The 60,948-nt window shown below is 43.4% G+C and overlaps 6 protein-coding genes across 7 annotated transcripts; 3 read left to right on the top strand and 3 right to left on the bottom strand.

Moving 5' to 3' along the window:
• Positions 1 to 15,201: 15,201 nt before the first annotated feature.
• pex10 (peroxisomal biogenesis factor 10) lies at positions 15,202 to 17,531 on the top strand. The gene is made up of 6 exons (XM_067240419.1): positions 15,202 to 15,530; positions 15,640 to 15,720; positions 15,953 to 16,353; positions 16,559 to 16,731; positions 16,881 to 17,019; positions 17,111 to 17,531. Exons 1-6 carry the CDS (start codon positions 15,419 to 15,421, stop codon positions 17,174 to 17,176), a joined length of 972 nt encoding a protein of 323 aa, XP_067096520.1. The 5' UTR covers positions 15,202 to 15,418; the 3' UTR covers positions 17,177 to 17,531.
• A 10,644-nt stretch (positions 17,532 to 28,175) lies between these two features.
• LOC136946453 (protein SFI1 homolog) lies at positions 28,176 to 30,416 on the top strand. The gene is made up of 7 exons (XM_067240795.1): positions 28,176 to 28,291; positions 28,505 to 28,649; positions 28,822 to 29,035; positions 29,253 to 29,368; positions 29,488 to 29,608; positions 29,725 to 29,835; positions 30,051 to 30,416. The coding sequence occupies exons 1-7, from the start codon at positions 28,225 to 28,227 to the stop codon at positions 30,132 to 30,134; spliced, it is 858 nt and encodes a 285-aa protein (XP_067096896.1). The 5' UTR covers positions 28,176 to 28,224; the 3' UTR covers positions 30,135 to 30,416.
• A 132-nt stretch (positions 30,417 to 30,548) lies between these two features.
• mthfr (methylenetetrahydrofolate reductase (NAD(P)H)) lies at positions 30,549 to 35,560 on the bottom strand. Its single transcript, XM_067240794.1, has 12 exons — positions 35,461 to 35,560; positions 34,879 to 35,152; positions 34,484 to 34,722; positions 34,221 to 34,331; positions 33,772 to 33,965; positions 33,192 to 33,442; positions 32,886 to 33,020; positions 32,610 to 32,790; positions 32,309 to 32,491; positions 32,075 to 32,176; positions 31,848 to 31,967; positions 30,549 to 31,698 (listed from the first exon to the last, which is right to left on the bottom strand). Exons 2-12 carry the CDS (start codon positions 35,124 to 35,126, stop codon positions 31,474 to 31,476), a joined length of 1,989 nt encoding a protein of 662 aa, XP_067096895.1. The 5' UTR covers positions 35,127 to 35,152; positions 35,461 to 35,560; the 3' UTR covers positions 30,549 to 31,473.
• A 401-nt stretch (positions 35,561 to 35,961) lies between these two features.
• clcn6 (chloride channel 6) lies at positions 35,962 to 44,432 on the top strand. 2 transcript variants are annotated; one of them, XM_067239628.1, is made up of 23 exons: positions 35,962 to 36,036; positions 36,224 to 36,283; positions 36,421 to 36,486; positions 36,582 to 36,647; positions 36,750 to 36,816; positions 36,932 to 37,038; positions 37,145 to 37,271; positions 37,861 to 37,928; positions 38,122 to 38,180; positions 38,344 to 38,476; positions 38,628 to 38,741; positions 38,865 to 39,031; positions 39,252 to 39,381; positions 39,534 to 39,663; positions 39,823 to 39,976; positions 40,494 to 40,650; positions 40,772 to 40,899; positions 41,059 to 41,245; positions 41,540 to 41,700; positions 41,788 to 41,944; positions 42,061 to 42,168; positions 42,334 to 42,459; positions 42,787 to 44,432. In XM_067239628.1, the coding sequence occupies exons 1-23, from the start codon at positions 35,962 to 35,964 to the stop codon at positions 42,865 to 42,867; spliced, it is 2,628 nt and encodes an 875-aa protein (XP_067095729.1). In that variant the 3' UTR covers positions 42,868 to 44,432. The 2 variants fall into 2 exon arrangements, with proteins under 2 accessions (XP_067095729.1, XP_067095730.1); XM_067239629.1 differs by having other exon boundaries at positions 40,793 to 40,899; positions 42,787 to 44,431.
• Positions 44,433 to 46,147: 1,715 nt separating this feature from the next.
• On the bottom strand, positions 46,148 to 47,152 carry nppa (natriuretic peptide A). Its single transcript, XM_067239076.1, has 3 exons — positions 47,039 to 47,152; positions 46,472 to 46,784; positions 46,148 to 46,152 (listed from the first exon to the last, which is right to left on the bottom strand). The coding sequence occupies exons 1-3, from the start codon at positions 47,150 to 47,152 to the stop codon at positions 46,148 to 46,150; spliced, it is 432 nt and encodes a 143-aa protein (XP_067095177.1).
• Positions 47,153 to 48,384: 1,232 nt separating this feature from the next.
• Positions 48,385 to 49,138, bottom strand: nppb (natriuretic peptide B). Its single transcript, XM_067240572.1, has 3 exons — positions 49,008 to 49,138; positions 48,621 to 48,903; positions 48,385 to 48,505 (listed from the first exon to the last, which is right to left on the bottom strand). The coding sequence occupies exons 1-3, from the start codon at positions 49,122 to 49,124 to the stop codon at positions 48,489 to 48,491; spliced, it is 417 nt and encodes a 138-aa protein (XP_067096673.1). The 5' UTR covers positions 49,125 to 49,138; the 3' UTR covers positions 48,385 to 48,488.
• Between the last annotated feature and the right edge of the window lie 11,810 nt (positions 49,139 to 60,948).

The raw sequence follows: 60,948 nt of genomic DNA, 5'->3' as shown, positions 1-60,948 counted from the left end.
TGGTGCCATCACTCACATTATCACACTCACATTAAAACACGCACACACACAAACATTAACATGCTCGAGGACAAAATAAACCCAATTCCATTAAAGATGTTGTCTGCCTATAAATACTTGTTTGGTTCCCTCAAAAGAAATCAATGACATGGTTACTCCAGACAACTCATTTCCACTCTCTTTCTGGCATCTGTTTTGACAAGGCCTTTAGGTATGATGCAGACTATACAACTGCTCAGTAAAATAACTCTCAACTGAGTTTGAATTGTAGCTGCTGTTCAAAGAGTATTTGGTGTGGATTTTAAGATGGATTTAAGTGGTGATGGTTAGGATTTCGGTAAGGATCAGATGGAAAAGAGTTGGAGAATCCCATGCTTCTTCCCGGTCCAGACAAGGTTAGACACTTTCTGACTGCTAACATGAGGAATGACAGTTTCCAACCTCTGAATCCATGCTGAGGATGGGTGAAAGAAATGCTCTATCTACCAATACCCTGACGATCACAATCCTGAGCTTTGCATAAATCGCCCACCAACCCCCCCTCCCCCCTCCCCACCCACCCCCCTCGCCCCCTCTGTCTGCCCTGTGCGGTTTAGGGCATTGTGGTATCTTGAGTCTCCATTTTGACCGCACTCCAAACAGTTCCTCTGAGACCGCTTTTCTCTAAATCCATTCTTTGAGGATTGATCTGTGTTGACTCAGACTGTGTTTGCCTCTGTGTGTGTGTTGGTGTGTGTGCATGTGTGACAGTATATGGCTTGGGTATTTTAAGGTGTGCAAGGGCCACATTCAAATAATTCAATTTCACCCCTTGCTTGATAAATACATTTGATCTCATTCTATAAATACTGAGAAAAACATGGAATTGGAATGAATCCAGAATCAATGATGTGAACTGATGGACAGGGGGGTTATGGTGTGACGAACAGGTATGGAAAGAGTAGAATGCAGTATGAATGAAGAATGAAAAAGAAGGGAGCAAGGTAAAGGAAGACTTATGACAAGTAGAGCTGGATAGATTCATGGATTTTTGGAAGGATGGATAATGAGGAAGCTAGGAGTGATGGATGGATGAAATTGGATCAATGAGGTCAGCAGAAAAAAAGACTAAATACTTGGTAAAAGTATGATGGGTAGGAGACAATGCTTAATTTGTGTGTGTGATCATTTGTGTGTGTGTGTGATCCTTTCCGCGTGCGTGGGTGTGTGCATATGCGTGCATGTGTGCCGGTAGTTACAGAGCCCAGGTTCCCTCAGGGAAGGCAGTATGCAGTATATTAAGATAACTCAGTGTGGCTAGTGAAGCCAAATTATCCACTGAAGAAGCATGGAGCTGGAAGGAGCGTCAGCTGGAGAATGGTGCCTTCAGCTTGTGCTAATGTTGCGCTGACGAAAGGCTTAAATCCATGACTCACTTGGCGCAGGTTGTGCTTCACGGCGCATGGAAACACCTTGCCTCCAGGGGGTCTTCACGCTCAGAGGTTGTCTGTCCACGTTCTCACCAGATGATGGGAACAATCAATCATCTAGAACACAACCGGGCCACTGTGACATGCAGGGAGTGTTCCTCTACAGCTACCTGCGGCCTTCCTCACACGTACAAAGGGAACAACTTTTCATCTCAGGGATATTTCTGAATATAGGCCAGCCATCCTTGTGGGAGTACTTTGTTTCCGAATGAGATGTTTTTGTTGTTTTCACAACTCAATCTTTTGTAACAAAAAATATATTTCTTAAGCAGCTGTGTGTTTTTCTGTTCCCCCCCCCCACCCCCCCTCCCGCCTACAATCAGTGTCTTCATTGTTTTGGAACATTTTTGCATACGAGCGAGGGGGTGCTGTTTCTTGAAGTTATCCAACCCATCATGTTCCCTTCTGTCTGTCTGTGGTTGCTGCTCTCTTAGAAGATATTTTTCTTTGATGTGCTTCAGTGAATGGGGCATATTGACAGGGCTCGCTTGATTTCATTAGGTGTTGCTTTGATTGGCAAGCCAGACTGGGTTAACCTGGCCATATTAAAAAGATCATTACCACATTGATTTATTCATCGAAGTGGCTAGAAGTGCTTTCATTGTAAGACACACACATAAACACGTACACACAAACACACTTGCCCACGGCCAAGCTCCATTCACTCCACATTACCAATCAACTATCAATTCAATTATATTGTTCCACTCATCACTAAACCTATTCTGGGTTCTTCAATAGCTTCAAATGATGTGCTTCTGTGACTCTCTTCAGAAACAAAACTTCATTTTTCTGTTGTCATTGTTTTCAACCAGCTAACTGGAATATGATTCGAATGAATATGCGAATCAAGGTTTTTTTTGGGTCTGTGTGGGTCTCTGCATCTCTGTGTTCATATTCTTGGCTTTCACTAGCTATCTTTGTTCATCTCGGTGTGCATGTGCATGGAATATGAAAGATATTATCTACAGATAATCAAATACCTGGATGACAGTGGATGTGTGTTTTTATGCATACATGTATACATTTACAGTATGTAGGCCAAATGAAATCATGGATTCCGTGCTGTAATCTAGTATGAAGTCATGGCTTCAGCGGTGTTGATGGATATTCTAAATGGCTAGTGCTTGTTTATCATCTAGACTACACTACTGGGTGAATGGTAATATTGGTCTAGTAAGTGACTAGAGCTATTGAGGGCCAGATTGTCTTTCTCCTCTCCTCTTGGATTACACTTCCTCCAGTGTACACACACACACATTTCTTACCTTAAAATAAAGCTCAGAACAAATCAACTGAATGCTGTTTGTGAAATTACCTTTTCAAGCCATAATCAACACTGCCCAGAGAATACGCAGACATGCTACCTCCTCAGAATGAGAACTAACACAGGCACAATACTGTTGAACGGATCTCCGTCAAACAATAGAAAACACATTCAAAATCAACAAATACCTGATATTTGAAGCAGAAGTGGCCCTATCGTATGTAAGCCAGCTACTTTATGGGCCCACAGATAAAACAGGTGGCTCCACAACATACAGCATAAAGCACCTCTGTCTTATCTCCAAGAACAGATGCAGCCTAATGTATGCTATCAATGAGACACATGACAGCATGTGTGTCTATACCTGGGAAATAGCAGGCATTAATCAGACTGGCGGAGGTTCTAGGGTTCCCCAGTGCCCACTACAGAATTGAAGATACGTAGCTGGATTTAAATGGTAAGTGGGAGGACAAGAGGCGATAATGACCTGGACAGGGAGTCTCCATGGCCATTCATAGCTGTCCACAGATACCACGTTGGAGACGCTAAGCCTGCGTCTCTGAGAGGGGGGAAATGCTGTGACAACTACAGTTTATGTTTTGAGTCAACGTCGAGGGCAGCTGTGCGATTTTTTATTCTCCGTTTTTCTCAGAGCTGTTCTGTCTGCTCTTGCATGTGAACACACACACACACACACACACACACACACACACTGTAAGGAGCCTATTCGAGGTGTGCAGTCCCATTTTTCCCACTGCAGGAAAAGAAAGTGTGCGGTGCAGCTGTGAGGACGAGCCTGGCTGTGCTGTGCAGATTCCCCTCAACCGACCCAAAACCCACTGCTCTGCAGACAAATCCTCCCTCTCGCTCGCTCTCCTCCCTCCAGAAACACATTAGCCTCTGTTCTCTCCACCGTTTCCTTCTTCTAAGGTGCTTATGTCTCTAAAGATCATGCCATTTCCTGGCTTAGGAATGTGCCTCTGTACTTCCCCATTATCAATGCCTCTCAAGGCGAGTAGCTCTCTCACCCAGAGATTACCATAGAGGCCCCATTGTTTAAGATGACAGCCCTCCATATGGGTTGGGTAATGAACCAGGACTGGTGAAAGGAGGATTTTGCATTGATGTCACCTACTCAACAAAGGTATCACTCAGTTGGATTTTAGAGAGCAACACCCAGTTAAAAAAAATAAAAAATACAGGGACAATTGGTGACAGATATTCACAATATGTGTATTTTTTACTTCATTTTACCAACAAACACAAGTATGCAAGTATGCATGTATGCCATGTTAAGTCATGGAACGATCCAATCAGCTTTTAGAAGAGGACAGCTCTTAACCCAGAGAGAAGCTCAGACCTGCCCCTATACATCTAGCTATCCTCTCACCCTCCATGTTTAAAGAGCTTTGATGCACTACTAGGCTATATAAGCTAAAAGTAGGTTGGCCTATCTGTCAACTTCACTTTATCTCTTTCATACACACATTCACACTCCCCTCCACACACACCTTAGCATAGCGTACAAACCTGATCATTCAAAACCTTCTCCTGCAGCTCTGCATGTCCTCCTTTGATGTTGAATGCCTGTCTGTACATGCCATCCCTTCCTCTTCCTCTCCTCTCCTCTGTTCAATATTGTATGATATTATCTTAAATCTTCATCTCCATCTGCCACATTCAGACAACTCTATTCTCTATGCACACAGGAAGATTGCTTTGCCTGCTATATTATTCATTACCTTCACATGTGGCAGTTTGCAAATGATGATATTCCTGGTAAGAGCATGCTGGTGGTGTTAACCAGAAGTCATTTCACTGCTAATTGACTTGGACAGATAATGAGCTGGTGAGAATTTGATAGAAGCTTTCCTGGGGTCTAAGCACACACACGCGTATGTACACATGCACACACACAAAGACCCACACATACGCGTATAACCTTTAGCATCCTAATGGAGAATGAAATGACCTCACTCCTACATACAGGTGCTGGATCCAGACTGTGCCAGTCTAAACCAGGAACATATTCATATCTATCAAAACAGTGTCCACTCACATGGTGCATAATCACACACACAATCTCACCAGCACCCATTCGTTCATAATCACTGTCTTGCAGTAGGAAATGTCCTTGAACTTTGAACTTGGAAAAAACAGTGATTGAAATGGTTAAGGAACGTCAGTATCCCCCAAGGAGAGACCAAAGGGACTGAACGAAGAATGAAATCAGTTGAGGAAATGTCACACTCAATAATCGTCGACTATAGTCTTTCATGGCCATAAGGGTAACACAGACAGTGGATTCATTTCCATATTCCCAAGAGTGAATCACATAGGCACCATTTATGACACTGCATATAAATATATCTGTGTTTTTATGATATGGGATCTTGATCATAACCCTGCGTGGTGCAATGTGGTGTACTGCAGCCTCTGATGAGACGTGAGAGATCCATGCTGCCCTCTACTGGTGAGTTAACAAGACAGCTATCATGAATTGTGAGGCCGAGCACAGCGGAGACAGTGACAAGTCATTATTGTCGCATGTCATGAATAAATCATACTTTTCAGACCACTCAAACAGAAAACAAGTGCAAACAAGCGGAGAAACTAATCACAGCTCGACAGTACATTGGTCTATAATGTCCCACAAAACCGACCACAGTCCTTCAACAGATCAAAGAATCACTGAACTGTCTGTTCTTATGTGTCTCACACTGAAAAAACACACACACACTCCCAATGCAACCAGTAGTTCCATACAAAATGTAGAAAATCAAGAGTGACAACCCCCAGTCTAACACAGTGAAGGAGCGAGTCTGTATGGCAGATGGTTTATAATTGTCTCAGCGGGACTCATGTCTGCAGGTGGTGGTAAATTGGAGGGCTCTGCTTTGGGGAAACACAGCGTTTGTTTTCCAGCCCACTTCAAACCGTTCCTGTCTCCATCCCCACACACTCACTCCCACTCCTCTGAGTTCAAGCTGGTTGGGACATGTTCCAAAATTCCAAAGTGGAAAAGGTAAAAAAAAGAGGTTTAGGATTCACAATGAGTTATTGTGGTTGCAGTATAGGTACGATTTCCTCTCTCCTCGTTTATTCAATGACAGCTGTTGGGGGTTCGAGAACTGAACCTGGCAACACTACAGACAGGGATGCCAGCCAGGTATGTATTATTGTGAGTGCCACTGACAGTGTAAAATGTGCAAACTGTCAATTGCTAAGGGGTCCTATACTCTATTATATATTACAAGGTTACCAGATAAGGCTGCCAGACACCATTTATTGGCGTGGAAATACCAGGGGATAAACAAATGAGCATGTGTGAATGTGTGTGTTTGCATCATTATTACAATTTAATGTTGCATTTTAAACAGCGTGCACCTATCATAACCAGGGAAAATAATCATGACCAATCTTTATTGGAGACTGCTGGAAGGATCTTGACAGAACAGCTTCACAGCTTCTCCCTCTGGGCTTGCTGTACAGGCTGGATGCATAAAACAGCATGGAGGTACAGCAATTATACTGGAAAAAGAAAAGGGCTTCACAAGTCTTTATGGCTAAAACGTGCTCAACCGCACTTTAACATTCACGGGGAAAATGCGGTTGCTAATCAACTGAACAAATAATCATTTTACTCTTGAGGGGTATTTTGTTTTCATCTTGAGCTGAACATTTGTATCTCTCCTTTCATGCCTCTGTCTCTCTCTGTCTCCTCTCCCCTTTAACCCCCCTCCCCCTGCTAGGGAGTGTCCAGAGTGCTCCAGGAGAGCAGATGTGAAGACCTCGCTGTTTGAGTTGCCCAGCTCCATTAAACCTGACAACAGGTCTGTGATTAGTGATATGGACATTAGCCAGGTTAGCAGTGTCCTGTCTGACCCAGGTGTCATACACATTGAGAACAGGTTCAGGGAAGGCTTGCTTCTATAGTTTCCGCTTCTGAAGCTGAGAGCTCTAGCTAGCTCCTCCAACCATCTTGCAGAGACGTTTGTGTCCTTTTCAGAATGCATATAAATAAAACTAACGTGCTTTTCTGACTCTCATGGCTTAGTAACATATTGAGTTATGCTGCATTCAGTGAGAGCACCGTGACGACATGCACATCTATGAATCTACGCTTAACCTTTGGGAATGTCTATTCTTTATTACTTGACAAATTCAGGGAATAAAAACACTGCAAATCAAAACAAGGGTCTTCATGGTAGTGGTGGTGAAAGCACAGAAAACCAGGAATAGGACTGGTCCCAGGGCTAACTGTGGCTCATCCTCATCTTCTGCTAATACTGTACTTACATACAGCACTGGCTGAAATCACACGACATGAGGAGATTAACGAGGACATTGACAAAGTCTTTTAGAGCACACACAGTGAGAAATCTCTTCATTGTGTAAACAACTCATTGAACTTGATACATCAATATGTCTGGGAACAATCAAAGGAGAAGGTCATTCGAATGAGTGACTGATAAATATCCTATTAAAAACTGTTAATCTTCAAAGCAACTTCCTGGCAGAGTAGGGGTAGTATGTGATGGGTCTACTGTTTGATCTGCAATATGTGTACCACAAGATGTGATAACATCAATTAACAAATGCCCACACCTACACACAACATCAGAATAGCAAAGCATGTTCAATGGGTTAGCACCTTATCCTGGGGCTGTAGAGATACTGATCATCAACAGCGTTGACAGATGTGAAGGAAGCCCATAACACACACGCACACACATCATTCCATTCACCGGGTTTCTTTGTTAAGACAAAAGCTTCCTCTGTGCGATCACTAATGTCTGTCAGCACAGTTGAGATTGGTTGTCTTAATAACAGTGTATGTTTTTGGGTAAAGCAACAGATAAAACTCACACATATATTTTACACACACAGCAGTGGGCCACAGTGTGTCCTGAATCAACATCAAACAAGTGGTTTACTCACCAACACAGATGACGTTGGCAGAGAGGAAGTGACTGCATGGAAGACTGATCGTGCTCACAAAAGAGTCACCATCTGTTGTCACGGTTACATTGGATCTCAGAGAAGGGTTGGGAGAGTCCGTCGCCATGGTGACCCCAGGTGTAGTGACCAACCCTAAGCACGATCAACTCAATGTTTAGGGTTGAATTTATATAGTAAGGTACTCTTGCGCGTGAAGATTATATTCCAAATTCAGGGCAACTGCAAATACAAGATATAATATCTTGTCTCATAATGCCCCCAGAACGAATGAGTCTTCCAAAAATGAGTGGTTCTGAAAAGCAGTGGATGTATCCAGGTTGCAGGTTTAGTCCCACAGTGGTAGATCAGGGGCCAACAAAAAAAAGAACAATAGTCCTTTTGTTCCAGGTAGGGCGCAACAGCAGATGTAGGAGGGGTGGCAGCCTGGTGGCAGCCTGGTGGCAGCCTGGTGGCAGCCTGCTGGCAGCCTGGTGGCAGCCTGGTGGCAGCCTGGTGGCAGCCTGGTGGCAGCCTGCTGGCAGCCTGGTGGCAGCCTGGTGGCAGCCTGGTGGCAGCCTGGTGGCAGCCTGCTGGCAGCCTGGTGGCAGCCTGGTGGCAGCCTGGTGGCAGCCTAGTGGCAGCCTGGTGGCAGCCTGGTGGCAGCCTGCTGGCAGCCTGGTGGCAGCCTGGTGGCAGCCTGCTGGCAGCCTGGTGGCAGCCTGGTGGCAGCCTGGTGGCAGCCTGGTGGCAGCCTGGTGGCAGCCTGGTGGCAGCCTAGTGGCAGCCTGGTGGCAGCCTGGTGGCAGCCTGCTGGCAGCCTGGTGGCAGCCTGGTGGCAGCCTGCTGGCAGCCTGGTGGCAGCCTGGTGGCAGCCTGGTGGCAGCCTGGTGGCAGCCTGGTGGCAGCCTGGTGGCAGCCTGGTGGCAGCCTGGTGGCAGCCTAGTGGCAGCCTGGTGGCAGCCTGCTGGCAGCCTGGTGGCAGCCTCTGGTTCCCAACCCTGGTGCAGCCTAGGGGCTTGGGGAGGAGACAGGCCACAATGACCTAGACACCTGCGAACCACACAGACAGACAATGTTAACACACCAACACAAAACAAGCACATCTGCATCATTGCTTGCATAACAGTACAACTATACATACCCAAAACACGGACTGATTCCAGAAATACATTACAACAACCCCTTCTCCTTCCGAATGCTGTATTCACTGTTGCTGGTGTTACTGACTATGTATCAACCACATAATTCATACAAAAAGGAAAAGAAGCCCAAGCTTGTGTCTCATAGCACGTGTTTACTGAAACCATGTGCCATGCTACAACCCTAATTTAGTTTTGTAGAGAAGTCATGTTATATTTCTTTCAACTAGCGTTTTATTCTGGATAAGACAAATCATGTGAGTATATCTGGCCACACAGAGTCTAGTCAAGGAAGCTAATTCACTTACTGCTAACTGAAAAGCACGTCATACACAACTTTAATACAGATTTAGGTTGGCCTATGAAAGAGAAACATAGGGGTCACAGAATAGGAAAGAGAGAGCCATAGACAAGAGACAGAGAAAGGGAGAAGCTATATGGTAATAATACTGTTGAATCACAAGTTATTCATAAAGCGCAAAATAATTGAACTAGGAATCTTCTCAGATGCAAAAACAGGCACATGGAATAAAATATTACATTTTCTTCCAAATAAACAAGTACTGGAAAAACACCTTTAATCTTCAAAAGACCCACACAGTTTCGGAGGGGGTTCAAATCGCTATTTATAGCAAGTGAATGTCTGTTACCAAACACCAGCTGAGACACAGAAGAAAAACAGAATGTATTAGGGAGGCAAGTTGTACACAAGAACTGGATGTAAACACAATTCCTTATTACACTTTGCAAATACCACAAACTCCCCTGAACCCAGGGACAACTATGTAACTGATAATTATCACATTAATAAATGAGGGTAAAATAAATAGCAGCAATGAGAAGTGGTGAAGGTGGGGATGTAGGCAAGGAGGGTTATAATCTATTTATTTAGAGGGCGCTTCTACCAATTTATCATTTGTCCTTTTAGCACTTGAGCACTCAGTAATCAGTAATTATACTGATTATTTTGCTACTCTCAGGGGCCACAGTACCTGATTCTATTTTAATTTGGCCCCCTCTCCTTGCTCTCTCTATAACCTTGTTTGCATTTGAATTCAATTTAAGGTGGATTAGACAGGATATTGCTTTGCTGTATCTAAGCCTGAATAATGAAGAAACCATTTACCTTTAAATTACATTACTGTACGTAATTTTTTCAACTGTTTTTCATACATTGGTTCCTGACAAAATACACATCCACAAGATCAGGATTCAAGCTAAGCCATTCTTTAGTGAACACCCAACAGTTGAAGGACAGCTTGAACCCACATAAACCTATTCACCTACCTTCGTGTTTTCACCTTCCACCAGACCTATCAACAACTAATCCAAGCACAGATAGTGTGGATTATCAGATACACTGTTACTACTCCACTAGAAAGTCCCCAGGTAAAACAGTAGAAGGACAGGCAGCGGATGATGCTGTGCTCTGCTCCAGGCATCAAGGAATGAGCATTGTGGGGTTGGTTAGCTGGCTGGCTGATGGGCCACAACATGTTCAGAACTGTTGAAGGTGGGCGGTCAGAGTGAGCAGAGGTTGACTTTAGTGCAGGTCTGGACATGTTGGGGTGTGTGTGTGTGTACAGGTACGTGAGTGTGTGGTAGTTGGTCTTCTGAACACATGTGCAGAGGCACCTCATCTAATCCACCAAGCATCTCTTGCCAAAAGTATGACACATCCATACATGGGAGGACCTTGGGTCTTACTCACCAACCGTCAGGCCGGCCCAGGAAGTTTACTTTCCTATTAGAGGAGGGACAGTAAACACATTTTCACCTCTCACCTAAACTTGCAACAAGCCAGCATTCTTCCTCAGATTTCGATGGAAATGTTAGGAGTGTACAAGAATGCTGTGACCCTGAGCATATTAGCACACATGTACTACTATGATGTTAGTAACACTCCTTGTTCTCAGGATGGACAAATGGTCCACAGGCATGTTAAGACAAGCAGAAATGCCATTCCATGCTTGTTCTTTAACACCTCCACAACAACAATGCTACTTGTTTTAACAATTACATCATGAAGGTATAAAGAGCAATAAATTACGATTGACTAAAGACATGTCTGTCCACAATGGCATCTTGAATGAGCAGCATTAGTAATGGAGGCGTTGCTATGTGACTCAGTGTTCCTTGTGGAAGAACAGTAGGATGTCTGTGTTTTGTCTTGCAGTGACTATAGGTTTGTAGTTTCTTTAAAGAATAACGGGCAGGTAAAGGAGAGGTGTTGAGTGTGTTTAGTCTGTCACACACGCAGACACACACACCAACTGCTTGATGTGTGTGTGTTTTTCAATACACACAAGTCACGGACGGAAGCTAATGTGCCACAGTACAATGGCCTTTTCTTTCACTTTCTTCAGAATCATTATTTCATGGGGAACACACAATGGGTTTCATACTGTACAATGCGTTTTCACTGTACAGACTGCTGACACTGACAGAAATGTCCCCAAAGTTTTCAGTTGTTCAAAAGACTGGTATCTTATTTATATTGGATTAAAATGTGAATGAAGAATCTTGTCTGGTCTCTATCGTTGATATTAGCATCGTAATTCACAAAAACCTTGTTTGAATTTAGGCTCTGTCAAAAAAGATGTTGCTCAACCAATGACCTAGACATGATCCATGAGGTACTTACCAAGACCAACATGTAGGTCTGGAGCCCCATTTCTACAAGAGCCACCAATAAAACTCCTTGACACATTGTCAATAGCCTGTCTGTTCATCAAAAGCCAAGGCAACATGAAAACAAGTGCTGTATCAGAGTTTCCAGGCATAGAGAAGCATCATATATTTTGTTAGGTGACACCCTTGGAAATGTTACTTCACTAAATACATCGGTTTCAAGATGATTTACGGCAAGTGAGGATGCACCTTTAGCCTGCGGTGCTGTGAGGCTAGACCTACTGATGAACAGCAGACAGATCAGAGACTCACTCTGCACATGGCAGTCGCTCGTAAAGGGTCAACAACGACCAAGAAGCTAATCTGTTTGTTCTGTGGGAGATATTTGATATCTACACAAGGCCTGCCCATAGAGCAATTAAAAGAATCATATGGCTATCATGTAGACAGAAGTAATAATTCTGCAAACCTACATTACAAACCTTTCATGTTGCGCCCATTTCATTCAGTTGAATACAACCATGGAGCAATTGGAGCATCTTGTTCAGATGCCCCCTCCTCTTTTCAGAGGGGCTGGATTTATTTTATCTGAATAATCTCAGGTGGGGGTGTTGAGTTTCAGTGCTCAAAACTCACCCTTTAAAAAGCTGAAAGGGGGTGAAAATCGACACCGCTCAGAAGACACACCACAAAAGGATCTGGAACCGGCTCTTCCAATGAAACAGCCCTCTTATTCAAGGCGGTTGGGGTTACAAGAAACCGCACTGTACCAATAGTGTATACTATTTGAATGGAGCGTTTTTTACCACAGGTATGCTACAGGTACAACTGATTTCTAAAGCATGGTTGAATTAAAAGACACTTTCCCTCTGGATAAGGTGTTAAAAAATGAAATAGCTGTATACACAGCATTATCTCATATATTATTATTAATTATATTACAAAGAGATAAATAAAGAAAAGAGTGAGAGAGAGGGAAACACCAATTTCACTTACCCCTTACAGTGAGAATTAGATAGGGTGACGACCGGCCCACTATCTCCCTTGTCAGCTTATGTTTGTTGTAAAACACACACACGTTTTCAGAGCACAATCTCCTAACACAGACACATTCATGTACAAGCAATCTACCATAAGCAGTAGACTCACAAACACACACGCGCTCCTCAAAGCTGCTTCAGGAAGTTGAAATCTGAACACGCTTTGTCCACACAGTGGGTGTTCCCTGCTCTATACGTCAACAACACAGACGGGACATGTGAGGGCGAAGCCTGGGCTTGGTTAGAGGATGGAGGGATACTAGGTGGGGTAAGGTTAGGTGGAATCTGGGTACGGTTGGCCTGTGATCTGGTATTGAAACAGCTGAACTCTCTATTAGAAATCATATTTAATTAGTGAGTGGGAAAGTCTGCATTTCATAAGATTCAAAGAAAAGTTGAAGGTAACGTGTTATTATATCCAAGTTGAGATCTGAGATTAGATTAAACTTCAATCTCTTGGCATTGTCTTTGTGAAAATAAAGTATCTAATTGAAATCTATTCATCTAAATCTACTGTAGCCAGACATTTTGTTTTGTCTAGATAAGGCTGTTGAGTGTCAAGATAGGAACTTAGTTTTAGATAAGGCATTGAGAAAAAAAAACTCTGGTGGAAAAACAGCTAGTAGCTGTTTCAGTTATACTCAGTTATACTTTCATGAGGATTTTGTCAATTTTCCTCTTCGTGAGTAGCAGACATATAGACTGTCAGGTTGAGCTATCAAGAAGGTATTTGAAAAGGTTAAACAAACACAAAGTCAGATGAAATGTACAATATTGTGGGAGGAAAAATAAATTATTCACTACTCAGAAAAGGTCAGAGTAACAGAAATATAATTCTTTAGGAAGGATCTTTGTTTATCATAGGCTAATAATATTCCCTCCTGTCATGTAAAAATATAGATTTTTTTTAACAGTTCTAAATGTAAATGTTATGTCTATTATTACAACTTGTTATTCTTTTATTCAATATAATAAACTATTCGATGCAGACCTCAAACTCCATGTCTTCCCACATACATCTTATTTCTTAGTCAACTGCAGCTATTCCTTCATAAATATACAATCAGGACACAAACACAGTCACGCACATAAGGTTGCATTTACTTCATACTGTGGATATTCTAGAGGGCAAAGTCCTCTAGGGACTGCCTTGGGCATGGGACCATTTGACACTTTATGACGCCACAATGTAAAACAAATATCTCTTAAGAACTGATACAAGAAAGGTATGGGCTCTGAACTTGGCAAGGCAAACTGCTTTAAAATTGTTTTATGCTTAAAAGATTATCTTCTATTAAATAATGATTTTGAGTACTCAAAGCTCAGCAATGCTCAACTCTTTCCCCTAACTTGTTTACTATTTTGAAAGTGTGTTTGATTGTGTGTGTGCTTGTGTGTGTGCGTGGGAGTCTGTGTGGTGACTGTAGTTTGTAATCATATCCATCGTCTACAACATTGCCTTGTTGGGCAGGATTAAATAGGCAGTGTCTGTCCAAGCCCTGAGTCAGTCTACATGCACCCTAAAACAGATGTCACCCGAGTTCACTATGGAAACTAACCTTTCACCAAAACAACTGTGGTCTATCTCTTTTGCAGGTGTTGCTCTGGCTCCAACACTTCCTTCCCATTGTGTGTCGTCTCCTGAGGATGTAATTTTACAAACACACATCAATGACTAATCCTTCCATCCCTGTGATCAAAGCATCCAATACTATTACATTGGTTTAATTACAGTTCAGTAGTTGGATTCATATTTCTGCATGTTTTTTTTGGACTGAGCAAAGATGTCTTGCCTAAATTCCTATGGGACATATTATAGTCCTCTTTATCCTACTCTATGGGGTGAATCATATTGTAAATAATAAATAGGCTAGTATTGGTATTTTTGAGACTATTGTCAAAGCGTACCTTTGAGTAGGCCTACTTAAACGTAAGTTTACTTACCTTTCACGTAGTCTACCTTTGTGCTCCAGGTAGAACTTCATATTTTCCCCATGCCGGGTCAGTGTTTAGTCCATTAGCCGTTCACATGCTGCTTCCCCTGTACAAACTATCATCTGCAAGAAGTCACAGGTATCTCACAATTTGGTAGAGGAAAATGTAACTCCTCCTTCACTGTAAAATGACTTCCTTGTTTGTATTCTTTTTACAACCAACGCTTGTAAACTAATCTCAGTGAGTACTTTGAAATAAGGTGCAGTAAGAGTGGGCAGCAGAAATAGAGGTGGTGCTCACCTAGCGGTGAGCGAATAAGTAAACTCCATTCATGGGACAAAGAAACTGGTTCTGCAACTCTAAACAGTAAAAAGAGCAGCACAAGTTAACTGTATAAATGCTATAGTCTAAATTAAGATTTATTTCCACTTAATTTATCAGACATTAAAATCCCATGTCAATTATAGATGGCGTCCATGCAAGTCGGATACCGTTTTCAAGAAATTATTTTGATAAATGGTGCATGTATGGATGCTCGCAGCTGCCGCCTAAGTAAAGAAATGCGTTCCACAGGTAACGTTGTAGGTTGCAAGCAAGGAAAACAATAATTTTATTGTCAAATATCAGTGTTTTAAATGTAGTTTGTTGAGAGTCAACAGAGTGCGCGACACACCTCCAACCGGTAAATGGCGCTGTGGCAGATAGTGACACTTGTCAATGCATTTCAAAGGTTTCCGGAAAGTTGGCTATCTTGCTAATTTATCGGATATTCTAAATAGAGTAACACCGAAGTTACGTGAGATATTTAGGTGTGCCTATTGTTAACCCTAAAGTGTGTGCTGTATGTAAGTATATGTCATGGTTTCGTTTTCGTTAAACTATGTTGTAAGCAAACTCCCCGCTTACTTGCCAAAAGCTAGTTAGCCAACTTCCAAGACTACAGTAGGTAACTACATACTGCCCAGAGTTGTACAGTTAGCTTGGTACAACCAAGCGATGCCTCTCGTTCCTGCAAACCAGCCTCAATTAATTCGCTCAAGTCAAAAGGATGAATATTATCAGAACTGTCTGAGGAACAACGCAAATGAAGCTTTCCAGACTCTTGCAGGTATGTATACTCTGTCAGGTTATGTCGCCGCTTCAGGTACAGCGATACCATTCCATCATGATGGAGAGTTCATTTTAGCTAGAATATTTGTTAATCTCTCCCCGTGCAGGATCTAAGAGATGGCTGGACTGGAGGAAGGAGATTGAACTGCTTTCAGATCTGGCATATTATGGCTTAACTACATTTGCAGGTGAATATCCTTCACTTCTCTAGCTTCTACGAATGTGCATTTTAAAGTCGGTAGGCGTGAAAGCTTTCTTCTCTATCAGCCCAGATATAGTTAACCTTGTATAACCAAACATCTGATACAGACAAGTCAAGCAACCATTGTGTACCGTACAAACAAGCTCTTGGTCTGACCGAAAGATTGGAGATGGTATGCATGATTATGGCTGCTCAAATCTTCTCAATGTGTTGCTCAGGTTACCAGACATTAGGAGAGGAGTACGTCAACATCGTCCAGGTGGACCCCACCAAGCGTCGGATCCCCTCTCGCACTAGGCGAGGTCTCCTGGTCTTTTTCCATACATTTGTGCCATACCTCCTCGACAAGGTCCTGGTCTGTATAGAGAATGAGCTGGAAGCTGGGGAGGAGGGGGCTGGCAGAAGAGTTGCTTCCAGCCCTTGGAGCCCCGCAGTGTGGCTGAAGACCTGGGTACGGAGGGCTGTGGGGCTGCTGACGGAGCCCCAGAGGAAGGCGTGTGTCCCAGCAGTGTTCGCCCTCCAACAGGGCCTCACTCTTCTCCACAGGGTCCATGTAGCGCTGTTTTACATCAGTGGGGCCTTCTACCACCTGGGGAAGAGGACATCGGGTATCAGCTATGTGGGTAACTTCATAGTGCCATACTGTTTTATCCTTGTCACACTTAGTCTAAGCTCTACCTAAGCATACTGACCCAGATCATGCTTTTCGGGGATACTGAACTAGTGTTAGTAAAGGGACATATCGTTCATGGTAGTGCAGTGTGGCTCGTTTGTATGAGTTTAAAAGGTAGAAAGGCCCATAACGTGTTTTTTTGTCCTGTCAGCTGCGGGTGCAGAGTGTGAGTGGTGATGACCAGGCTATCAGTAACAGTTACAGGGTCCTAGGAGTGGTCTCCCTGCTGCAGCTGGCTATCACCCTGGCCCTGCAGCTGAACAACTTCAGACAGAGACAGAGAGCCAGACAGGAGTGGAAACTACACAGGAACCTGGCCCCCAGGTACTGTTCAGACTGGAACAACAGTAAACCATTTGGTTGTAAACATGAAAATATGACCTGAACAAGAGTGTTTGGTGTGGATGTTTTGTCTAGATCACGTCTACATCTGAGTGTTGTGAATCATGTTATGATCAAGTGTGTGTGTTTAGTCCCCCTCAGCCTGTAGATCCGGTGTCCCATCGGCCCTCTCGCTGTATCTTATGCCTGGAAGAAAGGAGACACTCGACCTCCACCCCCTGTGGACACCTGTTCTGCTGGGAGTGCATCACTGAGTGGTGTAACACCAAGGTGAAAGCCTCGTATTCTTGATCGAGGTATTTGTTGAACTACTATGAGACAACCCCCTGGTGATTTAATTAAAACGATGTGGACTTTGCAGATGGAGTGTCCATTGTGTCGGGAGAAGTTCCAGCCTCATCGACTGGTCTACCTGAGGAACTTCTAGGCACAGACAACCACATTATCCAGGTTTTCGGAAACACTGGATTACAGCTGCAGCAAACTGCATGAAAATCGGTCTATTATTTTTGGTGCAACAAACTGGATATGGCTGCCTTGTGTAAAATCTTAGACTCACTAATTTTTTTCCAGCTGTTAAAGTTATGGACTAAGCTGTACAGTAAAATGTTCTGTCTGATTAACTCCTCTTTGGTAGGCTGCATTACACTGGCAAAAATAAATTTTACATTAACTAAATGGCAATATACATTTGACAATAATAATTAAGACGTTTATTTTTTATAATAGAAAATGATTTTTGGATTGTATCAGTCTGTAATTTGTTTGTAAAATATGTGAACGTGTACAAAATGGTGTAAATTACGTTCGTAATAAATTGTTTAGATAATAAAACATGCATTTTCCTTTTTCTATATGGAGGCCTATATATTCTTTATTTTGATGACAACCTTTGGAGCGCTCAGTAATTCATTGATTTAACTGAAACATGACTGATGACAAAAAGGTCAAGCCAAGTTAACTGAAGTAGGCCTAGTAGTTTTTTTATATCTATAGATATATATATATTTTTTTTTACTCTGGCTAGGAAAGATGGTCCTCTGGACCACCATTGGCTCTCACCTACACGGCACGGTGAGGGAGCAGCGCAGGTTTGGAAATTGATTAAACAAATGTGAAACCCACTTGACTAGCGTTAACTAGGTACAGAAAATAGGCTATGTAACTGCTAGCTAGCCAGCCGGAAGAAGAAAAAAACTGTTCGCCTGCGCTGAATGTCAAGTGTAACGCATTTATTTCGTTACGCTGCAGTAGCCTACAACCTTTTAAAAAGATGTGAAACATGTCAGTAAAATGACAGAGATAAACAAAAGCAGACAAGACTAGTGTAGTCCCTGTTTTCAATCCTTTAAATCCTCAATTTGATCCGATTATCAGACCAGGGTACCATATGTGCACTGCCAGAGCAAAGTGCAGCTATACAGACCAATCCCTGGGATTCCCAGATGAACCGTTGAATATACCTGCGTCGAACCGCGGTAAGAAAAAAACCTAGTTAAAAACAGATTGTAACGGATGCATTGGTGTTTGAAGTCATGTACATTTTATGAATGTATTGCCTCCTTACACTGAAACTTGTTACATGTTAGTGTCTTTCTACTTCTTTTCAGAATGGCTTGGACTTCTCAGAGGGGTCGGAGGAGGGAGTCATCGTCACTCTCAGGACATGTGCATAGAAAGCCCAAGGTCCGACGTAACCTGTCATTGTCAGTTAGTGGGGAAAATGTTGACGATGTACTTGAGCTCCTGTCTATGCTCAGCAATGACAAAAACATGCTCCCAGGAGCCTTGGATGACGTTGTGCTTGGGAGCACATCAGCTTTCTCTCAACCAGAGACTGTCTTAAATCTCAACACACACTTGACTGCAACCAAAAGCAGTTGTTGTGGTAAACATGGGATATCCTCCTATTCTGCTAACCATATGACTTCTCAGTGTTTCACCGATGAGGATACCTGTGGTCATAGCAATAGAAGAACATGGCCAGATTCTGGTCGACATTATGGTTCAGCTCTTGGTGGATGTGTTGGAGCCTATCAGTATAAGCACAGCAAATGTCATGACAAACATCAAGAGAAAGCAGAAAAAGATAATATCTACAAAGTCCCTTTACAATTCCTCCCAGCTTCACTGACTTCTACCTATCCAGGCTGTCCTTCTTACTACCCTGATTTCCATAGCACTTTAGACAGACATCAAAGAGAACTCACCAATGAAGTTCATTGTGTAAATGATGCCTGTCTAAAGCAGAGTGAGCATGTGTCTACATTTCAAGACATTGTGGAATCTTCCTGGATATCTGCTAGCCTGCATCGGTCTATGTTGGACATAGAGATAGGCCTATCATTTGGAGATCTACAACCCCAGGGGCAGGCTACCTCAAAGAACATTGCCTTATCTGCTACAATAACACCTTTAGATAGGGAAACTCATGACTCTGTGGTGTCTTGCAATGCCAACATGTCAAGCTCTGTCCTCCACTGTCATCCTGGAGACACAAAGACAAATTCTACCTGCAAGCATGGGTTTTCTACGGAATGTCCATTTATTGTCAACGGTGACCAGTTGACCAATCGTCATTTTCAAAGAGATAGCATAATGAATGCCACCCCAGCCATCACAAAATGTGGTATGCCGGGTGAACCAGTCTCAACAAAACATTGCGAGTCAACATGGAAAAAAACATTGGAAGTAAATGGGGCAAATATCTACTCTTGCAAGGAGTGGCCTTTACCTGAAAGCCTTAGTCGTCAACAGAAAGAGGTTGCATTTCTTGATAATGTTACAAGATGGCCTAAGGAACTGGCAAGCCCATCAGATAGTGGGCCTAGTCTGTATGCCCACACTTATCACACAAGAGGAATGGAGACTTCATTTGAGGTGCCTGATGTTCGAAGGAACTTTGAAACAGCACAGAACCTGTTCTGCGAGAAAAGACTTGTTGCAAAGGTACATTTAGATAAGATGGCTTCTATGGGTACAACGAAAAGTCCAAATAAGTGTAAATATCAAAACAAACAAGATGGTGGTCACACAGGTGTGGAAAGAGGCTCTCAGACAAAAAGATCAACATCAGCCGAGAGTCACTATTACCCAATACATGAGGAACGGTCACAGAACTCTCCTATTTACACAATGAGAGGAAGCACTAGTACTGAGTATGGTGTTGAGAGATGTGGGGCAGGAAAAAAATCCTTGTCTGTAATGCCTCAGTCCATGTCTATGGTAGGTGGACACCTTGGGTTATTATGGTTCTTGTAAAGAGCGTGTGAGTGTTTGGGCAAACACATACATTTTGTGTCTGTGTGTGAAGTGTAACACGAGAGGATGTCCCTGAGCACTTAACCCCTTCCTTTGTTTGAGCAGCAGCCTGACGCCACAGAGATTTGCCGTTCCAACCCTGCAGAGACAACAGAGAAAAGGTAAGAAGGAACATGGGAGCTCATAGGTCAAGTCACTGGCTGTCACATGGCTTAAGAAAAGAAGTGAGCAGAAAACCTCAGAAAGGCAATAGATTTGTTCAACAAGAAGTGAAGAGCGAGGCAGGGCAGAGGTCAACTCCATTTTCACTCAGTTAATTCCGTTTGGGTGTGTGTGTCCAGGTTCCTGGAACTGTATACATTCAGAGTTCAGCAGAGCTGCTTCAGGGTCTGGGTGCTCCAGTGGAGGTCATCCGCACAGGCCAGACATCAGCATAGGAAGCACCTACTGACCACCGGCCTGTCTGCTCTCAGATGGATGGTCCTGACACGCCGTGCCCAGGCTGACACTCTGGCCAGGAGGAGGGAGGCCCTGACCCTTGCCAAGGCCTTCCATCAGGTAATAAGTAGTAACAAAAACACTGTCCCTGAGGAGAAATGACCCCTAACCTTACTCAAATGACAGTTCCTAATCATTTTGAGTACTGCATAAGGCTACATATTAATCATGCTGTTTACATTTAGTCTCTTTCCCATCAGGATGAAACACTATAAATCACTTGCGGAATTAATAATATACATACTTAATAGCAGGTAGGGACTTCTGCCAGTCTGGAACTCCTGCCAACGTTCCAGTGGTGTCTGTCTCCTCAGGGAGTTGTCTCTTGTTTTAGCTGTAGGGGATCATAAACCACAAACAAACACTCTGGAAAACGTATATAGTTTAGAATGTGATAAGACGTCCCCTCCAATGAGTCCTACTAACTTAACTCTTCCAATCCGACTCCCCAACTATGCATACGCCCTCTTTGTGTCTCAGTGGAAGAGGCATGTGGAGGAGAGAGGATGCTCCAACATGGACGTCCAGAGTGAGGCAGAGGTGAAGAGCCTGCGTAGGAGGCTGGCCCCGCCCAGCGATACTCTGGTCCTGAGGACGGCCTACTGCGCCTGGCGGAGCCACCTCCAGGACCTGCAGCTGCGCAGGGCAGCGCTCATCCACTACCAGTAAGGCCTTTGACCTTCCACCTCTCACAGAATCACAGGAATAGTACTTGCTTTTGCTCAGGTGGCAGTTTGACATATGGTGCTAATGTGTACGTGTTTACTAAGGGAGGGATTCAGGGAGGGATTCAGATGGCTGAGCGGTTAGTGAGTCGGGCTATTAATCAGAAGGTTGCCGTTTCGATTCCCTGCTGTGCGAAATTACGTTGTGTCCTTGGGCAAGGCACTTCACCCTACTTGCCTCGGGGAGAATGTCCCTGTACTTACTGTAAGTCGCTCTGGATAAGAGCGTCTGCTAAATGACTAAATGTAATGTAAATGTACTAACTGTAGATGCTTGTGTGTGCGTGTGTGCATGTGTGTACGTGTGTACATGCTTGAATGGATGTCTCTGCATCTCCAGTCTGACTCTGCTGTACAAGCACTGGCTGCTATGGAGGCAGGCTGGGTGGAAGTGTCAGGCTGTGGTGCTACAGGGGCAGCGGGCAGGTCAGCTCTGGGAGAGCAGGCTGAAGAGACGGGCCTACGCCGTGTGGAGCTCCTCCAGCACCGCTGCACAGCAGGCGACGCAACATCAGAGGTAAGACATCCCAGGGGGTGAGGATAAGCAAGTTGAAGATGCTTCATTAGCATGTCGTTACCATATTGATTGAGTGCTTTGCTGTTTATTCTTCAGGAGGTCCTGTCTGGCTGCAGCGTGGAGGGTGTGGCGAGCCCAGGCTACACTGAGGGAGGACATGTGGTTAGTTCTGACCAATCAGAGTGCTGGTATTCACAAGGAGAGCCTATTGCGGCACAGCATCCAGCTGTGGAGAGAGAAGGCAGAGCAGAGGAGAAGACAGAAAGAGAGTCGACGAGATATCAGCAAGTCCGTTCTGGTTCCCTCGAGCACCTAGAGCTTAGCTCAACTCTTAACACAATCCAATCCAGCCACATAGCAGTTCTATATTGTGTACTTATCCGAAGCCCAGTCGCTAATATTTATGACCAGGAGCAGCTCTGGGTTTCAGAGATACTCCAATACTCATTATCCCAAAATGTTTGTTGTCCCCTCCATGACCCCCTCCCTGTCCCTTCCAATCTCCATCTCTCTATGCCACCATGCAGGAGGGTGGCCCAGTGCTGGCGCCTGTACGTACACCGCTCACGGCTGCAGCGTGTATGTGTGGAGGCTGATCAGATACTCTCCAGGCACACGTTAGCAGGCAAGTGGAGATAGCCTTCTCTGGACCCCAACCAACCGAAAGCCGTTTGGTGTATCAATGCCAAATTCCCAATCCCATCTCACAAACAAGAATATTACCTGCCTCGCCACTGACAGAAAGCCAATAAAACTCTTGTTGGGACCAGCTGACAGTCAAGCAAACCTGATTTCCCTCGCCCAGTGGACAGGCTGATGTGGAAACAGATGCTATTGGCTAAGAATCGGTCCCTCGCCCAATCAAATGTGTATTAGAGTCATTGGGATGATGGATGTCTTTGGGCTTCACATCTCCTCTCCTGTGAGCCCTCTGTTGAAATTGTGAGGCAGAACCAAAATCAGACCCTTAAGCTTAATATCAACTGGAGAGAAAATGCAAAACAGATCTGTAGTCCAGGCTATGGTCCACATCTCCTGTGTCAGCACAATATTCTACAAACTCCATCCCTAATAGGACAGATATGAAAACGGGCGAGTCATAAATCAACATCAAAGTGTGCTTCTCTCACCTAGTGGCATTTGAAAGGTGGCGTCAGAGGAAGGCCATCGCCAAAGCGGCTCACAGATGGCTGCAGGGAGGACGCCATCTGCTGGAGAGGATGGGACTGCAGACTGTGTTCACACGCTGGCGTCGTACAGCATGCGCCTGGAGAGGGGCACGGGCCCTGCTGGAGACACGGACACAGACGCAACTCTCAAAGTGAGCTCAGGGAAAGGCGTTCGTCTCGTTTGAATGGACCCCCTGATGATTCTCCATGATTTCCCCCAGCCACTTGTGTTCAGTCCGTGTTTGTTGGCGTGTGGTGTGGTACGGTATGTCACTCAGATGATCATGGTCCCGCCCCTCACAGGATCCTGAAGGGCTGGCACGGCGTTGCCGAGCGAAAGGCGGTGTGTTTGAGGTACTGCTGCAGGAGAGAGCGCCTGACAGCCGCACATGCTCTGAGGACCTGGGCGAGGGCCAGGGAGGTGCGTGTGCGACACACTCACCTCCTCACACACCTGCTGGAGACCAGGAGAGGGCGGCCGACAGACTCAGCCAGGTTGGCTCCCTGCCTGCTCCTTAACGAGGCCTTCTGTCAGTCAGTCCTGTCCCCTGCTCTCTGCAAAACTGCATTGGCAATTCCTTCTCTCTTTACTTTATATAGTTCTAACTGCCCCCCCCCCCCCCCCCCCCCCCCCCAAAAAAAAAAAAAAGAAAAGAGTAGGACAATGTTTTATTCTTAATTCTATGCAGAGGTTGTTGATTAGTCACTGACTATAGTCTGGATGTTTCAACTGATGCAAACCGTTTTAATCAGTAAATGATGTTGGGTTAATTTCTCCAAGATCTTGTTGGCAGTATTCCAGCTCCATTGAGCTTGCCTCCCAGGTTGTCCAGCGCCACTGGCAGACTGGGAGAGTGTGTATGACATTCTGAAGCTCCAGATGAGCTTCAACAACTGAGGAAGCAGAGAATTAAAGTCAAACGGGCCAGGTACAATATCTCTCATTCACCCATCTATTTCTGTCGCCACTTCCCCCTCTCTTATTAGTGAAGATCTGTGAATATACTTTATTCTGTATCTGTCTGTCTCTTAACCTCTCTCTTTCTCTCACTCTCTCTTTCTCTCTCTCTCTCTTTCTTTTCTTTCTTTCTCTCTCTCTCTCTCTCTCTTCTCTCTCTCTCTCTCTCCTCTCTCTCTCTCTCCTCTCTCATCTCTCTCTCTCTCTCTCTCTCTCTCTCTCTCTCTCTCTCTCCTCTCTCTCTCTCTCTCTCTCTCTCTCTCTCTCTCTCTCTCTCTCTCTCTTCTCTCTTTCTTTTCTTTCTTTCTCTCTCTCTCTCTCTCTCTCTCTCTCTCTCTCTCTCTCTCTCTCTCTCTCTCTCTCTCTCTCTCTCTCTCTCTCTCTCTCTCTCTTCTCTCTGTTTCCCCTCCCCTTGTTTCAGACTGTACTGCAGTGCCTTACAGCAGAAGCAGGCCAGGTTGGTGCTCCAACATTGGCATGGTGTAGCAGAGGAGGTCCAGGAGTCCCAGGTGCTCCGGTGCAGGACCAGCCTGGCCGCGCTGGGCAACACCTTCACCTCCTCCCCCACCTGCTTGGAGAGCAGCACGGGGTCCACACAACAGGTGCTTTACTGACACTGTTTCTCCGACATTTCACCTGTGTTGCCAACCTGAAAGGACTCGTTAGAATATTATCACAAAACTAGTCATCTTGTGTTATTCTGTGCCCTGAGACCAATAAATGGACCATGTGTTTGATAGATGAGTCTAGTTATTTCACTTTAAAGTCTCAAATCTTAGCAGGTTTTGAGTGCAATTGGTTGTTGTCTTGGTGAATCAAAGTTTCAGGTGGATCACAACTTCAGCTCTGGACTCAGTAATTGGTCAGTACTTGCCTCCTCCCCATTGGACACTCACAACGTGAGGTCAGTGCATACTGTTCTAGATCCTAGATAGCCTGGGTATGAGAACTGTCATACAAAGCATTTTCAGTACCTTTAGTCAAGGTTACCTTTCTCTTGCTCTGTGTCTCTCTCTTTCTCTTTCAGCTTACGTTCAGATGTTGCAGAAGACGTCCAAAATGTCAATCTGTATCAACACTTCTCGGATCACAGGAATACTTATTCAAAGAAAGGTCACCAATTAAAGGTACTTCACAATCTCATACATGTGCAAGTATATGCTGTACTTGAAGTGTCATGTCAAGTCATTTCTGAATTAAACCCTGTTTCTGCTGCCGCTGTGTTTCAAACAGCCCCTGTTCTCCTGCTTGCTCATTGAAATTCAGCCTTGCAGCCTTGGACATTGGGGAACTACAAAGGCACAGACTATTTTCTTTACCCTGTCCTGCTTTGAGAAGGACATTTATAAATAAAAATGAATAAAATATATGGAGTCCCTATTTGATAGAAACAGATGACCAAGGTTGAGGTCAGTCATGGGTTTCCAGAGTGGATCCTAAGAGACAACATGTCAAGGGAAGATAGTCCCTTCACCTCCCTCCCTCTCTGTCTATCTCTCCAATGCTGACAGGCTGTCACCCGTATCTGATCCGGGGATTAGAGGCACTGGAGTGGTAAATGTGTCTCTGTGAGAGGACTTACATTTGCCAGATATACCTGCCATGCTTCCCAAGTACCCAATTTCCATTATACAACTATCCATTCATTATATCCTGGATCTTAAGGTTATCAACAAGTTATTGTAATTGAGAATGTATTTTTGAAGACACAGTCACACAATCTTCACCTGCTTCTTTCTGCATCCAAACATGTCAGAGACATATGTTCACAGTGAGTGTTATATTGATATCACAGTGAGTGTGATATTCTTCTAAAGAGAGTAATGGAAGACCCTTTCCCCCGTACGTGTCTCAGGATGTGTTCATGCGTGCCACGGCGCGCATGCTGCACCCCCTCCTCAGCATGGCGTTCTCTCAGTGGAGAGAGCACGTCTGCGCCAGCCGGGCACGGCGCCAGCTCACGGGTCAGCTGGCATGCACCAGGAGATGGACATCGCTGGCCTTCACCTTCAGCCTGTGGAGGCGACAGACACAAAGCTGGCAACAAGCAGAGAGACACAGGGTATTAATGTGCTGTATAATTGTCCTCTACCTTCTCCTGTGTGCCTGATGCTCTTTAGGCAACTGTGAAAACGAGTGTCTCCTTATCCTCCGTCCTCTAAACGTTAGCTGTCTCACGCAGGAAGCGGTCTTGCTGACTTCCTGTTTAAGCCAGTGGAAAGGGGTCCCAGTTCGTCAGAGGGCAGAGGCCCAGATGCAGAGGAGAGCTGAGCAGTTTCACAGCGCCGCCGTCCTCCGTCACTGCTTCTCTGCATGGCACGGACGGGTATGGAACCCACAGTAGGCTTTCTGTGTATTGATGTACATCCTTTAGATCTGTCGTTTGAAGTTGTGGGCTTAATCAGACTTTCTCCCCCCTTCCCCAGCTAAGGAGGGTGTGTGTTGGCCTGGGGATGAAGGCCGGGGCCCAGCTGGCCAGCAGGACAGCCTGGCTACAGAGGAGAGACGAGAGGCGGAGGACCCACTCGGCCTTCACCCTCTGGAGAGCACGCTTCAAACAGTTCCAGGCTGTCACAGCCTTCTACACTAGCGCCACACTCACCAGGTGTGTGTGTGTATACGCCCGCACCACAATTGATTCCGAACCACTGAACCCTTCCTGTCCACAGCACCAGTAGTATTACAACACCAGCCTGGTCCGTGGTGTGTGTCGCAGGGTGTTTGTGGCGTGGCGGGGCCACGGTCAGCACCACAGGAGCATGATGGCTCTGGCCCGGGCCCAGCTCCGGCAGACGCTGCTGGGTAGCGCCCTGGCCCGCTGGAGAGGGTGGACCAGCCGTCTGCAGGAGGCCAGGAGGAGGGGGAAGGAGAGGCTGGCCCTGCAGGCCAGGGAAAGTCTGCAGCGCTGGAGAGAACACACTCGCAGTAGGACCAGCACAACACCGTACACATAGTCGCGCGCAGTGTCTGTGGCCATTGTGGGCTCGTCCATTGGATGTTTGGGTTTGGGTTGTGTGGAGGAATCTGTCTGTGTGTGGTTGATGTGTGTGTTCCGTCTTTGTGGGGTCTCTCCATAGGGAGGTGTGTCTTGCGGCTGCTTCTGTGTCAGTATGTGGAGGGAAACAGAAGGAGAGTTGTAGAGGAAGCTTTGCTCAATTGGGTCCAAGAAGCCCACAAGGTCAAGAGAGCCGAAGACCTACACCAACACAACCTCACAAGAAGGTAAGTGGTAAAAGTCTTGTTTTGCTTTTTTGTCCGGACCGTAAAAATGTTTTTATAATGCGTATCTCCTAGTTCAGTTGTCATGCCAAATGTTTCAGTTCAATACTAGTGCCAAAGATGACAAACCCAGGTTGGGAAATGTTTATTTTTGTCCTTCAGAGTCATACAGAGATGGAACATCTACTCCCAACACAGAATCAAAGAGCAGAACTCCATTCTCACCATGGAGGTGCAGCGACAACAAAGAGCCATGCAATGGGCCTTCACTTCCTGGAGAGGGCGTGTCTTACACAAGCAGGGTGTGGCCAGGACAGTGGCACATCACTGGAGGTTTAGGGCACAAGACAGCAGGGCGACCAGCCACTACTTAGTCAGACTGGAATTACGCTTTTTCTGCATGTGGAGACTGGCACTGCTGTGGCGGAGGGAGAGGCGCCAGCGGGCACGGGAGCTGGGCAGGAAGTGGGCCCTGCTTGCCAGACAGAGAGCGGCACGCCAGGAGAGAGCGCTGGTGTTCCGTGAGGACAGAGAGAGGGGAGAACTGGCACAGCGATTCTGGTACTGGGTCGCTCTTCATCGGTCGTGGAAGAGGAGTCTGGATTTCCACCAGCAGATGCTCTGTCGGAGGTTTGTGTCGTAGGTATTGTAATCCCTTTAAGCACCAGTGCCTCAGGTTCCTAAAGCGAGTTCTGCTCGTGTGGTGTCCCACGTAGGGCCATCCTAAGCTGGCATGCTCATGCTGGTCCAGCGATTGCACGCAGGCACTGTGGTGCCAACCTCCAGCAGAGTAGAGACCAGAGGCTGGTGCTGCAGTGTTTGACCCACTGGAGAAGTGAACTGGGGCAAGCGCAGCACAGACAGGAGGTGCTGGGAGAGAGACTCAGCCAGAGGAACAGAAGGTTGACCGAGGACACCATGAACTACTGGAGAACAGCCACTAGAGGGAGCACCGCACTCAGGCAGCTCAATAACGGAAGACTACAACAAGTATGTAGGAGGGTGCGTGCCCACGCACGCACAGAGCCACAAACACAAGCATCCCAAACTTGGACAGTTGTGTTCTTTTCTTCACAGTGTATCGACCACTGGAGGACAAGGACACACATATCCAGAGCTGCCAGAATCATGTGTGTGCAGAGAGCACGGAGAGACACCCAGCAAGTGTTGCTTGCCTGGAGGCAGTGGGCCAGAGGTACGATATCAACACTGCTACTCTGTTACCCTGCAAACACAGTAGTGTATCTATGAGTGTTGCAGTGTTGACATATTTGATGCTATAATGTGAACCGGCACACCTTCCGTTATAGAGAAAGTTTCGTATTTTACTGCCACACCCCTCCGAGTGAAGGTTGGGGGAGATACTAAACCCCGGAATGTGTGTATGTGTGCTTGTGTGTTTGTTCAGTGTCTACAGGCCAGAGACAGATGGGAGAGGCAGTGGGGCTGTGGGTGGAGGGCCACAGAGTGAGCAGAGCCTTCCAGATATGGGTCAGAGTTCACCAGAGCCATAAAGACGCCTCACGGCTGAGCTCAGCTCACCTCGTTCGCAGGTACGGGAAGTGTTGCTCATGAAAAATCAACACCTGTGAGTCCTTAGACTTCTCTATGCAGACTGTCACGGACAATCTCTGAACGGACTATGTCAAACCACTTCGGTTTTCTTTTCTTTTGTTTTATCGCTGACTCCTTGTTAAGTTATAGTGATCTTCCCATGTACTGTAGGTTCTTTCAAGGCTGGCGTGAGGTCGTGAAGGAGAGCATGTTCACATGGAGGAGCACAGAGAACAAAGTGTGTACAGCACTGATCCGGTCAGCGTTCAGTCTCTGGAGGAGGCGTGCTGCATCCCATAAGGCCTCACAGGACGTGGCTCAGAGAGTGACAGCCAGGAGGAGGAGGACCCTGCTGAGGTCATCACTCCACACCTGGCATCAGGAGGTAGGATATGTTTCACATAGAATAGTTCACAAAAAATATAATTTGGTGAAGTGGGTGCCATTGCAGGATCTGGTGGTTAGGTCAGTATGAATTCCTGGCAAGGCATAAAAGAGTTCATCGTAGGTGAAAAGGTCAAGAGGAACGTTGGTGAATGCGCGGTGATCTGCAGATGTGGAAACGTAGCACCCCTCGTTCCTTCGCTGTCTCTCCTTCTCAGGTCCAGTCCCGCAGGAGACGTTCTCTCCTCCTATCAGAGAAGTACTATGCATGCTGGGTGGAGAGGGCGACGGCCACACGCAACAAGAGAAGGAGTCTCCTGGAGTGGAGACTGAGGTGAGTTTAAAAGGTTATGTCTAAGTGACCCAGCATTAGGTGGGTGACTGTAGAAAGGGTTTTTCCTGATAAGTGCATGCTAGCACTGTGCTGCTCCATGCTAGGTTTCTCTGCCACAGGGAGTATATAAGGAGGTGGAGGCTGGAAGCTGTTCTGAGGAGGGTGCAGAGGAGACACACCCAGGATCTGTGGGACAACTGGAGAGACCAGACTGCTGCTACACTTCTGCTTAGGGCCCTGGCAAGCACATACACTACACACACACACACACGTTTATACAGTACGTGCTCAATCAAAACAAACAGCTGCTTTGTATTTTGTTGACACACCTGATTTGTGTGTCTGTGTGTCGGCAGTATACAGACAGATTGCAGCAGGGGGCCTGGCTTACCTGGAGGAAGCGACGCATCAGAACCCGGGTGTCTAAAGACCTCGCCACACGCTTCAACAGATCACTGGTCGCTCAGGTGAGAACGAGAGACTCGCTAGCTAGCCCAACAGCCACATGCATGGTTAATCATGAGGATTTGATGATGTAGGGATTTGTTTTAGTTTGTGTACTGCACTAGCTCAAATAAGATTGTGCCGTATTTCACAAGGCCAAGTGTACCCCTCTTAACACAACTTACGTGGCAGTGCTGCCCACTCCGACATCAGTTCTGTCTGTGTGTGTTTGTTGTAGGTTTTCCACGCATGGAGAAGACGTGCCCTTTGTCCAGTGACCAATGACACGTCGGCCAGGCATGGTCTCGGAGGCTACAGCTGACTGAGCTATGCAACTGTCCGCATGGCCCTTACCCGGTCACCCCACCCTGAGGGTAAACAGGGAGAGGGTCACACTGATAGCTCCCTGACTGGGACTTCCCTTCACCGGTGATTGATGTGAGTCAGCTGCAGGCCAGCTGGGGATCTGAGAGCTCTGGGCACACGGTTCTGCAGACAAGGGGCTTTAGCAAGCACCACGACTGTTCATTCAAGTTCTGTGTGAAGGTTTTGTTTATTTTATTGAAAGAATTGAGCTTGTAAATGCAATTGTGTTGTAACTCAATGTAATGCAATGTTATAATAATAAAAAACTTTCAATAAAAGTAAAATAAAATGGTCTTAGTTATTATTGTTTTAATGTGTATTTGATAATAGCCTACAGTGGACATACTGTAGACAAGCATATTGAGTTTACTGTTACAAAACATGGTTCACCGCTATCAGGCTATCTACTACTGTGTAACGATGCCTGAGTGTCTGCTGGTCTCAGGTTTCACCTTGCCTCCTGCCTTCTAACCTTTAACACCGATTAGAAACCTCCGGAAAGAAATGAATAACACACAACCTAGCAACAGCCTTTTGGCTCAAGAGCAGCCACGTTGTTTGTATTTCTTTTTTTAACCCCATTTATATTTGGACAGTCCTGTTGGTGGATAGTTTTAGTGACCTACTGCCCACTATCAGGCAGCCTTCTTATCTCTGCATTAGGAGGTCATAGTGACAGAGGTGAGTTGTACTTGGACTAAAGCCAACTCATTTCACAGGCCATACTGTATGTCAACGGGTTCACAATAATGTCCAACGTGGCCAGTAAGGTAGTCTGATGCAACCATAAGCTCCCCTAAACTTCCAGTGGGTGCCACAGTCCGGTGGACAGTGCCAAGTTATGGAAGTGGATGAAAACACATATTCACATTGCAAAAATATGTTTTATTGGCTTTTCTTACTTCATCACCAAAATGAGTAAATAAATAAAAACTAGAACTGAAATGACTACTTGCAGTGAGGTCACTGCTAATTGCTTGTTACTTTTAAGGCTTCTTGTGAAAGCATTCATTAGCAGCAGTAGGTTGATACTGTAACAATGTTCTGTGGTAGATTACAATGGTAATCAAGGACACAATATGGTGTGCGGGTTCTTGTAACCCCTATGCTTCCATTCCAGTGTTGCTCAATTTAAACTTTGATTCAAAAACAGTTAAGTCTTTTACAACACCTACAATAAAAACATATTTAAAAATACAAAATCTTTCTTTTATCATCCAGATAGCCTTCCTTCACTGTAGTGCTTATTTTGATGCATTATCCAGGCAGCGCAGTTCATAAGTGTTTAAAATGAGTTAGACATCAACAGCAGAGTTTACTTCCACAGGTTCCGGAGGAGCGTCGAGAAGCTCGAACATGTCGTCGATGACCTGCCACAAGCAGTTCTCCAATGGGAAGTCATTGTCAACCAGGTTGACCAGGAAGTAGTTGTCATGGATGTATTTGATGATCATGCGAGAAGGTGACTCGTCTTCATATAGTTTGGCCCACTGCTCGATCCACAGGGCAAAGGCCTCGTCCTGATGGAGAAATGTTTAACATGAGAGGGATTTCAGAGATTTCAACAGGTTTATCTTTATAGCCCTTCTGTAATATTTATCAGTACCAGAAAGAAAGAAAAAATCCCAAAGGCAGTCCTTACATGGGACTTTCCCAAATGTCACCTTACCTTCCAGTACATGAAGCTGACAGGATCCACCACAGTAGGCTGCACTATCTCCCTGCCTGGGAATATGGCCCACGTCACAGCATTAGGCTGCATGTCATGGGCATTTGTTGTGTTCTTCCCCTGGATATGAAATACAGGTACCATGACTCAAAATGTGTAACAAATACAACAGTAATACAATTGTTTAATAAATGTGCATTTGTGCCAGCTCAATATACAAAACTTACATGAACATTGACAATATGGTAGTTTACACGAGGCTCATATTTCTTTAATACTTTGAGAAGGGCTGTTACGTTCTCACTCGAGGTGAAAAATTCCAGATATGCCTGTTGGAGTAACAAACAATGATTCATGTTGTGAAAACTACCATTTCCATCCCAAAAAAATCTTTGTAACTATGAACTTCTGCACACATACAGAACATATTAATAATGCATCTCTCAAGTCTGACGACAAACCTTCTGGAAGACGTAGCCTCCCGGGGGTCCCCAGCCCACAATGGGGTCTGAAGAAGGCTTGCCATTGATATTGGGTTGGGAGTTGATAGTTAGGACCCCTCGCCGATTCACCTTCTCCAGCTCATCCTTCAGCAGGTTGGTCTCTGTGGCGAGAGGTTCATCGTTCCACGGCAAACACATCACCTAAAGAGCACAAGTGAATGAGCCACTGAGTTAGCGAGAAGACGCTTATAGGCTTTGTAAGCGATGAAACGGGACTTTCATATGTGTGGCCCTGAGATGTGAGATGAAGGTGTGTCACCTTATGTCCGTTTTGGTTGGGCTGGGCCATGATGTAGTTGGTGAAGACCTCATAAACACTGGCTTCGCTTGTCAGCTCTTTGCCCCACATCTGTAGCAGTGCATCCTTTGAGGACTTACTCTTTAGATAGAACAGGTAGTAGTCGTTCAGCTCCCCAAAGGCTGGAGAGGACGAATTACCCCTTCAGTAACAAAAGAAAAACAATGTAACATTTACTAAACAGTTTGTGAGGTCAAAACACATTTGTTGACTTGGAATGGCTGATTGTAGCTTTACCATCTGCCGTTTGGGAAGTCATCCCAGTCCTGGGTTCTGTAGATGTAGCTCTTTGGTCTGGAGGCCCAGAAGATTGGCCTGACATCCTCCACCTTGCGCTTGGGGTGAGCACTCACTGCCCAGGGGAGGGGCCGTCTAGAAATAAAACACTCTCAGGTCAGTATCAGACATTTGTTTGGAAATGTAACATTACCTAATCTAATCATGAGTGGTATCCTAAATATAGCAGTCATCAGCATAGGTATCTCTCTTGCCAAAAAACCTTCTGTTCCCATCCTTCAACAAAAGCTGTAGCAGGGCACAGACCTGGGGTCCTCGTTCCACATGCCCAACTGTCGAAGCACCTCCATGGTGGCCACCTCTCGGTTGAGGGTGTAGAAGTGGAGGCCTGGCACCTCTCCACTCTTCAGCAGTACACGGCACATGCCCACCGCCTGCTCTATGCCATAGTTGCGGATGGCAGCGTCATTGTCCTTGATGGGCTCGATGACCCGTGTGATCTCCTCTGGGACCTCCAGCTTGGACAGCTTCACCAGCTGCTTCAGAGACTGGTAGCCCTGGAGGAACAATGGTTGTATAGATCTCAAATCAAATATAAAACCTCATGTGAGTGTTTAATCATTGTGTGTACAGCGCTGAATGCCCATAAACTTTATTGACAGAAAGATTATTGGCATGTTATTTGTAATAACATTTCAGAGGTTTTCTAGGAATACTTGATTTACACTTTGAGGGACTAATGTGTAAGGCAATTTCATGTCCATGCTAGTTAGGAAATTACTAAAGTGTGTGCTACAAAGGCAAGGCGTTAAAGTACAACCTGACTTAATTATTAACCTTTGATCATCTACATGCAACTACCCTGACAAACCAGTTTTCTATGTACCTGGATTGGGAAAATTCCAGGTAGGATGGGACACGTGATGCCAATGGCCCTGCAATCTCTGACAAACTTGAGGAAGGTGTCTGCCCTGAAGAACAGCTGGGTTATGATGAAGTCTGCTCCAGCATCCACCTTCTTCTTCAGATGTCTCAGGTCATCAGTGTAGCTCTCTGCTTCAGGGTGACCAGTTGGGTAGCCTGAGCAAAAATGAAACAAGATGGATATTCAGAACAAACAGGACCTATGAGAAGGTAGGCTTTGAGATCACACATCCCTTAGCAGTCAGCGAGCCCAAAATGGAGAATATTAGTTAAGAAAAACCATCTGATAGTGACGTCAAAGTTTTTGTTAGTATGACAAAGGGTGTGTCTAAAAGATTTAGCACAGTCTCGTTTAGGAGTATAAATGAATCTACGTATTAACTTAAGTATATATATTTTTTTAAAACATACCTGCAACACAGATGTCAAAGTAGTCGTCAAACTCGCTGCGGATGTGTTTGACAAGGTCAGTGGCATAGTTAAATCCTCCTTCCTCCTCCTCCCAGTCATCTCCAACCGGGTCTTGAAAAAACAAAATAAAGAAGATTGCTCGTTGAGGATGTTAGAAGTGGGTTCTAAGTTCATGTTTATGGATGATTTTAGGGTTTTCTTGATAAGCGCTATATAACCGCTCGGTAACAAATAGAATATCTTCAAAGGGAACAGAGACTGACCTCCTCTCAAAGCCATTATGTTTTTCAAGCCAAGGCGCTTGGCTTTACTAAGGTAGCCAGTTATGGCCTCTCTGGTTTGATTGCAGCAGGTCAGATGGAGGATGCTCTCCAGACCACAGTAGTTGACCGCTGTGCTAGCGATCATCATAGAGGAGGTCTCTTTGTCTGACCCTGGGTCTCCTGCTGGGTGCCAGGTGACGTCTATGAAGAGGGGCCCTCCAGAGCCCATTCGGTCAAATCTGAGAGAAAGAGATGACATCACGCAATCCAGATATGCCTTTGTTAGAAATTCTCAGAAACATATCATTTGAAGTTAGTTAATTGCCTACAGTCAGGATATCAATATTTGTTTACATTATGGAGCAATGAATTTGTGCAGGACTTTATTTACAAACCTAGATATGAGATTGACAGCTCCACTCGCGGTGCGAGGGGGGAAAAACTCCAGCGAGAACCAATTGTCTCCTGACTCAATCCGCCGACGCATCTTGTCCCGCAGCCTGTCCGTACGGTCGGTGTCCAACACGGGCGTAGAGCTGCGAGAGCTCTCTTTTGAACTGTCTCCCCCGCTGTTGCTCGCTCCGCTGGAGTCGCTCTTGCATGATTGCCACTCGCCGTCAACTCTCTGGACTTCGTTTACCATGATCCCGGGAAGTATCTATATATTATCTAAAGTCACAAAGAAAGGCTACAAGGCTGTCTTTCTCTCTTAAATCAGTCACACATACACTGGAAATATCCGCTCAACACTTATTGACCTTCGTTGCACACAATTGCATTGTGCACCACAAAAATTGATGGGCGTTCCACCAAACGCTGATACCAAAATATCAGTACCAGCACAACCCTTCTGTCGTCAGTTCAGCAGGTTTTAAAACAAACGTAGTATTATTTAACTATAAAGAACGTGCAAGTCCCAATGAAAATAACAATGGGTGGCCAGACTGTATATTTGCTAGCTAAATGTATCAGCTCACCTCTCAATCAAGAATTGTGGTTGTTCCTAAGTAGTCTTCTCCTGCTCCCCGCAATAACGCGTTTACTCTGAGCGACTAACGTTAGAAACGTATAGCCAGTCTTTATCTTCCAAGAAAACATGTGCTTGCTGATAAGTTTTCGTGTTTTTATTTTTTTTATTCTCGTCTCGACGTTTGTGGGGGGTTCCCTTCCTGGAGGGTCCTGTAATTGCGTACACTTTACGCATATAATCTTAACACTCCGTGTAAATGCTTGACTATGTGCTTAGATGTATTGTTAATGCAATGCAAATATGTAAACATGATACCCTATTAAAATTGGTGATGATACCGAGACAGAGCACGCTGGCTATATCAACATTCTCATATGTAATCAGCGAACGTTACCTTAAATGCTTATATTTTACGCAGTTTAGATATTTTAGCATCGTCTCACGTTTCTATCACATGACATGAAGCCGGAAAGTAGATGCAGAAGAGTCAGTAGACAGTGCAGCGAAGATGGCGTGCTGTGGTAACTGTTTTTGTTGTCACTGCTGTTGCCGGGATGGAGAGACCCGCACACCCGAGGAACTGGTACGAACAATGTTCACTTGATTTATACAATTGCACGGGTAGTATACTTATGATATACAACAACCACAGTTTAACAATGCCTAGTTTAGGGATTGGCTTGCTCCAGGCTCAGCATCTGTGGGTAGTGTCTGGGCAGAGAGAACCTTGGCACTCTTCGGAAGTGTAACTTTATTTTCCCCTGCATTAGACAATACTTGGAGAAACTAGAGATGAAGAGGACGAAATTCTGCCAAGGAAAGATTATGAGGTAAGTAATAACAAAGCAAAAATCTAATTAAGAGCGTGCTCTGCCTGAGTGGTGTTGAGTTCCGAGTGGTTGCCTGATGAAAGGTTCAGAATGACATAACATCCTAATGCTCGATTTTTTATGGCATATTTTGGCAGAGCTTGGATTATGACAGATGCATTAACGAGCCCTATGTTGAGGTCCTGGAGGGTATGGACAATAAGGTTGGTCTAAATATATAAACCTAAATCTATTCGTTTTTTAATCAGAATGCCTGCCTGCATTTGCCTCTTAAGTTGTTTCTAATGTCTGATTTTAGAAAGCCAAAAAGTACGAAGCTGTGAAATGGATAATGGTGTTTGCTATAGGCGTATCCATAGGCCTGGTAAGTTCCACTATTGTATTCCACCCACATATTGTGGCAACTCTCATTCCTTGGCTTTTAGCATGAAATACTAGGCCGATGTATAATTTTAATATCTTCCAGGTGGGCCTTCTTGTGGACTTTTTTGTACGACTCTTCACTCAGATCAAATTCAGCTTGGTCGGAAAATGTATCCTTGATTCATCTCCATTTGAATCTTCATTTCCATTTGAATCATCAACTCAAGTTTCAAATGTAAAATTCTTGTTTTCGTGAAATCTAAATTCTTAACTTTGGTGCTGAAGCGGTAGAAGAGTGCAGCGTGAAAGGCTGCCTCGCACTGTCACTTCTCCAGCTCCTGGCTTTCAACATGGCCTTCATCTTCATTGCCAGTGTGCTAGTTCTCATTGAGGTAAACCTGCCATATTGCCATATCTGAACAACCTGTAAAATTTTTATTGTTTTTTTTGCCACTGCTGATCTGGTGGAGCTGATATGAATGTCCTTCTGGTCTGTAGCCTGTAGCTGCAGGGTCAGGTATCCCAGAGATCAAAAGCTACCTGAACGGAGTCAAAATTCCAGGGATCGTCAGACTTCGAACGTTCCTCTGCAAGGTCTTCGGGGTGCTGTTCACCGTAGCAGGAGGTACTGCTGCATCATATTCAAGAACATTTCTGTTTAGTCCTTGCATCCTATTCATGATCTTCCTGTTATAACATGCTGTCTTGTTACTGCAGTCCAGTTCTATGTGGGACAGTGAACACATTTTAAGAATATGAACAAAAAAAGGCATTAAATTCATGTTTCACTCAAGCCTGAGTGTTTCATCAGATACAGGGATGTCACCCGTGGTTAATCTGTTGTTACTGTAAATGACTCTTATTTGATAAATAGATCCAGCATGATGCACCATATCTGACTTCCTGAGCTTGGAATGACTCATACTCATTGATTACTACGAAACAATTTAGATGCTTACTTAAATAATTTAGTACAGATGTTTATTAGTACAGGCCTGAAATCATTAGTCCATAATAGCCTAGTGCTTGGTGGTTAAATGAATGACTGTCTCCTTATGGTCTTGAGTTGGATGCCTCATATATATATAGAACCAAGGAGCGTCTTAAAGATGATCTTGGTGCAACAGGAGCCAAGACAAGTTAAATCTCTACTACCACAGATATATATAGTTCCTTAATGGTGTGATCCTCTGACTCTGTTTTTGAATCACCAGGTCTGTTTGTGGGGAAGGAGGGCCCAATGATCCACAGTGGAGCCATCGTAGGAGCTGGCCTCCCCCAGGTATAGACCTACTCATTCCAGATTGTAGTCAGATGCTCGTTGACATCTGCGAGGCTCATTTCAAATGGGGTATTATCTTTGGAATTTTCCTCACTTTTAACTAAGAGCAAATGGTAGCTTTGATTAGATTATTAAGACATTAAAAGCCCGTGATCACTAGTTTGCTTTTATTAACCTTGCCTTCTTATTATAGTTCCAGAGCATCACTTTTAAGAAGATCCGCTTTGATTTCCCGTACTTCCGCAGTGACAGGTACAGCAATCCTGTAACACCAACCCTTCTAGACACAAACAGATCAAGTATCCTCTAACAGGATTGTCCTGACCAGGTCACATGCTCGGAAATATCCAGTAAGCTCACAGCAGTGTTGCGAAGATGAATGAACAAAGTTGTGATTTGCTTGATGTGTTCCCAGGGACAAGAGGGACTTTGTCTCGGCGGGGGCGGCTGCAGGCGTGGCTGCTGCGTTTGGGGCGCCCATAGGGGGCACTCTCTTCAGTCTGGAGGAGGGCTCCTCCTTCTGGAACCAGGCGCTCACTTGGAAAGTGGTAGGTCAATATGCACATGTGACCACGTTGAATTGCATGAACTTGAAACTGAGGGGAGAAGGGACTGACAAGTGGTCCAGTAATACCTGGTTCACAGAACAGTGGTCAGTTTGATGCCTGAGGTCTTCCTCTCTGTCTCACTCCTCCCAAGCTCTTCTGCTCCATGTCAGCCACATTCACCCTTAACTTCTTCCGCTCGGGAATCAACTACAACAAGTGGGGCTCCTTCCAACTTCCTGGTCTGCTCAATTTTGGAGAGTTCAAGGTATAGGTTTAGTCATTATTGCTAGTACGTACATTTCAGCTTCGCCATATGTGTCTTCATGTCATATTTCACCATTGTGAAATGGTGAAAGTTGGTGTGTGAACCTTGGTGTGTCTCTCCCAGTGTCTAGAGGGGGATAAAAGCTGCCACCTGTGGACGGTGGTGGACCTGGCCTTCTTTGTCTTGATGGGAGTTGTAGGTGGGCTGCTGGGAGCTCTCTTCAACTGTGTTAACAAGAGACTGGCCAAGTATCGCATGAAGCATGTCCACCCCAAGGCCAAGTTTGTCAGGTGATTACTGGGGAGAACCCCCTCTCTCCTCTGACGTTAGGGGATGGAACTGTCTAAAACTGTTTCAAATAGTAAAAATATAAAACTTCATTGAGTAAAGCAAACTTCACCATTGAAACCCTTCTTTTTAAAATAAGCATAAGTAAGTAATAATATATAATTAATTGCCAGAACTTTTTAGGTTAAGTTTTCTTCAGATATCCTAATTTTGTTATTCCAGGGTCTTGGAGAGTCTGCTGGTTACCATGGTGACAACGGTGGTGATATTTACAGTGTCCATGACGTTGGGTGAATGTCGGGATTTGCCAACTCCAACTCCAATTCCCACAACCAACAACACCACAACCCTGGTAGGTGTGTTCATGGTACCCCCACAGCTGTCAGCTTGCCTCTGACAGACAATGTCTGGTCTAAAGACATGGACTGGTCTCATACAGTCCAGTTCATTTCTTGATGAAGTAAATACTGAATGATGACACATTTAGTGCTGCTGTGTTTTTAGGTGGATCAGTATGAAAACATCAACTCTACAATCCGACAGTTCTTCTGTCCTAATAACACCTACAACGACATGGCTACTCTCTTCTTCAACCCCCAGGAAGTGGCCATCCACCAGCTCTTTCACCAGGACGGTGAGACACACACACACACACACACACCCATAAACCCTCCTGTTTCAGCGTGTATCAGTTGATTACTGACAGGTAGCCTACTCTTGGTTAAAGGGGTGGTCTATATATCAGCACTGCTGCTTTCACATCAGCATTGGACTTCCTGTTGTTTGTCTTTAGGAACATTCAGCCCTGTGACACTGTCAGTGTTCTTCCTCCTCTACTTCCTGTTGGCCTGTTGGACCTATGGAGTGTCCGTACCCAGCGGCCTCTTCGTGCCCTCACTGCTCTGTGGCGCTGCTTTTGGACGTCTGGTGGCCAACCTCCTGAAAATGTAGGCGCTTGGATCCCATTTCTGTCTCCAGGCAATTTGTAAAACGAACACACTCTGCCACTTCCTCAGGGAGGAATCTGCTGACCAGATGGTTTTAAGCCTGACCTTCCCTTACCCCCCTTCTCCCTCTCTGTGTCTATCTCGATCTATCTCTCTCTCTTTGTTTGACCCAGTTTTAGCACTCTTTGTCCGGGCTTTGAGTTCCTCTCATCTGAGAGTAATGATTGTTAGCATGCACCCCTCTGGGGCCACCCTAACTGGGGGAGAAAGTTGCCTGTCTGTCTTGGTACTTAACTCTAGTTATTTATATGACTCTTTGCCATTTTTATCTGAAGACTGATGTTTTGAAAGAAAACACCATTTGATATTGGAGACGTATGGGTGGCCCACGATGAGGGAAATAGCTCTGCCTTATACGACCTGTGCTTTATCACATCATGTATCATACTCAGTGTTTAACCTCATGATTGGACTCTTTCTAATTGGCTCATTTGGGTCTTCTGTCTCCACACAACAGAAACCTGGGAATGCACATCTACTCTGGGACCTTTGCTCTGATTGGAGCAGCCGCCTTCCTCGGGGGCGTGGTTCGCATGACCATCAGCCTGACAGTCATTCTCATCGAATCGACAAATGAAATCACATACGGGCTGCCCATCATGATAACACTAATGGTACTGTGTGTATCATTTATTTTTATTTGCAAACATCAATACGCATATCCAACTGTTTGAGGAAATGGAGGCTTAGAAAACATTTTCTGGGACTAGAGTCTCACTGACCCAGCTAAATAAGTGTGCATGTGCAACCTCCCAGGTAGCCAAATGGACAGGGGATTTCTTCAACAAGGGCATTTATGACATCCATATATTATTGAAAGGAGTGCCACTGCTGGAATGGGAGACTGAGGTGGAAATGGATAGGTAAGAAAATAGGAATACTTACACACTGATAATGACATGGATGGAGAACAACACACAAACGGAAGTATTTCTTCCTAACAACAGGTAAAAAATGCATTTTAGAGCTGTCTACCAGTGTTGTAACCATTGTATTTCTCCTCACCTGTTGGCTGTATCCAGACTGACAGCCAGTGACATCATGGAGCCCAACCTGACCTACGTGTACCCCCATACCCGTATCCAGTCTCTGGTCAGCATCCTGCGCACCACCGTCTACCATGCCTTCCCCGTGGTAACCGAGAACCGCCACAATGAGCGGGAGTTCATGAAGGGCAACATCCTGGTCAGCAACAACATCCGCTTCAAGGTAAGAAGCTGCTTCGACCACCAGGGGGAGGTGGAGCTCTGTGCTGAGATACAGGGGAGGTAGGAAGCCCATTTAGACTGGACTGTTACCAATTTTACTGTTGGATCTAATTGGATTTGTACCACTTTATACTGTATATTTCACTTGACAATTGCTAAAATACTTTTTCTGAGAAAAATTGGGAGACTTCCTTCTCTCAGTCAAGTTATTTTTGTGGATGCCTGGTACTTTTTATGGATTTTGAAGTGTTTCAGTAAAATACTAAATTTCACACACACACACACACACATCCAGAAAGCGAGCGTGCTGACGCGTGCCGGGGAGCAGAGACGGCGGTGCCAGTCTATGAAGTCTTACCCGTCCAGCGAGCTGAGGAACGTGTGTGACGAGCAGCTTCCTGTGGCGGAGCCGGCAGAGGAGGGCCAGGACATGCTGCAGCAGATGCTGGAGAGGAGGTACCAAGGCACCTTTTGTGGGAAAATGCCTTTGGAGAATGTACATGTTGAAGAGCGTTTTGTGAGAGTGTGTTGCTGTGTTCCCAGACACGTGCCGTACCCTAACCTGTACCCAGACCAGTCCCCCAGTGAGGACTGGACCATGGAGGAGCGCTTCCGCCCCCTCACCTTCCACGGGCTCATCCTGCGCTCCCAGCTGGTCAACCTGCTTATCCGAGGGGTCTGCTACGCTGAGAACCAGTCGGTCAGTTTGTGTGTAATGGCGCGTGCATGTGTCTTTTTGATGCTTATCACTTTGCCTGTGGTTCACTGCGGTTTCTTTGTGAGTGAACTTCCGCTTGTTTCTGTTTGTACCCCCAGAGTGCCACCCAGCCCAGACTGTCCTACGCAGAGATGACGGAGGACTACCCCCGCTTCCCTGACATCCATGACTTGGACCTGGCCCTTCTCAACCCCCGCATGATAGTGGTATGACCCAGTTATCTACAGCATGTTTTCTATTGTTAAATAGCGGATTATATTCTCAATAGGTGAGTGTATCGAGGATGTGTAAATGTTGTGTCACTCTATCAATTCGACCAATTAATACTGTGATTTGGATGCCTTTGTGTGAATATTCGTGTTTCTATGTAGGATGTCACACCCTATATGAACCCATGCCCCTATACGGTGTCCCCAAACACGCATGTGTCCCAAGTATTCAACCTGTTCAGGACCATGGGCTTACGACACCTGCCAGTGGTCAATGCTGTGGGGGAGGTAAGGGAGCCGGTCTGAACAGCCCCGAACAGCCCAGTCAGGGCCGATCACACATTCTCAACATGCATATATTCACAGCCACACTAAGAGTGTTGCACATTAACACATTACTCTGGAACAGACTTAGCTTCTAAACAGTATTTACATCTTTGCCTAGATTATTTCCACTAATGTGCACTTCATTTCAAGCCTAAACTATAATTTGCCTTTGTGTAGATACACTAAGCAGTGAGATTGCTCTGATAATTGCTGGCATATGTTCATTGAATTGGGGTCTGCTTCAAATAATTTTGTGTATAAGAGAGCATGATGTGCCCTTCATTACAGATTGTGGGAATCATCACCAGACACAATTTAACCCACGAGTTCCTGTTGGCCAAACTCAGGCAGCACTACGTCACCATTTGAGCTTCTGATTGCAAAATCCAAACGCTTTAAAACAGCACGGTCCTGCACAAGTTTCCATGAACCTGGACCTCTGACCGGAACTTTCTTATGTCTGTATATGTTTTGTGACACGCATACACACACATACTCTTTAAGAAACTCACTAAACAGCCCTGCATCCATCTGCCTATGACAGGCAGACACATTCCTGTTGTGTAAACATGGAAGATCAAGTGATGATGTTTTCTCTGCTAAGATGACTTCCCCCTGATCCTCTCCTCTGTACCTTTACTACCATCATGGTTGAACAGTCAGTGTACTAGCTTTACCAACCACGTTTTACCTTCCACATGACTGGAGCACGTTTCATTTTGGACTGTACATTTCAAGTTTATTTTGGATTTACTGTGTATGTGAATGAATTTGCACTAAAGCTATTTGTGTCCTGTGAAGGGCTATGATCAAAGTAGACTTTCAGTGGTAGCAAGGGATCAAAATGTAAGAACAATTTCTTACCAACACAGATTTGAGGAATTACACTAACAAACCATACTATTGCACTGGACCTTACATAAAGCTTAAGAGGGTGGATATTTCACTGATATTCAGGCAGTGGTAGTGAGGAATTAATCTTTAAGGGGGCTGTAATTGACCAAGATTCTTCTACTTGAAATTTTGGTTTGGGCATGTCAGTTTGAATTGTAAATCTCCCTGGATATTCTGTTGACTGAAGCCAGACTAATTGAAGTTGACCTTAGCTGTGGTGTCACTGGATAGATTTCTAGGCGTAATATGGATATATTTTGGTACATCAATAACACAAGGTGTTCTTGCAAGCCAGTTTTAACTCTTCTATTTACGTTTGGTTTGCACTAAGGAGTCATTTATTGCTAAGGGATGCAGTTAGGACCAAACCGATTAAACCTGGAAATCTTTGTTTGAACGTTTCTTTGAGTCATGATGACAAAATGTGATGGCACATATTTATATATTTTGCATTCCTTATTTCTGGAGTCATTCTTTTGCTCAGTGTTTTATTTAAGAATTTATTTTTATGAAATTGTATTTTTATTATTTGCTCAATGGATCAAATGACATGTAATAACATTGCGTGAAACAACATGGACTAATGTTGTCCAACTATTATTTGTAGACTAGCCATGTGGTTGTGTTAGTTTAAAGATATGTTTTTATATCGTGTTACTTTATAATACTCTATAAATGTCAGTGTATCTGTACAGGGAACATGAACCAGATGATATTATATGAAAACTTGAACAAATTATAAATGTTCTACCGCTACGCCAGTTGTCAGATTCAGAGGGACTGTTTTGCCAATATAACCTTGTGACATATTAAGTATGTCTGCTATGAATATTAAGGCATTCATTTGTACTTGTTGAGGAATTTGTTAAGCTTTGACAAATATAGGACACAAGCTCATGGCAGATACATCGGGCCCTCCAGAGATCAGAAACAGAAACTCCACTGTAGTGTGCCTTGACATTTCTCTCCAATAAACACCATTTTGATTTGTAAATCATATGAAAGATCCACTAATCTGAGTTTTTAGCTCACACTGTTCAGTAGAGGTTGTACATGAGGGGTTGTGGTTGGCTGCACTGATGCCCAGGTCCCAGTTTTCCACATTACACTGGCCCTCAGAAAACAACACACACCGGTAAAGGTCAATTTACTAATCAGGCTAATCTTTAGTGGAAAATGTTTGTTTTTCCCACTGTTCTACCAAACCTGCATTTGATAAGAATCTCGCTCAACAAACCTGGGAATTTAAACAGTTCAACTAAGTTGTATTTCTAGACACCTTTCTAGACTGTATTGGTGCAATTCACCTGTACAGATTAAATAAAATAACCTCATGCATTTTCTCTGACAAGTTCCCATATGCTACAGCAACACTCATTAGTTGTCCGTATCGGTGATGATGGTCCAGTGACGCATCAAACTGAAGTTTAATTGATGAAGAGAAACCTGACTAGACACGAGTGTGTGACGGTGTTTCATCTTAATGTAATACAGTGGCATCCCATTCATGCAAGCTGTCAGAATACATTTACAGTACACAAGACACATTATATTGAGTGTAATCCTTTTCCTTTGTTGTGAATCAAGCACATCCTTTTTCTCAGGTTGAGGGGCTATTTAAGTACCCTTGTTGATGGTTTTTATTTGTTTAGAAATGACTGCTTGTCTGCATTGAGAAAAATAAATTAGTTTGACAATCGTTGCTTTGGTTTTAAGGGGAGGGCTCAGTTGAGGTGAAATGCTTTTAAGGATCTGACGGTTTGATTAGGTTGTAGAAAATTGGATCTTGCACCAGCAGATTATCTCGTTTTAAAAAGAGCTTTATGTTTAGGTGCATCATTCTGTGAATTCTGCTTTGTTGCTTTTTACTCAACTGGAGGAACTGTCAGACATACAGCTGAGACGGGATGAACACTTTATTATATACGTTGACAAATGTTGTTTTTCTCTTCTCTAATCCGTTGTAAGAATACATAATGACAGGCTTATTTTGCAGCTCTGTTCAACTCTGAAGATGATTCCATCTCCAAACTCAAATTGACTAATACATCCATTTGGTAGCTGTGTGGCTATCACAAACCATCAACTACATCACAAATACACATTCTACTTTGTTATTTAGAAGATGAAACCTAGCACTTGTGCTTAAGGTACGTGATACTAGAAGTGAGAATAGATAGATACTTCCGTCTTCCTTATCCAATCTAACAAAGTAAGGTTTGCTCACCAGAATAGTGTATGTGTTAGCGGAAGTAACTTCCATAAAGGGGAGGAGGCCACTATCTACCTAATAGGCAATATGAATCATTTGAGGACTTCATGAAGTGACAGTGTGTTAGTAGTTTATTAGCTCACTGAGACACAACCCGAAGAGGTGTTGCAGATCGTAACAAGGACCCTCTGCACTGCCATAGTCATTTGGTGAGATCTTCCTGTATGGTCGGGAAGATCCAATGGAACACTGCATTAATATAGAATTGTCCCAGCCCTGCCAAGGCCTTCATGCTGACTGCTAATACAAATGTACTATGCTGACATTCACACAGATATTCAAAAAACTAAATGAGTCACTTGAGCCAGCTTGTTGAACTTCTTTTGATTGTAGGATTGCTCTCCAAACCTCAACCCCCAAAAATGCTTGAATTGATTGAAAAGGTTGATTCTGAATCGATCTGAGCAGTGGAACAGTAGTTTTACCCAAAGGTTTTATTTTCCTCAAGATGACGTTGTATCCTGGGAAACTTTCCTGGTCATTCTATCCTAAAGGGGAAAATTGAGAAAGACCAAAAAAAAAAATGTTGGTACAGTATGGTATTTTGTCCATGAGCCTACCTGAGTGAGAACATGACAAAAAGTATCACTTCTTATTTGCTTTTGATTTACTTTACCCTTATTTTACTGGGCAGGTTAATTAACAACTTATTTACAATAAGGACTTGGTAATGGTAACAATTACTATAAACGCTTGGTAAAAGACAAGATGCCTCCCCTAGGGAAGGGGATTAGGATAATAAAAAAAAAAACAGAACTACGATATAAACTATTTCACAACACATTTTTCTGAGCAACCTTACAGTACCTGTTCTAACATTGCAGCCCAGACCACTGGAGGTCCCGATACGGTCCAGCCTTCCCCCAAAGCACCCGGACAGCTTACTCCTCGTGGCCATGAGCAGGTCCTGCAAACGACTCTTCTGGCTTTGCGTTCGACTGTGGCCTTCATCTGGTTCCCTGGGTTCTATTGGAGGGGGGTTTAGCTCTTCTGGAGTCCTGTCCCATCCCAGGTTAGTCTGTCTCTGCTCAGGGTTGGGGTTCATCTCCTCATAGTCTGGTACAGGGTCCTCTGCTTGGACCACAGCCACCATGGTTTCCTCAAAGCGCTCAAGGAGATTCTAGTGATCATACGGGGAAACCAGGTTTAGTGACAAGACTATAAATGCTTCGGATAAATCTCAACGTCTTCTATTTTTTATGTGACCATTTTATTTTCATAATAATAATAATAAAGTATTTATGGCATGTGCAACTCCCATCTCAAATCAACACCGAAATAATGGCACAGTGCATTACACAGCACATCACACCCTCACCTTTTCGTAATATAAATGAACCATTGATCAGGCAGTACATTTGAAAGCATATCTACCTTTAGCTGGGCCAGGTCATTAGCTGAGTAAGTCCTGCCCACCACATGGGATCTCACAAGCACCTGCTGACAAAGTAGAACAAGAATACCCCATAGTAACGCCGTCCTCATCATCCCTGATCCCCTGTATGAATCTGGCTATTGCAGTGCCCAGGAAAGAAGGCTGGTCTGTTTATATAGTCTCTGCACCCATGCACACCCACACACAGGAGACAGTCTGGTGTCAGTGGCTCATCATTTCATGGATTGTCTCAAGTGCATTCCAACACCTCAACCTGATAAGGCTGTTAGTAAAATGTATTTTCAAGTGGTGGCTGGGTGGTGGGTGACGTGTGTATGTGGATGTGAGGATACACATGATTCAGACACGAAAACAGTAGCCTGACCTCAGGAGCAGCACAGGCCTGAGCTCAGACATGGCGTGCTTTGCCAGGAATGCAGCATCAGATACACAAATACCAACCATTGCGCTCAAGCCTTAATACACCATAGTGGGTTAAAATAGGTCTGTTGTTCTATCTATAGACAGCAAACCCTTTTTGGAATCTTTCCAGGTTACGTTGGGAGGAAACCTAAGATATGGAAAAGTTGTGACACTGTTTGGCTGTCCTAAGCTATCTGTGAGACTGTGTGCATCCCATAGTAGATGTACTTTTTCATCAGTCTTGTGGATTTGTTGTCATTTTCAGAGCAGGACACTCTTAATTGACTGCAAAGATGGGCCAAAGGAATCTGTGTTTGTTGTGTAATCATATGCTCTTGTGGAATGTCTTTGAAAAGGTAATCTTTCATCACCAAAATGTGACACTTCCTTATCCTGACAAAGAAACTCAGCGCTAGCTCACTGGGGTTATCAGTTGTGACCCGCCACTTTTGAAGTAGCCCATGTGCATCCTGAACCAGCGGAAGACACCTACACAGGATGATAAAAAGGCAAGCTTTGGCCATGGGGCATTCCATCGAATGATCCACGTGAACATTACTTTCACTAATCATAATTGGGACAAAGACTCTTAATTGGTCGGTTTATAATACGTTGCCTAATGGCATTCACTCTCCAAGGCTTATAATTGCGCTATATGAGTTTATTAATCACTATCACTGATGCTTCGTTCTGGTTGTCCTTTTAGTGTTTCATTTTATTGCGTACATCCAGTGTCTTGGCTGTTCAGTCTATTCTGAAACGTCAATTACGTGAAATCATGGCTCATAGGCGACTTTTCATTGTAACCCATCCAATACACAACTCAAAATAAATATGCGCAAATGTAAACATTTATTGAATATTTTAGTGGTACAGAAAATAATATGGCAACTTAATCTCACATCAGTTCAAATAAATATAAGCGATTAACACATTTAAATAAATATACATTTAATAAATAGCCTATGAATACATTCAGCTTTGGTATGTAATAACGTTGGAGGTCCTTGTATTGCTGGTAAGACATCATCTCCTCTTTGGATCTGCAAATAGAGAAAACATAATATAAATACTCAGAGTCTATGAATGTCAAAATCTCTTGAAACCAGAAAGCACACCAGAACATCCAGAAACATCACAAATACAAATAAAACGTACTGAATCTTCCCGCTGTATTGCATCCAAGAGAACTCATTGAGCCGATTCGGTCAAGCCGTCGTCCAAAACAGCCCGAGGATCTCTTTGATGCTGAGTCGTTTCGGACAGTCTTTAAGTCCCGTGCCGAGAGCAACGCCCTGATCACGGCCTGGTCCAGTCCTGTCTGCGGTTGCCCTCTCTCTTCCTGCCCCATCAATACGGTGTTTTCTGGATTCACGTTGTCCAATTCTGTTTGGGATTGCTCTCTCCGCTCAGGAATGGATTCAAGTCTGGAAAGAAGCTCCTGTAAAGCAAAATCAAAGACTGAGTTCAGCGTGAATGCGTCTTCTAGACTAATCATTATTAATATTTAAATAATTACTATCCCAAAACATTCCAATAACTTACCTTTAAGACGTCGATGTCATCATTGGTCATCAGTCCGTCGTAGACGGGATATGCGCAAAATAGCTGCAGGTTTGAGAAGAAGAGGAGGCCGAGAAGGGGAATGCTAGAGAGCTGCATCTTTTTTGTTTTGTTCGGCGTTATAAAGGTGAACCTTCCTCTCTTGGGTTTTCTTCTCTTGTGGTTGTCTCAATACCCACTCTACACTAACCATGGTCTTTTATACTAAAGTCTGACACGCACAGTTATGCCAAGAATTTGAGTTGAATTCTAACACCTGATTATGATAAGGGTAGCTGTCGGAAATGACTCCTTTTATAGCGTTGTCTCTTAGATATGGGCCATAGTCTACCTATGACATAGTCATTAACATAGGCTACGTGGTTCAAGAAGCATTCTTTCAGTAATGAACCATCTATTCTGTGAAGTTGTTGACATTCCGCAGCTTCCGGGCAATCATCTTTTGCGTATCTTAAACGTATTTATTTGCCAAGAGGGTTGGTAATATGACAGGCCTGCCCATTTGTGTTGGTTTCTAGAATTAGTGGTAGTCAATGTGTGATGCAATCACCAATTGCCTTCAAAACGCGATTTACAATGTTCGCCAAATGAACTGACCGAATGCTGCAAAGCATGCGTAAAGGGATTTTTACGCACCATATTTTTAGCAAAAGTGTTGCTGTATTACCACTGTTAACAGAAAATATATCATTTAGTTGCGTAAATCTAGTGGTTGTGTAATCGTATGGAAATCATATGTCCAAACAAAATTATGTTTTGTTTGGACTATATTTCTTATTCCTCAGTTAACAGGGGAAATATTGACTTGCTGAAAAACTTGAATTCAATCGAAATTTGAACAAAGGATTATTAGTTCAAGTTCAAGTCTTTTAATTCTTGGAACAAGACAACGCAAAGCAACCTGGCATAACATAACATATACGTATTCAGTTTAACATAGATTACATCTATGATAAGCTAAAATATACCTCCTAAATATACAAAATGATATACAATATACAGTACAGTATACCAAACCTCTAATATGCATAATAACCTATAGGCCTACTAACCTTATAAACCTATGCCAACCTAGAGACAAGTGGGGTACAATTAGTGCAATAGTGCAATATTGCTGATAGTAGTAGAGTAGCTGAAAGTGACAAAGTGGCTAGTGAGAAGTGTATCAGTGTCCATATCAATGTCCATTCAGAAGCCTGATGGCCCTTGGAAAGAAACTGTTGTCCAGTCTGCGTGTGCGAGACCGAATGCTTCGGTATCGCCTGCCAGAAGGCAACGGGGTAAAAAGACTGAAGGATGGGTGGTAACAGTTTCTTGCAATCCTGCCAGCTTTCCTGAGGCATCATGTGTGGTAGGTGTCTTGTAGGGCTGGGAGCTTCCGGCCAATGATGAACTCAGCAGACCTGACCACACTACGTAGGGCCTTTCGACCCCTGTCTGTGCAGCTCCCATACCACACTGTGATGCAACCAGTCAGTATGCTCTCTATAGTGCAACTGTAAAAGTTAGTGAGGATGAGTTAGTGAGGATTATGGTTGTGAATGTGATCTATAGGATGATGTCAACAAATAGTATAAAAATAACATCCACTTCTTTAATATACATGTGCTTGAAGTCCTACAACTGTACCCCTACATATGTTACCTTGTAACCGTCAAGACTGGAATATATAAAATAAGTATAATTGCCTAACATTTATGACTGCATGGTATAGCAGGGTTTTGTCATGGGTGTGAAACGATTGCCCTGATGCCAGTGGCTCTGTTGGGTTGAATGTATGCAAACATGGTTAGGCAAAGTTGGACATTAAGTGACTGAATAACACCAAATATTTTAATATTCAAACGCTTTATTGATTTGAAAATTGCATTTTTCTTTTGAAAAAGACTTTCTTACTTTGGTCCAAAGGAGTCACGAGAGCATTAGAAGAGTTCCGATGAAGCAATAAGGTGTTTGAGAATGGATCATTCAGTTCTCAGAAATCCCTATGTGGCTGAAATTGTAGCCTACCTATCCATCTGTTTTAATTCGTCAGATCTGTTCTCCATCCAGATAGTTGTGCGTAAAGAAACTTTTACGCATCTGCGCCTTTTCATTGAACAAACGTGTATTGCACAAGGTAGCATTACGCAACTTGTGGGTTGGATGTTTAGTGCTTTATTCTACCATTAGCTATCAGTTTTTATTGCATCCAAATCCACTCACAGACCCAATTCTCCCAGTCCGGTAACAGAAACAGCTGTTGAATTCTGACAGTCCGCTAAACCAATAAGACCACTCTGGCGTAATAGCCTACCATTTGGCTTTCAGGGGAAATTGTTAGTATTGGGTGTACGGTAATTGTCTCAATTTGACCCCGAAACCCCTATTTGAACTGTCTGTCCATCTCGGATGAGTCAACGTCTTGATTCTGATGGATTAACTTAATTTGACTCTTTAACAGTCAAAGTGTCGTCCAGTTACTGGATCAGCTCCTGCAGGTGAATGAATACTCCATATAAGTGTAGTCCTTCCTTACTCTTCAAATGTGATTTTCTTGCCTAAATAATGTTATGTAGGAATTTGTATGAATACAATCAATAGCCTCTATACATGTCTTCACTTTTGGTTCATGACACTGTAAACTATTGAACATTAAGGCTGGCACATGGTTAATTACACAATACATCCCATAAAAGTATGTAACTTTGCCATGACAATAACAACATACACTTTGTGTCCTCTTCACTTGATGTCCCCTGTACTGTTTTAAGACATGAATCGGTCGTATGTTCGTGTATGGCACTTATCAAAAACAGCTAAAATTGTATGCGCACGAAACGACTTCCTTTTAATTTGATAGTTGTTTGGAAAATTATTTAGACCACAGTATACTCAAACAACCTCTGCCACAACTAATCGTTTGATTGACTATTGGCAATATCTTCTTTCGTGGATGTTATACGGGCTTTTTGTGTAAATCTATGGCATAACAGTTACTGTTCCAGACAAAAAGCTGTGATGAGTGGCTGTCTGCTGTTGCTGATGGAAATATAAAATATCTCCCCAGATCTCTTGTCGGCAGAACAAGCGCCAGACAAAAATGTGCATGTTAATAGAGTTGTAAATGATTGACGCAATCTTTGTCAAATTAGGCTACTGACAACCAGACGTCACAAAATAATAAATGAGAACGCACCACATATTCTATTATGCAAAATATTTATTTCGCCTCAGTACATTCTATAGCATGTCTTCACACCTTACTTTGTTTTACAATAAAATAAATAGATAAATACATAGAATATAGCCAGAACCAAATGATGTGAAAATTAGGATGTACAGTTCTAACAACCATTAAATATGCCAAATGCAAACTACAAACTTAAATAACTTAAATCACTATAGCGAATTTGTAAACTCTCAGTCAATACTCTGAGTTGCAGAGGTACATATTTATGCAGATTTCAAGTAAGGGTAGCCCAGATTCTTGTGCTCCGATCCGCAACCATCCAAACCTGTAAAGAAAGAACATGACACCGTAAGCAACATATGGCGAGATGCACTTGGTTGCCTTGGTTAAGAATGTCATGACAATCAATTGCACTTCACAAGTGTTCTTGGCAAAACATAGCCTGCAGTAGGCTATGTGTAACCTATAGGTACACGTCCAGGTGAAAAATACGAGTTAAATTAAGAGTAAGGTGCCATACCTATTATTCTTTAACATCCAAGCCCGCTGAATGAACCAATTCGTTCAAGCCGGACGCCAAAACAACTTCTCAAGCCGCCCTTCTTGAATCGGCCCCACGAACGCTTGGAGGTTGTCATAAGATCAGTAAGTAGACGCGCGATAGCGTTCTCTTTTCCTTCCAGCGCAGAATTCCTCAAGTCCCACTGACGCTCTTCTGCAGCATCAAAACTCGCCTTCTCTGTATTCAAGCTTTTGCCACCTGCTTCTACCGTCTCCTCTGAATCGTAATATGGCACATTACTTTCTTCTTCCAGAAGCTGTTTCAGGGTCTGACGAGGAAAACATGATTTAAGATACTGAGCAAAGGCTTCAATTCAAATTAATTGTACGTAGGCTATGTGTGCAGCACATCAACTTACCTGAAGGTTGGACACAGGTTTGGCTCCTACTAAGTTAAGGAGTACAAGTGCAGATAAACAACAAAAGGGTATATATGAAACCATTTTCAAGTGCAATTTGTATCCTTCTGTTATATTTGTTAATAGAGCAAACTAACTGATTGTCCTCCTGTAGCCTACTCCTTTGGAAACTGAAGGCAACCAGGTGCGCTTTTATAGCGGTCTTGATTTCGTCACGGAGGCCCAACAAAAATGAAGCGTGACTAATCTTAACAGACAAATCCGTGGGAGTGTAGTTAATTTCCACCTCAATTGACATGTGCTTAAAACGGTGACGCTGAGAGTCCTCAACCCAATTACCCCTGTTGCCATACCCATGTCATGAGTGGATAAATAGGCTACTTTATGCCAAACGTTTTAGGCGCTGCAGGTTGCTATGGTTCAATTAATATGTGCATCTAACCAAATGTTGCATTTGAGATGCTAAGATCACTCAAATGAAATGACAGACCACCTTAAGCCTGTTCGAGGCAGTGTAGTTTGTTCGCTTCAGTGTTTACCTTTCGCTTTCTGCGTCATGCTTAGCAATAATTATTTACCAGTTCTCCTTAAAAGAGTGAGCTAACGCTCTCCATTTGACTGTTTATACTTCAATTATCAATTTTACTAATGGGTTGTAAACACTCACATGATCAATAAATTAATAAATCCAGAACCCCTGTATGAGGTTGATCTCCCTGGTCTAGTGAAGCAGGGATATGTCCATTTAGTTGTCAAGCTCCGACTGTGGCTTTATACAGCATCTGCATTAGCCTCATTGATTGGTTCATGTACATATTTGGGTGTGCTTTGCCTTCGGTAAGGGCACAACCTTTGTTCTCTCACATATATATTATTATTATTATTTTTATTTCTTTTTGCCCCCCTAAAAATCAGTCAATATTTGGCCTACATAGACAAGCTAGGTGTCAAAAGTTTCGTCTTGGTAGCGATTGAGTTGCTTCTATTGGGATTTACATTCCGTTGCATGGTTTAGGCTCAAGTTAAGTTTTTGAGGCGAAAAGTGAAGCTAACGGTGGCTAATTTGCTAGCCACAGTCACTGACGTTACTAACGTCACTACGTCACTAACGTCACGAAAACACGCGTGACTACCTTTGGCAGAACATTCGTTTCGCATCTGTTAACTTGGGGGATTTCTAGGCTAACTACAGCTTTACTGCAAGGCAGCTGCAGAAACGCCACAAGCAAAGATGCCAGGGTGATAACTATTTACTCATTTTACTTTGTGATATGACACACAATTGTGATGTGTAATGTACAATATAAGCTGATATTATTAAGGAAGTACATATACTTTCGGAAACAGTAGTCTACTATTTCACTGAAGTATTAGCATCATGACATTAGCCTCTGTTGCCCGGGCAACACATACTTCAGTGGTCTATGACATAGACATGTCTATGGTCTATGATGCATCTGTTTTCAATCGTTAAAATAAACATTCCTCACAAATACATTTTCGTTGTAGGATTTATTATGACATTAGATTACAAGTAAACGATTTGTGGGTGAAATTATAATTACCTGTGGTTTCAAACCAGTGTAGCTCACTGCAACGCTGTAGCCTACGCGAGACACTACAAAAACATCTACACAGCTGTAGGAAGTCAAACGGCGACAGAACATGTTCGGCACTCCCCTTACTTAAATCAAAAGTCTAACTACTAACCTGAACTTCATTGCCACAGCCTAAACTTTGTCAATCTGTTCATGAAAATAATTAATTTCAGCCTAAACCGTACAACGGAACGTTAGATCCAATTCAACCAACGCAATCGCTACCAAGACGAACACAGCAGTAGTCTAGTAGGCTACTGTACCGTAGTAGTACAATTTACCGGGGCAGCTTCTCCACACAGGGCTATATCGCATTTTGCGTTGTTACTGACAATGATCGCTACCAGTGAGCTTTTTGTGAATGAGCGATCTTCCACTAAATAAATGTCAAGCTTATTTACGTTTTGGGGGGCATATTTTCAGTTAGCAGATGGTACTGTTTGAATCGCGATTCCATCTTCTACTGCCGGTAACGTCATAGAATAATCTTCAAAGGGGGTTCTTTATTAATGAATGAATGCAATGAGTAGGCTAAATGCCTGAAAATATCACGATAAGGGAAAACTTAAAAGGACGTTTAAGTCATAGAGATTAGGTCAATTTTTACACCCGTCTGCCAAATTTATTCGTTTTGATTCAACGATGAGCTAGGCTGCCTCTTGCAGGGAAAATGAGAAGACATCTATTTCATTCTACACTTCACTCGTATTTTCAGTTGTAAATGAGCAGCAAAAAAATGCTTTTAAATCTATGTAATGTTTATAAATAATAAGTATGCATATTTATATAAAATATACAGAAATATCAGTTGTAAAAATGTCATTATAAAACGGACCCCTGTGCAACCGACGCAAGCAAGCACACCCTACAATTTCCCCAGAAATTGTACCCTCTCTAGTTACTAATTGGTGTAAAAAGTTTTTTTTAGGTTTTAACTATTTGTTAGTTCTCAACAAGTTGATTATAAAGGGATTATAAAGGATAGTTATTATGAATTGTTTTCAGAAGAGGAGGTGGATGAAAAACCTATTCTTTCACTTCACAGACAGGGCAATAGAATCCCGTCCTTGCCTCATGTCTGAATCATATCAATAACTAGTCACACAGTAAGTCTGTTGAGGTTTGGTATAGTTAATATTTCTCCCACTCACTTTCTCTTTCTAACCCTCTCATTCATCTTTATCCGCTAAACAAGTCAGACACATGATCCAAAAGTAAAGAAAATCGCAACACATGAGTCAAATCTCACACCTTAAAATAGGGAAAAAACAATGAAGTAACTGTCTTTTCAGACTTAGGCTATTATCATTTTCATGAGCAAGGAACATATTTTCAGGATTTATTTATCTGCCTTTTAGGTGAACGCTTAAGTTTATGAGTAAAAAAAAAGTGGACAATTGTCCTTGTATCCATGGATACAGGAACAGGTTTCACTTCAAAGTTCAATGCCTTCAGGCTGGCAATGCATTGTGGATAAGTAGAGTGTATGGTGCTGGTTATTGAGGCATAAAGCACGATTCCAAACATACATCTGCATTATCCCATTCAACCACTCACACGCAATTCTTGGTGAAGTCTCTTCTGGGGACCTTAACAGCATCTGCAAATCCTCTAATACAGAGTTAAGAGTTTCACACAGGAATGAAATGTGAAATCCGATGACAAATATGGCAAATCTATGTGCACACTTACAGTTTATACCCTATATCTATCTCGCAAACTGCTGGGCTATGCCTGACTGCACATTTCATGTCTTTATTATATTCATATATCTCATGAGTCATATTCTTAGTCTCTCTAGCCTATGATTCCCAAGCTCACCTTTCAACAACTCTGAGGTGTCTCACCCTGTTCCAGTTCACTGAATATCCTCATTTAGATGATAAAGCATTGATATTCTCATTAACATTTTTAATGAGGGGGAACCAGTGGTAGATCACAGATTCTTCTTCTGAGTGACAGGTCAGCTGCTTAAATGTCACACTGCTATAGCTTACTGTCAGAGTCATGTGGTTCAATCACCTATGGATTTTAATGTTCACCAACATCATAAAAAATGTAATACATTGTATTGTATAGTACATTGTAATGTTTAATTCATTGTATTACAAATGTAAAACAATATATTGTAAAAGCATGAACGCATGGTACTACTGCAGTTCTGGGTACAGGGTACAGGTTTTTCAAGGACAAAGCTGTTGATATGAATACTTCGAAATATATCAACAACAGTCTAATGTTGAATATAAGACCCTAATCAAAGACCAAATCCCTTTAAATATCTGCCAGAAAACTATTATTTAAGAAACAATATGAAAGTTTATTGTTTCCAGGTGCCCTGAGGTCTAAGTCAATTTAGCATGATAGCTCCTTGTACTAAGAGGCAGGGGAAATGTCAATTAGTCCCCCTCCATTTTCCCACTGTGCTCTCTCAGATGCTGAGGCTACAGGGGTAATCAGTCATCATCTGCCCTCTGTCCCCTTCTCACTTGGGGGATGGGCTCTGAGGTGTAGAAACTTGGAATGGCTCGTGTGGCGATACACACGCACACGCACACACACACACACACACACACACACACACACACTTTCAGTAACACACACACACACCCACACTTTCAGTAACACACACACACACACTTTCACTAACACACACACACACATACACACACACACTGAGCTGAGTGAAACATGAAAGAGCAGAGTCACCTACACCTTCTGCTCGTATCAGTGTGATCTTGAACCAGTTCTAGGACACACATTTTTTTACTTGTTAATTTCTCTTTAAACAAATAGCTAAATACTGTTTTAATGTACAATATAAAATATACATTTCTGGACAGAGAATGTATGACATAGGCCTAGGACTTACTGCAGGGGCCCGCGTTTGATTCCAGCCTGCACCATTTCCAGTATGTCCTCTTCTTTCTATCTCCCTTTCATTTCCTGTCTATCTCCACTGTTACTTTCACAAACCAAAAATAAATCTTACTAATAAAATGCCTGTGTCTGTAATGAATATGAAAACAACAGTGCAGTCACTTTTCACTTACACAAACATATGATATAGCTATGCAACCTATGCCAAGAATGTATCACCTGATTAGTGATGGAATGAAGAGAGACAGTCAAGGATGTTCTCAACTAACCCATCTCTGTCTGCCAGTCCATGCTCTTCCCTGACACATCCTAGATACTGTTATCGCAGAGATTGCTGAAGCAGACCAAGAACATTCACCATGCCGGATACACTCTTTTAAAGTACAGACCGGGATGCCTAAGGTGTACATCATACATTGTGAACACTTCACTTCCACTTGTAGTCAATCATTGACCATGATGCTAAAAATATCAGTTACAAAACGATTTCTTTCAACAATGTGGCAAATCTTGGTGACTCTTTACTGGACAGATTTACAGGATACTTGAAGACGGTGTCACAGGTTATTTTTTATGTATGAACTATGAACAGAGTGAACGTGCATTCTCCATGGCAGCCTTATAATGACTCATTCACAGAAAGACCATTACCTTACATGATTCAAGTCTGAAGCGTATGTGTGTTCATGTGAAGTGTGAACGTGTACATGTGTGTGCACATATGAATGGCGGTCAGTGTACGTGTGTGTGTGTGTTTGTAGAGGGAGACACCAGGCTTGTCCCTTGGGAAGGTTAAAACGATGTGTGCAGTGACCTCATAAAGGGATGAACTTTACAGGCCAAGGAACCCAATTTTATTTTAACACACAAGACCTCACCTAATAACTCAGACAAAGAATATGGTAATGCTAACTCTAATCCTAACCTGAGGCCAGTCTTGAACTCTGACCTTCCCATCTCAAATTTAAGAGCAGGTAGAGGATCTGATCAGGATACAGACTGCATGTCAGCTTCATCATTTCCCAACTCTGAGCTGTACTCCAGGCCGATTACATCATAGCCTTGTCTAGCGGCACCATTCACAAAGATAAGGCTATTTTAACGTGTCAGAGACCTTGTTGCATATATTTAGCATTAGATCATGCTATTTATATGCGTCATGTAAATAAGGCATGACAAAAAAATTGACACATTTCTAAAGGCTACTCATACAGAATACTTGTAATATGATTCTTGTATACATTTTTCCATCTCTTCTAATACCTGTCTTGATACCTGTCACTGCCCTCTGGTTCATAAGTCTTTTCTTTAATAAGGTAATGAATGCATGTCCAGACCAATGACTGTTTAATAATCTACATCTAGAAAAGGCTTACAGAAAGTGTAATATTGGATTGTAGAATTACATTCCCATAATTATTACCAATGACCCACTTTGATGACAGGTGTTGAGCTTAGTCATTGCAGTTGCTATATAATTATATATTATATAATTAAAACTAGGTTAGTTTGTTCAAGTCATTGGTCTGATATGACCGTCTGAAGTTATAATGAGTTTTTATCAATATAAGCTGATTCAGTGTATTGCAAGAGCCCAATGCCCTTTCCACTTCCACACTTTCCCAGTGTCTTTTACTTAATTACATCCATCTCCTTTTTACTGCAGATAGACTCTGAAATATACAATATTCATTATTTTATCCATTGTGCCAGTGTTGTATTGAGAGAAAGAGATGCAAACAATAGCCTACTTATCAGCCCAAAATATGAAGTCAGGCAAGCTCAGACTGCATAGTCAACATGCCTTATTTCTCAGTTTGCAATGAATTTATCAGGAAACACTGTATTGGCAATACCGTGTTAGTAAAATTAATTGCCAATGGTCTGTTTTCACTAATATCTTAGACTTTCTTCCCCTCATTTAAAGCATTGAAAGGTTGGCCACATGTAACCAAACTCTGTTCCAGAAGGATAAGAGCTATTCAACCAATTAGCAACCCACATACAAGATACATTTTCACCCATTTTACAGGCTGTGTCTAGATGTCCCTCCTAACAAACAATGCATTAAAGTTTAAATCCAAAGAGCAGCTTACAATGTCATTAAAATCTCTTTACCTCGCCCTCCCTCATGCTACCCCCTGTGGTTCTGTGACAGATATCAATGGCGTAACCTGGGGCCAGAAGCACCCCCACTGTGGCTAATGTACAAGACACAACATGTAGTAATGATGACAAACGCCTTGTCCACTCTCCACCCAAAGTGCTTCGTTGTCTTTTGGCAGGAGAGGCCATTGTGACCACCTGCCTTTACAAAGGTAAAATGCTAATGTGAAGGGTTAGAAAAAAACATATTACAGTTACCACAGGGTGACTGTGCAAGCATTACAATGCTTAGAACCTTTGAATAATTAGTCTTGAATGGTTCAAATAATGACACATACTGGTCATTATATCTCCATAATGGCAAACCTTTCCTTTTCCTATGGTCGTCTGAGCTCAATGTCTGCCCTGTGGGCAGGTGGCTTTGTTTTCTATCCACTAGTAACACAGCACTGACTGTGACTTTCACAATTCAAGTCACATTCAAAGGTCAGCTATGATCAGAAATAAGAAGGTAAACAGGAAGTCCTATAAATATAAACATCAGTTATGGTGATTCCTGTTAGCCTTTGCGAAATTTCTGTGACTTTTTCATTAGGATGTGAAGGTAGAGATTTCTCAACGTGTTTGCAAAGCAGATGGATGCCAATTCTTTAAATGCAAAGAACAAGTTACACAGCTTTTACAGTTGTCGTTGTTTTGAAGTAGGATGGGAGCTTGCCTCACAGAGAGATTTATACAATATATCTGAAGTTTTCAAGTCCTACTTTTTAGCGCCAACCACATTTGGTTCCTGTGTTGTCACCCTAGGGCCAGAGCCCTTCCCGCTTGCCCTATCTGCCCCGCGCTGCTGCCATGTTTGGGGTGGAATGTGTGGCGCCTCAATGTGCCAGGACACCCCACATGGCGCCTGACATACACTGTCACAAAAAGGTTTGAGGAAATGAAAATGAAATCGCAAATCTTTATGCATTCATTAGTGTCCTCTGTTTAGTTTTGAACTATGTGTGTCACAGGGAAATTTACCTCATGGTAATTAAATAACTTGAAATGCGCAGGGCAGAGGGAGAGAAAGGGGGAATAGAACTTGAAATATGTTAAATAAGTCAAACAGGATATGGATAGCATAGCAACATTTGAATTCAGCATTAACACCATTTTTGATAAACTGTCTTTTAGACTCATAAACCATGTATTACATGTTGCCCACCGTAAAAAAATTCAGGACATGCTTTGTATTGACTCTCTCA

This window comes from Osmerus mordax, chromosome 7 (genome assembly GCF_038355195.1).
Source record: "Osmerus mordax isolate fOsmMor3 chromosome 7, fOsmMor3.pri, whole genome shotgun sequence".
Taxonomy (NCBI): domain Eukaryota; kingdom Metazoa; phylum Chordata; class Actinopteri; order Osmeriformes; family Osmeridae; genus Osmerus; species Osmerus mordax.
Note: the sequence above shows the minus strand (reverse complement) of the source record. Positions and strands in the feature narration are given on the sequence as shown.

Excerpts from the sequence above, each read along its gene's own strand:
- pex10 (XM_067240419.1), top strand. The coding sequence starts at position 15,419 with ATGCCTCTCGTTCCTGCAAACCAGCCTCAATTAATTCGCTCAAGTCAA. Across the intron at positions 15,531-15,639 it reads AGCTTTCCAGACTCTTGCAG|GATCTAAGAGATGGCTGGAC; the intron begins GTATGTATACTC and ends CTCCCCGTGCAG. Across the intron at positions 17,020-17,110 it reads CTGAGTGGTGTAACACCAAG|ATGGAGTGTCCATTGTGTCG; the intron begins GTGAAAGCCTCG and ends TGGACTTTGCAG.
- LOC136946453 (XM_067240795.1), top strand. The coding sequence starts at position 28,225 with ATGTGTGTGCAGAGAGCACGGAGAGACACCCAGCAAGTGTTGCTTGCC. Across the intron at positions 29,036-29,252 it reads TCCACACCTGGCATCAGGAG|GTCCAGTCCCGCAGGAGACG; the intron begins GTAGGATATGTT and ends TCTCCTTCTCAG. Across the intron at positions 29,369-29,487 it reads CTCCTGGAGTGGAGACTGAG|GGAGTATATAAGGAGGTGGA; the intron begins GTGAGTTTAAAA and ends TCTCTGCCACAG.
- mthfr (XM_067240794.1), bottom strand. The coding sequence starts at position 35,126 with ATGGTAAACGAAGTCCAGAGAGTTGACGGCGAGTGGCAATCATGCAAG. Across the intron at positions 33,966-34,220 it reads CTTTGACATCTGTGTTGCAG|GCTACCCAACTGGTCACCCT; the intron begins GTATGTTTTAAA and ends ATTTTTGCTCAG. Across the intron at positions 31,968-32,074 it reads ACCATATTGTCAATGTTCAT|GGGAAGAACACAACAAATGC; the intron begins GTAAGTTTTGTA and ends TTTCATATCCAG.
- clcn6 (XM_067239628.1), top strand. The coding sequence starts at position 35,962 with ATGGCGTGCTGTGGTAACTGTTTTTGTTGTCACTGCTGTTGCCGGGAT. Across the intron at positions 39,977-40,493 it reads GTGGCCAACCTCCTGAAAAT|AAACCTGGGAATGCACATCT; the intron begins GTAGGCGCTTGG and ends TCCACACAACAG. Across the intron at positions 42,169-42,333 it reads TCAACCCCCGCATGATAGTG|GATGTCACACCCTATATGAA; the intron begins GTATGACCCAGT and ends GTTTCTATGTAG.
- nppa (XM_067239076.1), bottom strand. The coding sequence starts at position 47,152 with ATGATGAGGACGGCGTTACTATGGGGTATTCTTGTTCTACTTTGTCAG. Across the intron at positions 46,785-47,038 it reads ATGACCTGGCCCAGCTAAAG|AATCTCCTTGAGCGCTTTGA; the intron begins GTAGATATGCTT and ends TATGATCACTAG.
- nppb (XM_067240572.1), bottom strand. The coding sequence starts at position 49,124 with ATGCAGCTCTCTAGCATTCCCCTTCTCGGCCTCCTCTTCTTCTCAAAC. Across the intron at positions 48,904-49,007 it reads ATGACATCGACGTCTTAAAG|GAGCTTCTTTCCAGACTTGA; the intron begins GTAAGTTATTGG and ends TTTGCTTTACAG.